Consider the following 71,898-nt stretch of genomic DNA (forward strand, 5'->3'; position numbering starts at 1 on the left):
TTCGCTTAACCGAGGTGAGAAATCCATGGATCAGGATGAGCCTCGCTTGCAAGAGTAACAGCCTGGGTCACCAAAATGGCAAAAGTAAAAACTACGGCGACGTAAAGTAAGCAGCAATCAGAGCTCGAACATCCCGCACACGAGGAACTGCAAATACTGTGTTGTAAATCTGAATCAATGTTTATTCAAAGCTAAAATGTAATAAGAAAAAAAACTTCAGATTGATCGTAGCACAAATGACAAAACTAGGCTTCAGAATGTTTCAACATTAACCACTGTACAAATACGCAAACAAATAAGGATACGAGTTCAAGCGCAGCCGATAATAACAGGTTGTTATAGGCTGCTGCGGATCTCCATGGTGGGCAGCAGAGGGCAGTGCAGCACGTGATGGCGATGACGATGCAGTCACGACATTTATCCAGAATATCTTCCCCGAGTCTCACATTTTATTTGAAGGACAGTCCTACACTGGCGTCTTTTGAATACGTATCTATTGAGGATGGGTTTGGCTTACCGTGGGGAGGGAATGGGAGAGACCGGAGAACCTCCACACACAGGCGCTGAAGTTAATTTTTTTTTACTATTTTTAACATTTTTGTATTTTACCAGGTAAGGCCCACCCAGTGAGCTATATAGCCCTTTTTCAGAAGTGACCTGGCCACAAATGATAATTCAACGAAGTGGCTTATCGTGTGTAAATGTATAGCAGCCAAATACTCTGAACGCGTGTTGTTGATTCTAAACGTGGAGTGAAAAACCGGAGGACCCGCAGAAAAATCCACGCGACCACACATAGAGAGACACGCAAACTCCAAATATACAGGGATTGTCAGGGCTCGGGATCGAACTCACGACCTCCTGCATACCAGGTGAGGTAGTTAACATCCCTGGACCGTGGCTCCCACAGACAGATTCACAACCAGAGGTCGCAAACGGGTTTTGATTCCTTACCCGTACCCGGCCGCACCAGGGTCGCAAATGGGTACCCGTACCCGGCCGGGTAGCCATTCCCTACCCGTACTCTACCCGAAATGAGTGACAAACGGTGACTCACCAGTGACTTACGGCCTACCCGTACCCGTACCCGGCCGCACCAGGGTTGCAAACGGCTCGGGTAGGGTACGGGTATCGGGTACCCGGTTGCGACCTCTGTTCACAACCCCGACTTGCTGTGCTGCCACCTGCAGCGCAGTGGGCTTGCGAATTTCACAAATCTTTAGGTGATCCCTCAACCCTTACCACACAGTACATATCTTATTGGTTCTTTCGGTAAAGTCACGTTAAAGGGAAATAATAAAATAATAATAAAATTTCGTTGTTTCTCTACGTGACTTTACCGAAAGAACTAAGAAGATGAATCTCTGCAGTCACGAAAGCTTTAAATCGAAATTTAAACACAGTACATATTTATAGTAGCATGAGACGGAGATCACCTGTATAGCCTTAACAGACTGTTGGGGCGAGTGCTGTTAGCGAGTGGCACCTATTAAGGCCCACACATACAGACATCTACACTAAGATATGTTTTTGTAACTGCACGGTTGATAACCCCCATTACTGAAATGGCGTGTGGTTAGGCCTTCATCCAGCAGTGGAATGGCAAACGGGCCGTAAGTTTCGATGTAAAGCTTTCGCGACTGCAGGGATTCATCTTCTTGGTTCTTTCGGTAAAGTCACGTAGAAGGTAAGTAATAAAATAATACAAATAAAACATAATAAAATAATTCTCACGACGTTTCGGCCACAAGCGGATCAGGCTGAGGACGGCTGCTTGCGTTGTGGCCGAAACGTCGTGAGAATTAGTTTATTATGCTTTATTATTTTATTACTTCCCTTCTACGTGACTTTACCGAAAGAACCAAGAAGATGGGGCCGTAAGTTACTATTATTCACGCAGTCACACAGTTATAGACAGAGGAGAGAGAACGTCCCTCGGAAGAAAAAAAACCGCTTGAAGCAAAAGTGCGGTCCAACAATTTTTATTGATGTTTTACTATTTGTGTCAAAACGAGACAGAATAACAGAAGGGCGTTTCGTGACGGGGGCTGCAGGGTTCGCAACCGGGAGAGCCCCCACTCATCTCAGGCCAGCCAAAGGCATGGGACTCGGTCTCGCCAAACATTCCGAGCCGGAGACAATGGCAAACCAAGACAACCAGGCCAGCAGCCTAAGGCATTGAAGTGTTTCTCAATTCGTTAATAAAGACTTGGGGTTAACAACAAACAAACAAAAACACCCCCACCACGCATGTCGACGTTTCGCAAGTTGATTGTAAACTTTCGTGAGAACCAAACAATGAGTAATATTTTTAAAAAATTTGTTTTTAAAACACGCTTTTATGAAATGTGCTAGTAATGGCAGAACTCCATGACTCCAGGAAGTGGCCCTGAAGCTTGCCATAACGTCTGTTGACCGTGAACAATTAGAGCCAAGCCGAAACATAACATATAAAAAATAATGTTTTAACATATATATTTTCTTTTTTATGATAGAATATAGTATTATCATTAGTATGACATAAGCATATCAAGTTTGCAGTCGATACCACATTGGGAAGTGGGTTAAAATTGAGTTTCAAGATTTGAGGATACAACAACGACAACAACAACAGACAGAGTGAGTTAAATGAAAGCGTGTAATAAAAATAAGGCGACACCTCCAGCCGGCTAAAAGTCTCAAGAACACGGACGGACGATTAAAGTAGCTCCGAGCAACTTGGGAGACATGCGTCGATTATTGACGCACGAGAGTGGGCTCGCCGAGTCCCCAAAACTCCATTTCAAGTGGCTCACGCATTGGGGTTTTTTGGCCAATTCATTCAATGGATGTTTGTTATGCAGGAGGCCCGTTGCCCGAAACGGCACCTATGATATTTTATTTCTCCTGTTAAAGCCACAGTGTTATTGGCCGATGTGCGGGAAGGCATTTGCCCTAGCAGATGTGCTACACATCATGTTACATCAATGCCCGTGTGTGCATAATTTATTCATGTGGGGAGCGATAGTGTCAAGGTTATCACGCAGCACTACGAACCCGGCCACCTGAGTTAGATTCTCGCTCAAGGCCAACACCAGTTATGATTATCTGAACCGATCCTGGGCCTTCCTAAGGTCGACTCAGCCTCCAATGAATACCTGGTGCGGTGTGTAAACATCGCCACTGGGGAGACAAAGGCGGTCGGGCGTGGTGCTGGCCACTCACCGTGCTGCTCGCTAACAGCACTTGCCCCAACAGCCTGTTAAGGCTTTACCGGGGTCCTTTGTGTTATATAATATACGCTCTTATTAAAACGCAATTATAATATACATGCGTTTATTAAAAACGCATATATTTTATACGTTGGCGTGTGAATTAAAGAACAGGACTTTGATGTGTACGAGTGCAATGTACATAACGTTATGAGTAATACTTAATCGACTGGTAAAGCCAGGTATGTTGGTCGGTATGCACGTAGGCGTCAGAGGAAGCCTGGGGGGTTTCAGCAACCCTCCGATTGCATGAAGGAATTAGCGGGTGTGGCTGCATTTAGAGTCCTTGGCCTGCTGCACACGTGGGATCTTGGGCTTAACCAGCCGGGATTAAACACGGTTGTCGAGTGTAAGGGAATTCGACGATGGCTGCCACTAAGCGCATAGCATGTCCCTTGTTGTCAATCCACTGCTGGATGAGGGCCGTGAGGGTTATATGAAACTTCACCACATCGGGCAGTGCCAGACGGCGAAGGCGGGGAGCATAGATTCAGGAGTATTTGGGTTGCAGTATGGAGCAATGTATGTTTCTGCAATGTCCTCCGCTGTCCGCCACGCAAACCCGCGGCAGCTCTAACAAAACCTGATGTGCACGGTAGTCACCAAAGCACTGTCCATGTTCACACCTGCTTAGCTTCTGAGATATGAATGACGAGACGGATTAATTCTAGATTTGAAGCTTTCGTGACTGCAAGGATTCATACTCTTAGTTCTTTCGGTAAAGTCACGTAGGTAAAAAATGAAATTCAAATAAAAAATAAAAATTATGAATTTTAATTTCATTTTTTACCTACGTGAAAAATGAAATTAAAATAAATAAAAAATATATATTAATTTTAATTTCATTTTTTACCTACGTGACTTTACCGAAAGAACTAAGAGTACCTGCATGGTGGTCAAACCATGCAGGTGTCAAGTCGGGGCATTTGATTTCATCGCTTGAAATACAACGCAAGACACCAGTCGTACACGTTCGCTTGTGGCAGCGTAAGCTCGCCAAAGCAAGCGTGAGATATAATCACCACGACGACGACGACAAAACAACTAAAATATAGTCCCTCTAGTCAAGGGGCCGTCCATAAATGACGTCATGCGAGTTTTGGACGATTTTTGACCCCCCCCCCCCTTCGTCACACGGTGTCACAAAAAGTCAGACCCCCCCCGTCAAATATGATGTCAAAAAAATAAAACATGCTTCAAATCGCTTTAAACTATTGTCATTGTAGCGCGTATTTAATGTGGCGCTGCACTCTGATGTTGTAAGAGAAAACATTTATTAAAAACGTCTATTTAATCAAGTAGAACGTGTTGTCTATATTTATTTAAAGTTGCGCATTTTGATGTGACGTCACATTTCTCAACCCCCCCCCCTAAGTGCGTGACGTCATTTATGAACGGTCCCCAATCTCTTCCAAGCCGTCTGTCCAGCGTGGAAGAGTAGGCCAAGCGCTACCGTGCAGAAGGTGGCTCTCGAGTGGGAGAGTGGTCCCTTCCTCGCAGCACACGGTGTTGTGCTGTGTGTTTACAACTTTACACGCTACAAAGAAGCGCAACTGCCTCTGCCCGTAGCCTCGCCCTATTTGATGCCCCCCATCATCTCTCTCGTGGAGGCTCATCTGCCACATTTCTCCCCGGTTCACCATCATCAAGTCGGGCCCACGGATCCGAAGCGCTGTGCCGTACCGCCAACAACAACAACAGCAGCAACAACAACAGCAGCAGCAGCAACAACAGCAGCAGCAGCAACAACAGCAGCAGCAGCAACAACAACAGCAGCAGCAACAACAGCAGCAGCAACAACAATCAGGTGGCTCGGCTCTGTTCCGACGTTCCCATCGACCGTGCAAACGGCGCACCTGGGCGCGTTCCGAACGCCCCGCGGCAGAAGCGGTGTAGGCATTCGTATCGGCGCGGCGGGGTGATGCCTGCCTGCCCCGCCTGCCTGCGGACACTCTGGGTGACTCGTAACCTTATATGGTGAAAGCATTCGCCTGCCGTGACACCACCCACACAAACACCACCGCCTCCTCCTCCTCCTCCCCGCCCTCCCCAACACACAGAAGCAGTGGAGTCGTATGTAAGGGGAGTATACATTTAGTACGTACGCATGGAGGGTGGAGGGGGGTTAACCCAAATGCGTACGCGTGCGTATGGGGGGTGGGGGGTCTACTGACAATGTACGTAGCATAGGAAACGGGGGGGGGGGTGAAGCCTCGATAATAATTTGTCTACATTGGCCTTCAAATGAGTTAGATAGTCCGGCGGTGTGGACTATCTGTTTGCTTAAACACGTTCATATTATTAATCCTTGATCGTTTCTGCGTGGATTAAATATCGGCCGTTCTATAGGATTCTAGAGGAGGGGGGGTGCGTCAAATGGGGGGGGGGGTGTACAAAGTCCGCGTGGGTACAGGGAGGGGGGGAGGGGTTAAGTTGTGACGGATTTTTGCGAACCGACTCAACGGATGCCCCCTATAAGTGGCATTATGAGCACAGTGGAGTTGGCGGCAATGGGTCAGACGGGGCCCACTAACTTTGATTTGTCTCGCACGGTCGCCAAACGTTGCAGCTCTAATTCAAACTCTAATGAAACGTGAACGTAAATGAAGGCGTTTTTTTAAAGTAAACCGCGTTTTTATTACGTTTTTGTTCTTATTACACTGTTAGGGGTTTGGGGCAAGGCACCCCCTGCCTGCCCCTACCGAGGGGGGGGGCGCAAGGCACCCCCTTGCCTGCCCCACCACGCTCGTTGCGCTAATGCACGGACCAGTGCGTCGGGCAGAGCGACCCCTTCCGTCGCGATTGCTCCGCCCGCAGTCGCCGGCTTAGTCCGGTTCACCACATTCGGTCGTTCGTAGCCCACAGCCGTCATTCCATTTCAGGCAAGACCGGGAGGGGCAAGCTGTAGAAGGGGCAGAATAATCGCAATCGAACCGGCGACCTCTGGCATTGCACGGCACCGATTTGACCCCCACGACTCCACCACTACGGTGCTGTGGTAGGTCACAGGTGGAGCGTTATGTTAACTTTTGAGATAACAGCAAATTGACCGCATCGGTTCGATCAACGCACTTAAGTGATTGACGTTTACAATTCGTAGTAGTTATTCCTAACTGGGTTAGTACGTTTGATAATGTCAATATAAGAGATTTGGTAAATATTCAAATACTGTAGACCTTCCCCTCGTTGTATTTCCACGTGGTAATAACAGATGCTGTTATGAGTATAATAATAACAGCATCTATGAATCTCTCAGGCCAATTGCCCTTCCGGCCTCGTGTCAACCGACATCGTTCTTTGTTTAAACGCGCAAATTCTGCGCTGGATGCGTCATTCGAGAGCTCATCCTGCGGCCAGCCTCGCCAGGCAAAGAAAAATATTTTTAGGCAATTTTGAGGTGGGCAGACACGCGCACGCATGCGCCAGTCCGATAGCTACTTAGTGTGACGATTTGATGACTTCATTTTCATAATTTGTCAATCTCCTTTTGAATGAAGGCCTCGCTTTGCACGCTTGTCGCTCAAGGGGGTTTCATGATCACCATACTTCACCATTCTGGTCACATGCAGATTGGTGAAGGGGGGCGGGGGAGGCTCGGGGGGGGGCGGATGGGTGAATATTTCTGACCCGCCCCTACTGGACATCTGTGAAAAAGAGCTTCACGGCTCATCGGATTTCTCCCCCAAAAAATACAGATTGATATTTAATCGCATTCGTTTTACTGAGAAAAGTGGCTATGAAGATTACGAGTGAACGGGGGGGGGCGGGGGGGAGAGACGGTCCTTCCAGTGTCTTGCAACAAACAGATCGTTGCCTGGGATTGCCTCCCAAAACACCGACCCTCGACCCGCCTCCCACCGCTTCGCCAAACCCAACAGTCACACTCCAGCGCCGCGTATTTCGACGGCCGCTTGATCTGAGCAGCGGGGTAAAATTCCTTTGACGTCGTGCTGTGCCGTGATATATTCTGGGGGTATTTCGGGGGGGGGAGGGTGGTGGGGGAGGTGATTTGTCAATAACAAGGGTGGCACAGTCGGGTTTTTTACAATCGGGTTTAATTGTCTTTTTATATTAAACCCGATCATCTGAGATTGGGAAAATCCGGTTTAATTGGGTCTAATTGCAGAACCGCACTTCTCAACGATGGGCTTCATCCATTCCAAGCTAAGGAACTCACTGGCGCCCACGATTGTGGAGAAGCTCGTGTTCATCAAGACCAACCTGCCCGCCGCATTCTACGACTACCCCGTGCCCGACGGCCCCGAGTACGATGATAGCAGCACCGACGAGGAAGCAGCCTAAGCCTTGGATCAGAGTTTCGTATTCATTAAACCAGGTTTTAATTCCCCGAATCGGATTTAATTGTATTAAATAAAAACCCGATGCCTGCCGCTGAAAAGATACGTTTTTTTCCACCCATGGTCAATAATGTGATTTCCCATCTCTGCTCAACGCACGGAGTGTAATGCTGTTAATAGAGTTACGATGGCATTTTCCTGGTGCAAGGAATTAAATCGGGGGGGGGGCGGGGGTAACCTTCCCCGCCCAAATTCCTCCAATCGTCAAGCCGTGGGTCCCGATGCAGTTTGCACGGCAATCCCAACACTCGATAGCCATGGCGCTTTGCTCACACATTTTCTCTGCAATGAGAGACAGACGCTCGCCCGTTCAACCGAAGCCGTTCTGCAGTCGTGCGCTGCCTTTGACGTGGTGTCCTCAAGGCGAGCGGGGTGCGGCCGGAGGAAGATACGGAGGTTGTGGAGCTTCCACGCCCTAAGCACCCACAAACCTTCCGCACGCAACCCTCGAGTCCACGCCTAGAAACCCGATAAGCCAGAGGATAGTATTTGAAATCTTCCTCTGCAAAAATTTTAATCTCCCCTGTAATCTCACGTGGATTGTGATCCCCAGGCCCAATGATGAAGTTAACTATTTATTTGAACCGGGTGAGGCCCCACTGCGCTACGCAGCTCTTTTTCAGAAGCTACCTGGCCACAAATGATAGCTCAACGAAGTTGCTTGTGCGGAAAAATAAAGCAGCCATATACTCGAAACATACTCGAAACGCGTGATGTTGAGCCTAAATGTGAAGGGAAAAACCAGAGGACCCAGAGAAAAATCCACGCGATCACGTGGAGAGAGACACGCAAACTCCAAATATACAGCAGGCGTCAGGGTCGGGATTGAACCCACGACCTCCTGTACACCAGGCGAGGTAGTTACCATCTCACCACCGCGGCGTCCTCATGACGATAGAAGACCTCCCCATGCCGCGTCAGTCAAGAGGCCCCTCGGCCAGGAGTGGCGTGAGTAAGCAATTGCAGGGCTGCACCTTTACCTTTTTTCATTTTAAGCAATCTGCAAGTGGCAGTACAGCAGCTAGGGTGATAATTGTGGGACAATGTATACATTTTTGCTGTTGTCTTTCTATAGCGTTGTGAGATTAAGTTTTCCTGAATGACGCTATATAAAATGTCCTTACCATTACTATGGTCGTTTGACCATATTTCACCACACTGATCAGGGACGGTTTGTTAAGGCACGGGGGTGGAACCCAGAATAAGTTCAAATTTCAGTCACCACGGATGTTTAGCCGTGGCCGGGAATCGACCTCAGGTGGCTGGGTTGATAGCACCCATAGTGCAGTGAGTTAACCACTTTAACCATCACTTTCCCCGTCCAATTTAATTACTCATTACTATCCACGATCGGTCAAGATTGCACGCAATGAGGTTTTCCCACTTGCGCTGCCTTAAACGGATAACCTCGTCAGTGCAGGCACAGGAAGGTTTCCATCTCAGAGCGAGTCCAGCTCTGAGCCGTCCGGTTGAAAGGCATTCGCCACCACCCAGAGGCGCATGTTCTGTGAATTGTTATTCCAATTGTGATCATTCAAGTCGAGCCCTTGACACATATCGCTCCGCATAGCTGGGAAAAGCGTTTCAGTGTGGGGTCTATTTATAAGTTGAAATACATTTTGAATGAACCTTTGTTTTTACATTCTGCACATAGTTGGGATCTAAAGGTAGAATTCATCACAGGTATTTGCACCATTTAAAAATAGATATTTATATATATTTATATTTTAAAGAAAAAACTTCGATTTCTTTTTAGACAATAGGCCATACAAATTTTGAGGCCTTTAGGCCAAGCAAGAATGTCCTTATTGTTTGATAAATCCGAGACGCAGTTAAACTGCGATGAGATATTTTTTGCAGCCGTGTTAAAAAAAATTACTCTGGTGAATCGATCGATGCAATATATCACGCAAGTGTCACCGCGGGTATCACCGCGGGCGTATTGCGCGGTGACCAGTCCAGTGGTCTAAACAGGTTGACTCCCTCTGCACGTGAACAATTTCGGGCCAGCAAGTCGCAGTGTGGTGACCGCTGCCGCGGTGCAAAGGTCAACAACCGGCGCGGCATATGACACGCAGGAGAAAAGTTCGTTAATGCACCGAAGTCGATCTGCGGGTTGGGTTCGCTGGGGTAGAGTGTGGGTACTTCCACCTCTTCTAGGACGTCTGTGCAGCGTGGAAGAGTTAGGCAGTGGTTCTCAAAGTGTGATCCCAGGACCACCAGGTGATCTGTGGGCTGTGATACAAATTCATGAGCCGGACAAAGAATGACAACGTTTATACCTTTTCTTTCAGACATTCATTCATATTTTACTTATGATATTTAAAAAAAAATGTGCTGTTAGGTAAACTATCCTGATGAAACTACCCTAACCCACAGATCTAAACGCCACCCCTAAAAAAAAACAATAGCTGCGTTACAAAGAAAGTGTTTTATGTTCCCATAATATGAATAATTTAGTATTTCTGCTATTTAGAGAGAGAAGTGAATGCGTTTTGTCGCTAGGAGATGGACGGCTGGCTGGCTGACTCGGACGGTCCCCTGGAAATGTTTGCGAGTGGCCCGCGGGCCAACAGAGTTTAAGAAACAACTGCTCTCGAGGGGCAAGTGGAGGAGCTTCTGTCAGGCAGTGGCGGTGAGGAAAGAGTTTGCATTGCTCCAACTTTCTTCACTTTTTTTTGTTCGTTGAAAAAAAAATGGCTCTCGGCAGCGGTAGAGCAACTGGGTTAGTCATATGAGCACATGGTGAGCGTTGTCATCTCGCGTGTGTGTGTGTGTGGAGTTGATCCATGTGCTCCAAACTTGCTCGCACGCGCGCGAAGAAAAATCCCCAGAAAACAAACGAGTCGAACGAGCATCGTAGGCAGGACTCTCTTCAAAAGAGTTTTGAGACTCAAGAGAGGCTTTTCTTGGACTATCAAATAACGAAACATTATTACGTTCAATTATTCTGCAAATATATACACAAACGCACGTGTGTTTGATCAAACAACAGACGTATTTGGCTCAGTGTTCATTCACAAAAGTTGCAAGTTTTCACGCGTATGAGTGCAATGTACATAACGTAGTACTTAATCGACTGGTAAACCCAGGTATGTTGGTCGGTATGCACGTAGGCGTCAGAAGAAGCCTGGGGGAGTTTCAGCAACCCTCCGATTGCATGAAGGAATTAGCGGGTGTGGCTGCATTTCGAGTCCTTGGCCTGCTGCACACGTGGGATCTTGGGCTTAACCAGCCGGGATTAAACACGATTCACGAGTGTAAGGTAATTCGACGACGTCATCACGATGGCTGCCACTAAGCGCATAGCACGGCCCTTGTGTCAATCCACTGCTGGTGAGGGCCTCTGCCACACTGCGTGAATCATGGGAGTTACTTCACCATACTTCACCACACTGGTCAGTGCCATTTGGTGAGGGTCGGGAGCAAAGATGCAGGAGCATAGAAGTGCAATAAAGAGAAATGTCCATAATATAGAGGGGTTTATGGGGAGGTTAGATCGTGTAAATATAAATGTGTCGTTAGATCCGCCACCACCCGACACAGCCAATTGGTAAGGTTTGTCACGTAAACAGAACGTTCCGATTCGTTACTAGTACAGCACTAACCGGTGAATGTATTGTTCTACAATGTCATCTGCTGTCCGCCACGTAGTCCCGCAGCAGCTCTATAACAACCTGCCGTGCGTGGCGGTCGTCCATCCAAAGCACTGTTAAGTTTCACGACTGCCTAGCATCCGAGATATGACGCGATCGGACACAGACACAGCACCCGTGCATAGTTTGTCAAATGTCCCCGAGGAAGTGCGAATCAACGTCGTTCCTCTGCCGAGTCTCTAATTAAGTTTGGCGCGCGCGCTAAAAATTGCCACCGAAGTTCAGAGTTTGTATCGCTATACGATGTGCTCAGCGGCCAGACGGACGGACGTAGACATGCATTTCGGACTTTACAACCGTTCAGAGCAAGGGAAAATGTTTCCATCGTAAAGTCGTCGTTTGTTTCACTCCTCTAATCGTCGGTTGTGCGTTCGCCCTTGTGATCACTCACGTGCGAGAACCACCCCCATCTGTGGGCTGAACCAAAATGTCCGTAGTTACATCATTGCCCGTCAAGACGACAGAAACATTCTTTTCAGTACTGCTGCTGTTGCTTCGGCGGTATACGTCGATAAGAGTTATGAGAGAACACGCATCGTGCGCGCCGATTATGTAACCCGCTTACAAACGCGCGTTGGCCCCCGGGAATGTTTAACTGGGCGGGTTGAAAGCTGCCGAGGCCTGCAGATGCTAAGGGGCAAGTGCCCCTTTTGCATATTTGCAATGCAGTGCCTTTTTGTGTCCCGGTTGGTGCCGCCAAGATTTTGGGCAACGCTTTTACCAACTCTGGGTCCGGCCCTCTCGAGGATTAAGTCCTTGAAAAGCAATGCGAGTCGAGACCACAGATTCGTTCTTTATTGGATCACCCTTTAGGGAAATTCACAGGGCCCACCCACGCCTTCAAACCGAGTTGGAAGGCGTTAATTGTATGAATATTTCATAATAAACGTTTTTGGGTTAGATCGCGTTATTTATAAATGTGTCGTAACCCTCCACCACCCGACACGGCCAATCAGCAAAAAAAGTGTCACGTTGACAAAAGACAAATAGTTCACTACTTTAGCCCACCGGTGTGTTGAAGCGTGAAACCATAACATTTACAAAAAAACGTTTTGATGAAGGCCCGAACCCACGCTGTGTCGAACTTGTTGGTTTGTTTAAACGCGCTTCGCACACAATGCTGCTGGCTGGTCATTGCGGGTTGACGGAGAGGGACCGGTTCACGTCTCACGCGCACGCGCGTGCCCGTGACCAGGAATCTCAACTCGGGTCGCCGAGTTTACTGCACCGCGATTTCTGCCCCTGCGGTAGTTACGGCCGCAAGACGGTGGCTTACCAATTTGGCGGTGAGCTTTTCCCAGACAGCCATAATTTCAGGGCCGAGCAAAAACATCGTTCCGCACTGGTAGACACTAGAATTTAAAAGTAACTCAAGCGGGGGGGTGGGGGTGGTCGTTACCCCAAGGTTCAAGGCGGTTTTTGTTTTATTGTGGGAGGGTAGCGATCGCATTGCTTTCACGCATCGGCTCCCACACCCCGAGGACAACCAGGTATCTCTCTCATCCTCCAGCCGTCACACCTTCCTCTCCTACGGCCCATCAAAATTTTAAAACAAAACAACAAAAAACGTGTATTTTACCAGGTAAAGCCAACTGAGCTATTAACTCTTTTACAGAAGCGGTCTGGCCACAAATTATAGCTTTTTTATTGAAAATGCTATATTTGATATCTCAAAAACCTGATGTGATAGACAAAAACTGATGCCAGATTTGGAATCAGCATCCCAAAATTACCTTAAAACCCGTTGGAATACCTTATGCCAGAACAAGTGTGTTGACCAGTGTTATCATTGCTGGACCTACAGTCCTCTCCCTGCGTGCTTGCAAGGGTGATAATCAACTACGGTGCGTTAGGAAAAGTCCTCCAATTGCACATGCTGCCATCTGGCAGGCATTACACACCCAGATGATTAATCATGCATGAGCTGATTACCGAACGCGTGTTTGTCTTATTTTTTCATAATTCTTATGACATCTGCGCTATTGGCATCGTGCCACCAGGTGAAACGTCCATGGGGAACAATTGCAATATACACTGTATTAAAGAATGGTCCGCGGAACGAGATATGACGGAGCTACTTCTGAGATCCCATCAGAAGTAGTTGTATCCTCGTTGAGGGTCGTTGCACCTTTCCCACACACAATGAAACCGATATTGTCAAATCTGAGAGCCAAAATAGCTGGAACGTCAGCTAAATTAGTTGCAAAACCAAATGTAATACGATGTCTTTATATAATCCAGTCGTTGATGAGACCAGGCTAAGACCGTCAAATCATTGTGCTTTAGAAGCAGGATTATTTACGGATGGAAATCCGGATTCAGGATGTCATCGGTGCCAGCCCCGTGCTCTGGCCGCTGAACTCTGACCTTTGTTATCAGACTGTAGCGAATTTGAGCTCGACTGAAGGTGTTTTTGAGTAAAAGTTTTGCTGCAAGACACGGCCCCTGCAGAACACTGCCATGCCTTCATGAGCTTCTGTCTGTTTATAAACAAACTTTTTTAATGAGCCAGACAATTGCAGCCAATTGTAACCGTGTAGTTTGTCAATGTCTGCATAAACAAACAACTGCAGCACTGGTTTCATTGGGAGAGGGGGGTGAGAGGGGGTTTTGGAGGGTTGGGTTGGGGAGGGGAGCAGTCTAGTTAAGGGTGCGGCAAACCAAAAATAGCAAGAAGAACAATTTATTTCGAATTCAGTCAAAAATCGCAATATTTCAAGAGCCGCGATGAATGTTAATGACGTCACAAAAGAGCCGCAAGTTGCCGACCCCCGGGTCGAGGTTGTGCATCGATGGTCGCTCTGGGGCACGTGACTTGGAATGCGCTTCTTTAAAAATATTTAAAATAATAAAACACGCTTTAATGAAATGTACTGTCCGAGCTGCACCTCCCCCTGCCCCCTCCCCTCATCGCCCCTCCCCCTCCTTCCACATCCCCCGCCCCTGGGCGTGGCTCCCCGAGGCTTGCCGTGACGTCAGGGACCACGTGGTGATTTACAGGCAACGTCAGTTGAGCGTGGACAATTAGAGCCGTTAAAAATATCGTTTAAAATATATATTTTTTTGTGTTTAATGATAGAATATAGTATTGTCATCAGTATGACATAGCTATACGAAGTTTGCAGTCGATACGACATTGGGAATACGGTTGAAATTGAGTTACAAGATTTTTGGATACGACAACACATACAGTAAGTTAAATAAGAGCGTGTAAAAAGTTTTGTAATATGTTTTGGATTTTTTATGATAGAATATCGTGTTGTCATCAGTATGACACACTTATACGAAGTTTGCAGTCGATAGCACATTGAAAAGTGTGTAAAAATTGAGTTACAATATTTATTTTTTGAGGATAAAACAGACAAAGTGAGTTAAATAAAAGCGTGTCAATAAAGACAAAACTGACCCATAATTCAGCCCGGTCACAGGGGTGGAGAGAGGGCATTGATGAGTTGGGGTGGTGTGAACCGGCACAGTGCAAATGTAACTTGTGTTTGTGTAGATGGCTACGTACGGTGCAAAAGAAGTCCAACTTGCATATATCATACACACATCATGCAAGGGGATGTCGTGACTATTCGTCCAAAAAAAATCTACAAGAGAGAAAAAACTCACGAGCTTCGCGCTGGGCTCCATTTCTTATCCCATCTTTAGTAACGAACGGCGTGGCGGGTAGTGCAGTGATGGAGCGTGCGGCCCCGCAATCAGAAAGTTGAGAATTCAAATCCCCGTCGGTGACTTTAAAATGTGCAATGTTGGTGCCAATAGTACAATTAGGTAATTAAGAAAAATACAATATAATGCACATCTGCTTATGGCTCAAGGTCGATGAGCTCACGTTCTCCAACCGCAATAGGTGTGGTCCTCGTAGAGTCATTGAATTATTCGCACCTGAAATTCTCGCACGACAGTAGCGCGGTATTCTGTTACATCGGGTAGCCCACGCCCGTATTGGGTGAAAATTATCAAACCCTGAATCGAAATTCCTGCCGGCACTTTGATGATGCGTTGTTTTCATGACCATTTGGAACGGGGGCCCTGCCAGCCCAACAACTAGCCAAGGAGTAGCACCCCTCCAGAGGTCGCAAACAGGTTTTGATTCCTTACCCGTACCCGGCCGCACCAGGGTCGAGTAGAGTACGGGTACCCGTACCCGGCCGGGTACGGGTACCCGTACTCTACCCGTACCCTACCCGGAATGAGTGACAAACGGCTACTCACCAGTGACTCACGGCCTACCCGTACCCGTACCCGGCCGCACCAGGGTCGCAAACGGCTACCCGTACCCGGCCGGGTACGGCTAGCCGGGTATCAGGTAGGGTACGGGTATCGGGTACCCGGTTACGACCTCTGCACCCCACACACCGTACGCCACGATGATCTGTGCACTCAACCTATCCCATCTCGTGTTCCTGGCCCTTTCCACCTCTCTACCCTCATTGGCCGGGTTTATTGGGGTCAATTTCTGAAAACTGGACATATAGGCGAATTGAGGGCAGAAGCACATGTAGTGTGGTGGTGATGAGACCACCGACTCTAAACTAAAACAAAAAAACTGATCTATTTTTTTTGTATTTCACCAGGTGAGGCCCACTGAGCTACATAGCTCTTTTTCAGAAGCGACCTGGCCACAAATGATAGCTCAGGGAGTGGCTTATCACGTGGACGTGTATAGCAGCCAAATACACTAAACGCTTGTTTCTAGATGTGGAGAGAAAAACCAGAGTACCCGGAGGAAAATCCACACGACCACGGGGAGAGGGACACGCAAACTCCAAATAAACAGCAGGCGTCAGGTTAAGGATCAAACCCACGACCTCCTGTATACCAGGCGAGGTAGTTAACATCTCGCAACCGTGGCGATTCCAGTCCGAGTTTCACAAAGCTTGTCCTGGAGCCGCAAGGCGTTTGTGAAAATATTGTCCTGGGCAAGGGGTGGGTGTCCCTGTGTGGTGGGCAGGCTTGGCAGAAGGGAAGGCAGAATCCATGAGCAGTGTCGGTGGGGGCATTGTCGGCAAGAGCGACGAGAAGGGCCGCTCACTGTGTGAGCAGGGCTAGCGATAGAGTGGGCGTCGCTATGCAGAAGTGGGCGGGGCTGACGGAGGATGGAGGCTGCCAACTCACCGCGTGTCCCGGTTGCGCACCTCCGATTAGCACGGTTGGCGACGTACGGCGCGAAAGAAGTTCAACGAACTTGATACAGATATTTTGCTGTGACAGTTTCACCTTGAGACGGAAGCTTGTGTTGCCTCCGAAACGTCGTGATTTTATTGTTTTTATTTTTTATTAATTTTAATTTCATGTTTTACCTACGTGACTTTACCGAAAGAACGAGCCTCCCGGAAATTTGGTAGATTTTGTTGCGTGGTTGATTTTTTTTTTGTTTAAACCGTGCTTGGCTCTCCGCCACCACCTGCAGAAGACCTCCCACGACGAGTCTGCGATCTGTGCACGCGCCCAGCCCTTCCTGAATCTCCACATGCCACGCTGAATCCGCGTGTACGTGATTGACTGACGCATGCTGATACGGTCGTTGCCGGAGGAGTTGGTGGTGTACGTTTCTGAACGTCAATTGCATTCCAGCTTCAATTCACACACCCCCACAAAACCAAGCAAGAGTTGTTCTCAATTCCTGTCCCGAGTACTCAAGCAGAAGTCAAATCCCAGTATTGTTATTTGATGCTGCAGCGGTGGAATTCATACGAGGTTTGTTTTGGGCTAGATCGCGTAAACATAAAAATGTGTTGTTAAAACCCGCCACCACCCAACACAGCCAAATAGTAAGGGTTGTCACATAAACAGAACGTGGCCAATTTGTCACTAGCACAGCACCACCGGTGTGTTGGAGAGCCAAGCCACGACAATTACAATATGAGTACGACGTTTCGCCAGTAATTACAACCTAGCTTCATCAGGCGACAGCCAGATTTGTGGAGAAGCCCACCTGTGGTGGAATTGTTCACACGCCGGACTTGCGATGCGAGAGGACGGCCGCTTCGATCTCTTGGCACGGCGGGTTGAAGCGATGGGCCAAATTTCTTAAATTCGCAACCACCAAGCCCCCCACTCCCCACCCCCCGCCTCCGTCCACGCGGCGGTTATGAGCGCGTGACACCGCAAGTAGTCAGTCGGCAGGGCACGTGCTGTGGGGTCAAGTGCGGCTACACTCCTGTCGCTTACAAGACTTCTGGCCAGCCTGGAAGCGTCGGTGAAATGCCGCGTAGAAAGTGAAATCATTTGCAGCGCTGCGCCTTCACTTTGTGCGCTGAGTTTGTCCGATTAGCGCGGTTGGCTGCATACGGTGCGAAAGAAGGAGTTCAACGTGCACTGGAGCCAGCTCTGGCACTTACAAATATCCACAATGCAGTATCTCACGCACGCTGGTGTTTGTTTACAAACATATTTAATTGCCTTTACAGGGGCTTGTCATTTTTCTACAACTTGGCCCTTTATTATTAGACACCTTATCTTTCAGAGGCCGTTCTCCTTTTTGTTTATCTTGGCTGCGTTGCATGTTTACGACGTGCGTTTTTCTCTTATCTGTCATATGTCATTGTAAATGCACAGACGCATGAATACCATTCACACGGACATGCCTGTTGTGTTCTAGCACTTTTGAGGAAAGGGTTGGTCGACCACAACATATTTGAAATACTCCCAAAAGCTGCTCATCTAAAAGGTGGCCGGGGTGATGTCAGTAGCAGTAAATGGTGGTTTTAATCCACCACATCGCGTAAGTTTCCTCCAGGATCTCCGGTTCATTCCACCTTGGATGCAAGTAGCGCCAGGATTAAACTAGTGCGGGGCCTGTAGCATATGTTATAAAGGGGCCCTAAATAAAATAAAAATAAAACACTTAATAATTAAAACACAAATCTGTAACTTGCATTGTAAAGTAATTGTATTTTTTCATTTGTTATACAGCCAGATTATACGACAAATCGCTAACCTTAAACACCCAGTCGTTTATAAAAGTTGAAGGCAGTATAGTACTATAGTAATAGAGCAAGTGCAGAATCACTGAACTGGAATTGATAGCTTGAAAGCATTTAGCGCGGGGCCCTTGAAAGTGCGGGGCCCGTAGCATCATCTGTAGCTACTTGTGCTACTCGGATATTCCGGCACTGGATACCAGCGGTTGGTACTGGCTGCTCGTGCTGCTGCTGCTCCTGCTGCTGCTGCTGCTGCTCCTGTTGCTGCTACTCCTGCTGCTGCTGCTCCTGTTGCTGCTACTCCTGCTGCTACTCCTGCTCGTGCTGCTGCTGCTGCTACTCCTGCTGCTACTCCTGCTGCTACTCCTGCTCCTGCTGCTGCTGCTGCTGCTCCTGCTGCTGCTCGTGCTGCTGCTGCTCCTGCTGCTGCTCCTGCTGCTGCTGCTCCTGCTCCTGCTGCTGCTGCTCCTGTTGCTGCTGCTGCTGCTACTCCTGCTGCTGCTCCTGCTCCTGCTGCTGCTACTCCTGCTGCTGCTGCTGCTGCTGCTCCTGCTGCTGCTCGTGCTGCTGCTGCTCCTGCTGCTGCTCCTGCTGCTGCTGCTGCTGCTCCTGCTCCTGCTGCTGCTGCTCCTGTTGCTGCTGCTGCTGCTACTCCTGCTGCTACTCCTGCTCCTGCTGCTGCTCCTGCTGATGTTGCTGCTACTCCTGCTGCTCCAGCTGCTGCTGCTCCTGCTGCTGCTCGTGTGGGGCCACGTGATGGGCAGCAAGAGCGCGGTGCAGCAGGACCCAATGGTTGCACTCGTCTATCCTCCGCGTCTTTGCTCCACAGCTCAGCCAACCCGCACTCACCAGCGTGGTGCATCGTGGTTAAATACCCCCCCCCCAAAAAAAAAATATATATAAACCCACACGGGCGTAGGGAGGCCCCCTCATCCAGCAGTGGATTGACACAATTTTACATTTATTCAGAAAATCCTCGCCGAGTCTCGAGATCCCCGTTCGGGGGGAGGGTCCGTGCCACATTGCGACGTTTCGCCGCTGCGCGTGAACGGCACATTCAGTCACATTCGTCGTAATCAGGCGTGCGCGTTCAAATTCGCGCATCGTTCGCACGTCACATCACACGTAATGGTTTCTTGTTGCTGTTTTGTTTACCTTTGGGCGCGTTGTGTTTACTCTTGGGTGCGGGGCCTCCCACCCACGCGCGCGCGCACACCTCAAGACAGGGGGGCAAACAGCTGTCTCCTCCTTTGTCGAGGTGGGGTGGGGTGGGGGTAGCAGCACGGCACCTGCTGAGTCGACAGCCGCAACCTGTGCGGGGGGGGGGGGGGGGTCGATGGGGGGGCGCGTCCGGGCTGAGTCCGCGTGCTTGTGCGGCCCTCCTGCTCGGCTGCCTCCCCTCGTCTGTTGTTACGTCACAATGACGGTGACGAGCTGCGGGGGGTGGGGGGCAGTGCCAGGATGAAGCAGAGCGCGGGGACCTGTAGCCGATGTTATAAAGGGGCCCTACATTTAAAAAAACACGTAAATATTAAAACACACATTTTTAACTTGCACAGTAAAGTAATTGCATTTCTTCACTTGCTATTACAGCCAGATGATAGGACAAATCGCTAACCTTAAACACCCGGTCGTTCGTAAATGTTGAGGCAGTATAGTACTATAGTAAGAGCAAGTGCAGAGTCACTGAACCGGAATTGATAGCTTGAAAGCATTTAGCACGGGGCCCTTGAAAGTGCGGGGGCCCGTAGCAACACACATAGCTACTTGTGCGACTAGGAAGATAATCCGGCACTGGGGTGGTGGTAGTTGTGGGGTGGTGGTGGTGGGGAGATGGTGGTGGTGGTGGGGTGGTGGTGGTGGTGGGGAGGTGGTGGTGGTAGTGGTGAGGTGGTGGTGGGTGGTGGTGGTCGTGGGGTGGTGGTGGTGGGGTGGTGGTGGTGGTGGGGTGGTGGTGGGGTGGTGGTGGTGGTGGGGAGCTGGTGGTGGTGGGGTGGGGTAGTGGTGTTCGTGGGGTGGTGATGGTGGGGGGGCTTGCGGTGCTCCGAGAGAGGTGTGGAGGCTGCGGTTATTGCGGCGAGACATCGTAAACACCGCATACATCGCTTGCGTCCGTGTGTGTGCGTCCGTGTGTGCGTGTGTGCGTGTCTGTGTGTTTGCATGTGTGCGGTCGGTGCTGGCCACACTCCAGCACCAATCGGGCCAACACCAATGAAGATTATTCGAATCGGTTCTGGGCCTCCCCTAGGTCGACTCAGCCTCAAATTAGTAACCTGGTGTGGTGTGTAAACAGCGCCACTGGGGAGACAAAGGCGGCCGGGTGTGTTGTTGGCAACCAAACCCCTCGAGTGCCGTGCAGGCCTTCATTGATGCTCACTAACGGCACTTGCCCCAAACAGGCTATATGGGGGATCTTTGTAGGTGGTTGAGGCTGGTCTAATGCTTGAATGGAACTGCGTCTCTGCGTTGTGCCATGAGGCCAGGTTAAGTATTGGATAGCAACATCCCAACATTGGCGGGGGCACTGAAATCGTTTCACCGCCACGTGCTGCAGTGAACTTGTCGTTCGGCACGCGGTACGACCGAACCACACACACGCGCCAGAGAGCTGTTGCGTCGCTAACAGCACGTGCGCAAAAAGGCCCAATCGTCATCAACCGTGGCCATTCCACTGCTGGATGACAGGCCTCGCCAAGCCGCTTGCCAGGTCGCACGATCTCTGCGACGTAACGATCCAACCCGGCACCTGCACAACGAACCGATTTCACTCATCACACACAAAGTGCTTGCCAGAAATGAACCACAACAGCTTGGTGATCTCGTCAAGGAGCATAAACCACCATCACGCGCAACTCCGGTCATCCTCACAGCAGCGGATTTTGGCTGGCCATCGAACAAAGACGGTCACTTGCATCGCGCGCTTTCGTGGCCGTCTGGAACGCTCTTCCTTCCGATATTAGGAAGCCACTGGAGCTTATGCTCTTTTAAATCATCTAGATTGAAAACTCAATTCTTTAGAACTGTTTAGGTTTGAACATCGGCCACCCTCCCAGACAGTGACGTGTTCTTTGTTAGGTTCGAATGGTGAATGATCGGATTGTGCCTTGCCGTATAAAGGAAAATAAATGTAGAGTCACCCATTGCCATTTCATAAGTCACTGAATGCCTCTAAAGACAATTTAAGTTTCATTGGAACATATCGTAATTTGTCTTGCTCGCGTTGAATCGCTGAATACATATGTGTTGACAGCTGACACAATAGTCATCAAAATAGGAAGTCTTTATTTCTTCCAGCACGAGACACGGGTCTTGTTCAAGGATTCCCATCACTCCAAGCGACCCGAACTCCCCCGCTTCCTGTCCCTCAAGCCCCTTTCCCGAAAGTTCCTCGACCTTCCGCTTTTCCACCCAGCCAATCGTCACCTTCCATCTTTCCCAACGGATTCCCCACCGTTCCCACCTGTGGCAATCATCCCTCCGTTTTCCCCTCTTTCCACGTTTATCTTTCTAGATCCAATCCCCTTCAATTCCCTGCCGTTGAAAGCACCCAATCAGAAGCAGGCTTGTGCGTTACCTTCTTGACTGTCCGTGTCGTGACTCAATCTCGACGCCCCCCCCCCCGCCCATGAGTCCACGGACTCAAACTGGGGAGCCCCCGTTTGAGTCCTTACACCGCCAGACATCATGTAGCGTATGCCCCTCCAGCCCTGTGGGCCCTCCGTTTTGCAGTTGCACCTCCTGCACGCACGGCAGCTGTGCCCCGCTGACTCACTCCCGCACCGAAGAAATTTGACTCATTTCCACGAATCAGGTGTGTGACACATTGCAAGACTCATATCTGTCTTGGCTTTTTGTTTTGTGTTGTCCAATGCCATCTCATTCATGCAGATATTTGGGTGCGCCGGTGAAACTGGATGGGGATGACAGTGATACTGGAACAAGCAGTGTCGTTGCACGGGCGCAGACTGCAAAGGACGTGGGCCAATGGGTGAGTAAGAAGGCAGAACGCTTAAATGGGCAAAGATGAGAATGGCCGAGATGGATGTTAGGAATATCTCTACGTGAAATAAGAAGGAATAAGTCTAAGCAGTGATTATTCGTAGTCTTGAGGTCAAGCAGTCCCAAATTAGATGGTTTGGGCTGTGTTAACAGACTAAGAAGATGCGATGAGAAGGGCCGTGGAGATTAAGAGACCCATAGACTCACACAGAGACCCATAGACTCACACAGAGACACATGGACTCACACAGAGACTCATAGACTCACGCAGAGACCCATAGACTCACACAGAGACACAGACTCACACAGAGACCCATTGTCAAACCAGAAACTTATAGACTCACACAGAGACCCATAGACTCACACAGAGACCCATAGACTCACACAGAGACACAGACGCACACAGAGACCCATAGTCAAACCAGAAACCTATAGACTCACATAGAGACCCATAGACTTACATCGAGACCTTGTGTCAATCTAGAGACCCGTCGTCAAACTGGAGACACATAGACTCACACAGAGACCCATACATAGTCAAACTAGAGACCCGTAGACTCACACACACTCACACTGAGACCCATATACTCTATATATATCGAGACCCATAGAATCACACAGATACATGTGCTCACAAAGAGATGTTAACTCCCTCACCTGGTATGCAGGAAGCTGTGGGTTCATTCCCGACCTTGACGCCTATATATTTGGAGTTTGCATGTCTCTCGCATGGAATTTTTTCCGGGTCCTCCGGTTTTTCCCTACGTTTAGAAAAATGCGTTTTAGATTATTTGGCTGCTATAAGTGTCCACATGGTAAGCCGCTGCGTTCAGCTATCATTTGTGGCCAGGTCGCTTCTGAAAAAGAGCTATTTAGCTCAATGGGCCTTACGGTCAATGCAAACATGATTCCTTGTAAAAAAAATGGTGTCAGTTTTGTTGCCAGATAAAAGGGTAAAAAACCTTTGATTTAAAGCTTTCGTGACTGCAGGGATTCATATTATTGGTTCTTTCGGTAAAGTCACGTAGAAGGTAAATAATAAAATAATATTAATATAAAACAATAAAAAATAAAAATTCTCACGACGTTTCGACTGCAACACAAGCAATCATCATCAGATGTGAAATCCACACCTGATAATGATGATTTCACACCTGATGACGATTGCTTTGTGTTGCAGTCGAAACGTCGTGAGAATTTTTATTGTTATATATTTATATTATTGTATTATTTCCCTTCTATGTGACTTTAACGAAAGAACCAAGAATATAAAGAAAAATAGTTTAGTTCATGTACTCACAAAGAGGCCCATAGGTTGGTGGGGCTCCAGAGATGTGACTTGTGCAGGGCAAACGTTGTCTAGAGGAGAGGCCGTGGAGGATGTTGAGAGGACAGAGGCTGTGACTGCAGATGAGCTGAATAATAGAAGCACACGGAGACACACATTTTGAGCAGCTGGCCCCATTGCGATACTGGGACATGTTGTCTTTGAAGAAGACTAATGCAGGTTTTTAATTAGATTAGTACAAATACAAAAAAATCGTCACTGATGTTGGCTGTGAACGCACTAACCACAACACTGCCGCTCCCACTCGCTGCACACCCTGAGTAACAACCAGTTAGGAAGAATCGTACATACTATGGGTTATGTAACACTTGCCCAACATGCGTTTGTCTTCGCAAGTGTTTAAGTAGCAGCAGCCGTCAGGGCAAAATACATTTACTGTGGTTAGTGTCTCCTGGTTTCGGGCAAACATTTGATCAATGGGGCCATTTTTCAACAGGCCGAGTCCCTCATAGCAACATAATCTCACGCTACAATTGGATCATCTTTACACGTATCCATGATTTGACCATTACAGAAGGACGCACGGATAGAGCGCATGCATAAACACTTCTAACCTGAGTTGGAAAAAGTTTAAAAAATAAATGCGTTACACTTTTAACGGCGCAATAATGACAAGCATCACGGTTTGTGCAATAGGGAGCATAGGAACGTGAGGTCATCTCGACGGAATTCTAATTATGGGGATGTGACCTCCTTCATTGGCGAAATTAACCCCGCTTACTTTTCCCTTGGGGAGGGATGTGGAGTGGTGGCGCAGCGATTAGCGCACCACGCTGTCAACCCGGCGATCGATTCCTGGCCACGGCTAGCAGCCTCGCGCTGGCGTGGCGACGTGTGGACGGTCAACTCTGGCGAGCGGCGCAGAGTGGCCGAGGCCCCTTTTACGTACCGGTGGATTGACAAAGGGCTGCACGTTATTACGTGACTTCTCTCCTCTCCAAAAACAAACCACACTGTGGTTTCCGATGCCCCCCACCCCACACCCCATCAATGGGTTTCTCTCAGCCAAGCCAACAGTTTGGGTAATGCGCTTTTTTCCTGCGATTCTCTGGGTTTAACTGTCCGGATAAAACCTGCACCTGTTCCAAATTATTGCCTTTTGGGTGGGGGAAAGAGTAAGGGGTTTTATTTTATTCTTTACTTACCCAAGCATTTACGGGATTGTACAATCGCGCTTTATTCACAGCTTAAGTCTGAATGGCACGAGTTGGGTGGAAATGGTGGGTAAGGCACTCGTGCACATTTCTCTCTCCCAATGCTGCCCACGGGGAAGATTAAGCTGCGCACGCGTGGCTATAGTTTTCTCATGGACATTTTGAATTGTCTAACTCTCACGAGACAGTGAAGGCACGGGCAAAGATTCGTCTCCTCTAGAGGCTTCCTTCGTAAAGAGGAGGAACACGGACCCTTCTGTGTCAATAGTTGGTGGAAGTTTTGTTGCGTGATATTGTAAAAGGCAGGCGCACAGACACTTTAAATCTCATCAACAAAAATGAAACCTGCTAACACAACGCATTGCGCTGCATTCCCACCGAGTTCTCATTTTAACATCTCGAATTATTTTGGTCAAAAACTTTTTTTTTAAATGGCTCTTCTTCATTTGGAAGAATGCCGACCCCTGGTTTAGAGATTTTGGCTTGCTATACATTTCCACGAGATGAGCCACTTTGTTGAGCTATCATTTGTGGCCAGGTCATTTCTGAAAGAAGAAAAAGCTACATAGCTCAGTCAACCTTACCTGGTAAAATAAAAAGTTTAATTCTAGATTTGAAGCTTTCGTGACTGCAAGGATTCATACTCTTGGGTTTTTTTCGGTAAAGTCACGTCGGTAAAAAGAAAAAAGAAATAATAAAAATAATAATAGAAATAAAATAATGAATCACGACATTTCGGAGGCAACACAAGCTTCCTTCATCAGGTGTAAAAAGGCACAGCAAAATAACCACTACAGCTACGTGACTTTACCGAAAAAAACCTAAGAGTATAAAAAGTTTAGTGTTGGTTTCGTCACCAACTCACTGCCACGTGACGACGCGCGACTGACTTGTGCGAGGAACTACGATCTCGTGGTAGGTGGAGCAAAAGGCAGCGGAGGTGCAGCCCCGCAATGTATTGCTCAGGCTACTGCTGGCGGAAGTGTCCCCACGAGAGGGAGCTCGAGAGAGACTACCCTAGACGCCTTGGAAGTGGTGAACACACTTACACTTTAACCCCAGTAGCGGGGGTGGGGTGGGGGGGGGTTAATGAACATGCTTCTTGTTTTTTTAACTCTGTTGAAACTATTAAAATAGTTTTTACTTGACCAGATGAGGCCCACTGAGCTATATAGCTCTTTTGCAAAAGTGACCTGACCGCAAATGATAGCTCAACGGAGGAGCTCATTAGCACGGTTGGCTACGTACGGTGTGAAAGAAGTTCAACATGCATACACATATACGTATAGCAGCCGAGTAGTCTAAATGCACGTGTATTCGAAATGTGGAGGGAGAAACCGGAGGACCCGGAGAAAAATCCACGCGACCACGGGGGAGAGAGACGTGCAGACTCCAAATACACCGCAGGCATCGGGGTCGAGAATGACCCGGTGACCTCTGGACTGCCTGTGCAGTTGTGCTGACTATTAGACCGCGGCAGCAATCATCACACTGCGACTTGCTGCCCTGCGTTTGTTAACGAGCATCGGGGGTCAACATGTAGCCACTGCATTAGACACCGCATCATATGCCCCGTGATTTATGGTATCAATTCACAAAAGTCACAAGTTATTTTAAGACAGCTGCAGCAATGTATCCCGTCACACTTGACCACCTGATCGGATTTATCAAACAACAAAGATATTCTTGCGTCGCCTAATGTCCCCAAGTCTCCTATGGCCTTTTGTCTAAAAACACACACCTTAAAAAAAAAAATTTTTACAAAAGGTGAAAATACTTAAGATGCTTTCCACTTTAAAATTTGAACTCTTGTGCAGAATGTCGAGACATTTTTTTTGAGAAAAAAGTTTTTCAACTCTGAATAGAGAAAGATTTAAAGAGACCCTCGAGGCTACGTAGGCCTACTCTTCCACACTGACCAAACACCTCGGAAGAAGAGGGAGTACCCACAACTTTACCCCACCCAACGCAACCTGTCAACCGCCAAACTGTGGTCTGCACGTCTATACCCCCATGCGGAGAGAGGCGGGTGAATTTAATAAACTTGCTTCTTGTTGCAACTGCCACGCCGGGAGATCAAATCGGTAAATTGATCAACGTTCATTTGTTACACGGAAAGTCACATTTCGCCAGCCACATACTAGTTTGCAAGAAAAAATCAAACCGAGGACCTCCGGTTTGCCGAGTCGGCGCGCTTACCATTACACCACAGCAGCATTGGGGTAGGATAAAGACCTATAATTGCATAGTTAAGGCTCCAATCCCATGATGAAGATCCGTTATGACCGGCTCCGACTTAATTGGAGCAGGCATGTCAGGGCCACATGCCCGCGTCCACGTTACACACGGGTTTAAAAAAAAATGCTCCATCACCCGCTCAGGAAAAAGTTGAGCAGTAGAATGCAACAGCACATTGGGTATTTTATTAATTCATCAACGGTCATGATCAATCCACTGCTGGATGAAGGCCTCCCGCAGACCATCGCCATCTCTCACAGTCCTGCGCTGTATCGATCCGCCTTGCACCTGCACGCGGGCTACGTGTATTGTTTGCAAAAAGTAGAATGCAGAATTGATGTTTGCGCGTTTATTTATCTCGGTGTTACCAGGGACTTGGCACGAGGTCTCTGCGCCGTGTCCGCCGCGCGCCGCGATCACCCGCTCGGCAAAGCGTGAACTAATTGACGGCAAAGAGTCCATCTCCTGCGGCCGCCGTGAGCCACACACGCCCCACGATGGATGAGATGAGGCCCGATGGACGAGACTGTTGAAGGAATGGCAGCCTGCGAGGACGGGCCACTGCGGAAAGGGAACGGTGAGCACGGCGGGAGTGAGAGAGATTGTGGTCTCGGAGAACCGTGAGGGATTGTGAAACGCGGGGAGGCTTTTATCCAGCAGTGGATAAATAATGGCCGATGATGATGATGATGGAATTATACATTGACGTGAATAACATTAGAGGTACCAGTCACTGTGTTGAATGCTGGTGCAGTTGTTCGCGAACTGCCCCATTAACTTGACAACCTAAGTTTGATTTAAGGCCATGGCTAAGTATTCATATTCTTGCCATGGCTAAGTATTCATATTCTTGCCATGGCCAAGATGAGTGGCAAGTGACAACTGAACTGCCCCATTAACTTGACAAGCTGAGTTTGATTTAAGGCCATGGCTAAGTATTCATATTCTTGCCATGGCTAAGTATTCATATTCTTGCCATGGCCAAGATGAGTGGCGAGTGACAACTGAACTGCCCCATTAACTTGACAAGCTGAGTTTGATTTAAGGCCATGGCTAAGTATTCATATTCTTGCCATGGCTAAGTATACATATTCTTGCCATGGCTAAGTATTCATATTCTTGCCATGGCCGAGATGAGTGGCGAGTGACAACTGAACTGCCCCATTAACTTGACAAGCTGAGTTTGATTTAAGGCCATGGCTAAGTATTCATATTCTTGCCATGGCTAAGTATTCATATTCTTGCCATGGCTAAGTATTCATATTCTTGCCATGGCTAAGATGAGTGGCGAGTGATAACTGAACTGGCCCCGTGTCCCTTCAGAAACCCACACAAACCAATGTGGTGAAGTATGGTCAAACATCTCCAATTAAAAACATAAGAGGATATCTTCACCCTGCATTGGATTGTTAAAGGGCTGTTATTATGATACCAGTATTTTAAATCCAGTCCTCTGCAAGTAGTTGATTTTTTTTTTCAGACCTTACAAATAAAACCTGGGTTATTCTCTCCCATTAAAGCATTTGTTCGGGTAAAAACCGATTAAGACTGCTGCTTGAGTGTCATTATTATATTACGTGTAATTCATGACCTCATTGGCAATATTGCGTCATTATTTAATTTTCAACTTGTGCTACTAAAGCCGTTAACCAAGCGGCCGTACACCCATTGCCGCCCGACGAGACGCATCACAGGGTGTAACCTGGGAATTACACAGGAGATCTTCCACCAATTACCGAGAAACACAGGGTCCTGATTGATGTCGGCATTAGTTGGGCCGATATAAAAGGTGATTCATACGCTTTTGCACGTTTCTCGCAGGCCCCAAAGTCAAATAACCATATCCCCCCCTCCCACCCCGCCACCTCCCACCGACCGACCGACTCAACCACCGATCCCCGCCACGCCAGCCTGACACTTGCCACCACGCACCCAGCCCGTGCGCCGCTCGCGTTAATCCCACTCATCATTCGCACCGCGCGCAGCGAGTAACGCGGCGAGTCGTCTCACAGGCAGCCATGGCCAGCATCACCATCTCCACCGCCAGGAAGGCCTCGGTGCGCAACTCCGTGCCGCGACATTCCGCCGGCTTCAGCAGCCGGTCGCTCGGCGGCGGCGGCGGCGGATGGGGCAGGTTCAGCAGCGTCGGTGGCGCAGGAGGGTTCGCGCGTCGCAGCGCGTTGACGTCCGGGTACCGTGCCGGCTCGGCCGCCTCAAGCTACGGCAGCTACGGCAGCTACGGCTACGGCGGAGCGGGGGCGGCGGTGTCGGCCGCGGCGCTGGCCTGCGCGGCCCCCGTGGACATCGACCGCTCAGTGCTGCCCACCCGCACCCAGGAGAAGGAGGCCATCAAGCACCTCAACGACCGCTTCGCCAACTTCATCGACAAGGTGGGGTGTGGGGGGGGCAGGGATGGTGAGCGTGGGTTTTTTTCTTTTAGTAGATTTGTTGGTTCGGTCGGTCGGTGTTGTTTGCTTTACCTGGTGACTTTTATTGTCTTCTTTAACATTTTTTTGCAGTTGGGTGCTTTAGGTAATTTTGAGGTTTGGACCAAGTGATGGCCTGCTCAGTGATGTCACAGAGGAAGTAACCTCCACTTTTCAACAGGTGGCGCATTCCCAGATTTTTTTCTGCCAGATATTACGATGTTGCTGAAAGAGAAATATCGGATCCATGAAGGTTGGATCAACATTACAAACTTTTATTCTGCTCAAAATGGCTATGGAGCAAGCAAGCTAAGTAAACGATTTCCTTCTAACATTCTGAAGCCGAATGTGTATAACGCCTCTTCTGCCGGTCCAACGTCAATAGAGCAAGTGGCACAAGTGATGTAATGTCCACAGAGGTACCTTGTACTTGTTTCCCTTTGGATTGTTTTTAATTTCATCAACACTCTCCATTAGCCTTCCAGGACTAATGAATGTTACACTGAGAAAAGAGTAAATTCAGCAGGGTTTCATTGGGTGCAATTGTGACCAATAGCCGTATTAGACAATGAGTACATCGACATCGGCATCATCGTCGGTTCACTGCAGCTCCAAGACTCCGTAGTCCCCTACAAGGCGTGCGGTGAGGTTAGGAGATGCGCCGGGTGTGTGCTCGGCATGTGTAACCCCGAAGACCGGAATCGATGATTCCTCCGACAATGTGTTCATCAGGGAGGGAGTTCCAGATATCCGGACAGGAGAGTGAAGGGAGCTTATGTACAGCGAGCAATGTTCTGGCAACTCGGGGGGGTGGGGAAGTGCGCGGGGCAAGGGCGTGGCTTGGTAGGGTTGTGCGTTATCGTTTATAGTGGGCTTTTAAGAGACCGTGTTCGTAAAAATATTTTCAAAGTTGAAGGTCCCATGATCGACTGAAATCCACACCACGATTTCCCCATATTTCTCAGCTACACTTGCAATCACACAATGCTATTAGTTGCAACGCGAATACGCGTTTGGTATCAATTTCAGGGAGGTGGTCCCAGAAACGTCAAATGATGCCTAAGCAAAAGAGGCATCAATACATTTAAAGTCACATTTATCTTCACTGATATTTGAAAATTCCAAATCAGTAAGTAAACTCAATACGCTGATGGAGACCGATTACATATTTGTTTTTATTTCAGTAGCCTTATACGATTCATTCCAATAACCACGTGCCGCCTTGCAGAGCCTTGTTGTTGGCAACTCAACGTGGGTACTGTGGCTACTCTCATAACCATAACCACTACAGCCACACTACCACCACTATCACCACCACCACTACCACCACCACTAACTACCACCACCGCTAACTACCACCACCACTATCACCAACACCACACTACCACCACTCACTACGACCAACACCACCCACTATAACCAACACTACCACCACCACCAACAACATCACCACCAACACTACCACCACTATCACCACCACTCACTACGACCAACACCACCACCACCCACTACAACCAACACTACCACCACCACTATCACCACCACTAACTACCACCACCACTACCACCAGTCACTACGACCAACACCACCCACTACAACCAACACTACCACCACTACCAACAACATCACCACCAACACTACCACCACTACTACCACCAACACCACCACCATTACCACCACTCACTACGACCAATACTACCACCACCACCAACATCACCAACAACACTACCACCACTCACTACCACCACCAACACTACCACCACCCACCACCACTATCACCAACACTACCACTTCAGCCACCACCACCACAAGAAAATATTTCGGTGGGAGTTCAGAAGTCGAGGTTCATCTCTATGAGTCCCCCTCATTATATTGTTCTATGATTGTCCGAGAACCACTCCAGCATTCAACCATTTACCACACACATTATTATTTTTGTACTATTTTTATTTTACCCAGGTTAGGCGCACTGAGCAATACAGCTCTTTTCCTGAAACGATCCGACCCACAAATGATAGCTCAACGAAGTGGCTTATCACGTGGAAATGTATTGCAGCCAAATACTCTTCTCAGAAGCCTTGCAGTGAATACGCTTACACTACATGCCTCGTAATCCCTCACGATCGTCAACCATGAGGCCATCCACAGCTGGCAGAAGGCTTCCCCCAACGCTGTCGCCCATTCCTCACTGTCCATTACGTGGCGTTCAAAATGGGAATCACGCATCATTCAACAAACATGTACCACACATCCTCTTTTCAGAAGCTGGGCTCATTTTGAAAATCCGTGATGAAAAAGCCACGTTTGTTTAGGCCTGAATTTAAATCATGCATGACATGCATAATAAAAATGCATGACTGCTATGGCTGATATGAAGGGCATGACTGATATGCAGGTTGCAAAGGGAGTTGTGAAGTTGTGATTAACATCCTCTACATTGGAATGACCACTGGGATAGTTGCTTAAGTACAGCATAAATATACACCTGGCGGCCAAGAACACTCGTCCAGGAGTATAAACCATCATCACGCAAACGCCGGTCATCCTCGCAGCGGCTTTTGGCTGGCCATCGAGCAAAGATGGTCACCGCATCGCGCACTTTCAGATGCGCTTCTGCGGCCCACACTAGGAAACCACTGGAGCTATGCCGCTTTAAATCTGAATTGAAAACTCATTTCTTTAGAACTGCTTTTTTCTGTCCAGTTTGTTGTCCTTCCCCCGCACCTCTGATAAGCACGGTTGTCTTCGTATGGCGTGAAAGAAGTTTAACGTACGTACATACATTGAGCTGCATGCAACTCGTGTCCAAGAACAGAATCGGATTCACGTTCCCCCGCGGGGCACGGCAGTGGTCGGCCCCCGCTCGAGCCAATCACCCCCCCCCCCCCCATTCCTGAGCCCACTTTGCCTCTTCCTTCGCGTACTCGTCGTTTCAGGTGCGCTTCCTGGAGCAGCAGAACAAGGTGCTGGAGGCGCAGTGGTACGCGCTGCAGGAGAAGACCACGACCGGCTCCAGCATCGAAGAGATGTTCGAGGCCTACATCAACGGGCTCCGGCGGCAGCTCGATGGCCTGGGCCACGAGAACGGCCGGGCGAACGGAGAACTGCACCAGATGCAGGCCGTCGTGGAGGACTTCATGAGCAAGTGAGACCTCGTGGAGGAGTTGTGCCATTGCTCACGGTTGCTGGGCACAGGCCGAAAGGCGGCGGTGGTGATGGTAGTGCTGCGAACTTCCACACTGGGGGTGCTCGAAGCAGAAATTAATATGCAGGCAGACCTCACTTAGCGCAGCCCCGTCGAATGCCGATTCGGTTAGCGCTCACTCCTCCAGGAACGCAACCCTGAGCACTAAGCGAGGTCTGCCTGTGTTTGGACACGTCACGTGACTACAGACATCACATGCTGGACAAGCTATACAACCGAATCGTATGAACGTTGTTTGAAATAGTTAGTTAATGAATATCAATGAAAGTCAAGTTGTAGCGCTTTTAGAACGATTAGATTAATTTTTTTATACGAGTTTGATTTTGAGCTAGTATTTGTTGCAATGCCATATTTTCATGCATCTCTTCCCCCTGAGCCACTTGAGGCCCAATGCATTTGCCTACTTTGCTTAAGCCTTGCATCACTAACGTCACACAAGGCCCACAATGCCCAGTGGCCAGGGGAATCCTGGTGCCACCACACCAGGGTCTACTGGGGTCCACTGGGGTCCACCAGGGTCCACGGGCTACAGGGAGGCAAGGTGCCAGGCTACGTACACTGAACAGGGGAATCCCGTCTGATTCCTTGCCCCAGGGCAAGGAACCAAAGAGGGCTGCCAAATAAGCATCACCACTCATTCGTGGACGTGCGATTGCATGCATCATTCAGCGATGATTAGATTTGGGGTGGTGAGCCCGAGTCGCTCTGATGAGCATACACATCAAATCACCCCAATCCTGTTTCGGTGCCATTAATGATCGCGTGCGCGCGTGTCTGTCTGTCTGTTATATATTTAGCGTGGGGAGTGGTGGTGTAGCGGTGAGTGCTACGTTGCGCTACGAACCCGGCGACCCGAGTTCGATTTCTGCTCACGGACAAAACACCCAGTGACGATAATCTGAACCGGTCCTGGACCTCCTCCACTAGGTCGACTCAGCCTCAAATGAGTACCTGGTGCTGTGTGTAAACATCGCCACTGGGGAGCCAAAGGCGGCTTGGCGTGTGCCGTGCCGTCCTTCATAGGTGCTACTCGCTAACAGCGCTTGCCCCAACAGTCTCTCAAGGCTACACGGGGGATCTTTCGTGTTTTTGTTATTGACAGGTACGAGGCGGAGATCACCGCACGCATTCACAAGGAGAACGAGTACGTCGTCATCAAGAAGGTGACAGCTCACAGCGCGAGCTCGTCACTTGCTTCTCTCGTGTCGATGACATCTAAACCGGCGGGTGTGGAGAGCCCTGCCTCTGCTCATTTCATGCCCATAAGAACAACGGGACAGTGTTCATCTCCCCCTTCACAGCCCCGAGTTCTTGAGTGTAAAATCCAGACTTCCCTATGTGGGAGGTGAGTCTCTCCATAGGATAACTACGGTTGACTTCCACCCGCCCCCCGCAAAAGTGGTACTCATTGTATCAACCCCTGGAGGGGATGATTGGCCGAGGCAACTTTACGAGCAGGATTTGAACTCGCAACCTTCCGATTGCGACGCCGCGCGCGCTCTACCGATGAGCCACGTGACAATTTGTATTTAGGCTGCAGGAGGAATCCGATGAGCTGTGAAGCTCTTTGTCACAGATGTCCAGTGTGGGCGGGTCAGCAACGTCGAGGGCTAACCAGCACTTTTCAACACCGTTGGCGGGCCACACACACACACACACAGGTCGGTTACTTCTGTGGCTGCAAGAGGCCCTTGCGGTGACAGAATTGACTGCGTGCTAAAATTAGAAACACATTTTTTTGTGGCCAGGTTGAAAATATTCCCGTTTTGTACCCGGGGCCCGCAGACCGGTGGGATTCCATATTCCGGGCTACGAAGGGGAAGGAAATTGGGACAGGATTGGGGATCCCCCTTTTAATTCCTTGCACCAGGGCCCATGCCAAGCAAGCTATGCCACTGGACCCAGAGGCTCACATATAGAGAGACCCACAGACTCACATAGACACCCATACACTGACTAACATAAGAGACCCATAGGCTTAGTGACCTGTATACGCAAATGGATAGGCCTAACCCATGGACTTACGTGAGACCCGTAGATTCACACAGAGACCCATAGACTCACAGAGACCCATACGGCGGTGTAGCTATCGAGTGTGCAGGCGGTGCAACTGCACTGGGCCAGAAGAATCCAGAGGGCCGGGCTATGAAGAGGGGGAAATTTCACATGGGGGGGGGGGGAGGGCACACTTGATTCCTTTCACAGGGACCAGAGGTCGCAATCAGGTACCCGGATACCCGTACCTTACCCGATACCTGGCTACCCGTACCCGACCGGGTATCCGGTACGGCTAGCCGTTTGCGACCCTGGTGCGGCCCAGTACGGGTACGAGTAGGCCGTGAGTCACTGGTGAGTAACCGTTTGTCACTCATTTCGGGTAGGGTACGGGTACAGGTAGGGAACGGGTACCCATTTGCGACCCTGGTGCGGCCGGGTATGGGTACGGGTAAGGAATCAAAACCCATTTGCGACCTCTGACACGGACCAGTACCGACCACGCTACGGCCATGGTGTCATTGGAAGGCTTTCGCTACTCGTCAGATTTACGAATGTAGCGTGTGCGGATGCGGCGGTATTCCGTCACCCTTAACGCGTCGTGCAACGATGGCGAGAAGAGCAATGGCCTCGTTCTCGTTCACAGGACGTCGATGCAGCCCACGTCATCAAGATAGAGCTCGAGGCCAAGATGCAAGGTCTGGTCGAGGACATCAACTTCCTGCGGGAGATCTTTGCTCAGGTGCGTATCTTATCGCTCGAGGCGTTAAACAATCGTAGTCACCATCCACTGCTGGGTGAGGGCCTCGCCACGCTGTCACCACTCCCAATGGAGTCGCGATGCCACACCCCGTGTCGATGCCACGCGTGAGCTGGTCCCGTTGAGGATTCCATTTCATTTTATTATTTAGCAGCTTAAGCCCACTGAGCTATTAGTGCTTGTTCAGAGGCGACTTGGCCACGAATGATCGCTCACTTTATAGAAATAGCCAAATAACACAAATGCATGTTTCTAAATGTGGAGGTAAAACCCAGAAGATTCGGAGTAAAACTTCACTCGACCACCACAGGGAGAACAAGCAAATTCCAAATACACAACAGGCATCATCAGGGTGCGGGATCGAACCCACGCAATCCTTCATAGCAGACGAGGGAAACAGCATCTCACCACAGCATTCATTCATAACGCATGCTCACTTACATCTGTCGTTCATGGCCACGTACTGTAATGGTGGCTAGCACCGCAGGGTCAGTGCTCGCCACCGCACTGACCCTGCGCCCCCCAAAAATCCTCTTTCGTGAAGATGTACGTATGTATGTTGAACTTCTTTAGCACCGTACATCGTCAACCGTGCTGATCAGAGGGTGCGGGGGAAGTACAACAAACTAAACACTAAAAGCAAATCAGAAGGAAATAAGTTTTCAATGTAGATTGAAAAGTGTATCGTTCCAGTGGTTTCCTAATAGCGGAAGGCAGAGCGTTCCAGACGGCCGCAGAAGCACATCTGAAAGCACATGCGATGCAGTGACCGTCTGTGTCATATGGCTAACCAAGATAAAAAAAAGAATGAATTCCACAGCGACTTTGCCCTCCTAGTTGCTGTCCAATTGAAACGGCAATCTCAATAATTCGCCCTAACGGGCACGGGGCCCTTCTGCAGGAGCTCAGCGAGCTGGAGGCCCAGATCAAGCACACCAACGTGCTGGTGGAGATCGACAACAGCCGCAACCTGGACATTGACGGCATCATCGCCGACGTGCGTCACCAGTACGAGACCATCGCGGTGCGGAGCCGGGCCGAGGCGGACGCCTTCTACCAGGACAAGGTGGAGCGGCCCCCCCTTTCCCCCCCATAATATCTCACTGAATGTTTCCTGGGTCAGTTTGGGTGGGTGGGTGGGTGTGGGTTGGTGGGTTTGGATGGGTGGGTGGGTTGGATTTGGGTTGGTGGATGGGTGGGTTTGTGCGTTGGTTTGGTGGGTGGGTGGTTGGATTTTGGTGGGTAGGTGGATTTGGTGAGTGTGTGGGTGGCTGGCTGGCTGGCTGGGTGGCTGAGTGGGTGAGTGGCTCAGACAGACTCGGCTGGAATTCAGCTGTGCAAGTGTTGAGTCATATATACATACACTCCCTTTCAGACAGTGCTAAAACTCTCTTAAGTACACAACAGCGTGGTAGAGGTGGTACCACTGGTATGGCTTGAGCTGATGATGCTGATGATGACGATAATGATGATGACGATGATGATGACGTGGACGCCATTCCCAGTTTGACAGGCTCCACTCGGACAGTGGCAGGAACGACGATGAGTTGCGAATCATCAGGACCGAGATCAACGACAACAATCGCCACATCCATCGCATGCGGGCGGAGATTGACGCCCTCAAGAAGCAGGTGAGGGCGAAACGACGCTCACGATGAACGCGCCGAATCACGTTCGTAAGAATCGACGTTGTTTTTAATTAAATAATATTAATTCTCTCTGCGCACGTGCGTGTGTGGAGCGGCGGTGTAGTGGTTAGCGCGCTGCACTACGAACCCGGCGACCAGAATTCGACTCCCGCTCACAGCCAACACAAGTGACGATTATCTACACCGGTCCTGGGCCTCCCCTAGGTCGACTCAGCCTCAAATGAGTACCCGGTGCGGTGTGTAAACATCGCCACTCGCGAGACAAAGTCGGCCGGGCGTGGTACTGGCAACTCACCCCCTCGTGTGCCGTGCCGGCCTTCATCGGTGCTCGCTAACAGCACTTGCCCCAACAGTCCTGTTCAGGCTACACGGGGAGGCCTTTATCTTCGTCTCCGTCCGTCCTCGCAGCGCGCCAAGCTGGAGGCGGCCATCGCCGAGGCGGAGGGACGCGGAGAGGCCGACATCCGGGAGGCGAAGGCGGCCATCGCCCAACTGGAGGAGGAGATCCACAAGGCCAAGCAGGAGATGGCGCGGCACGTGCGCGAGTACCAGGAGCTCATGAACGTCAAGCTGGCTCTGGACATCGAGATCGTCACCTACCGCAAGCTGCTGGAGGGAGAGGAGTCCAGGTGCGTGGAGAGATGTTAACTACCTCGTCCTGGTATACAGGAGATCGTGGATTCGATCCCGACCCTGACACCTGCTGTGTATTTGGATTATGCGTGTTTCTCTCTCTTTCCTCGTGGTCGCGTGGATATTTCTCTGCGTCCTCCGGTTTTTCCCTCCACATTAAGAATCAACGTGCATTTAGTGCATTCGGCCGCAAGATAAGCCACTTCGTCGGGCTATAATTTATGGCCAGGTCACTTCTGACAAAGAGTTATATAGCTCAGCGGGCCTTTACCTGGCAAAATAAAATAAAAACGTCGTGTGGAGTGTCGCGATTGTGCGGCCGTGGTGTGCTGGACGACCTTCAACGAGTGGGGGCACTGCCCGACCGAGAGGAGGCCCAGCGCGGGTCACGTGCACCGCCAGGTCTCGAGCACGTGCCGTCCAGCCCGAGGGAGCGAATCAAAAACGGCCGTGCCGACGCTCTTCCCGCAGGCTCAACGTGTACTCGTCACAGATCGGAGGCAACGCCTCCAGTGTCACCTACAACACGTGCGTCGATGCCACCCCCTACTACTACGGAGGAGGAGGCAGTTATTCTGGCACCTCCACCGTGGGACTGTCAGCCTCCACCGGTAAGCTCTCTGCGATTATCATAATATTAATTGTCACTTTAAAATGTATCATCATTTAGCACATTTGGTATTCGAGCTACCGCAGTTTGGTGGGGCGGTGTCACTACGCGTCATCTCAATTGAGTAATTTGCGGTGTCATTTTTCAAATTTGTCAAAGCTGGCACACAACTGCCTAGTCTCTTTTAAAAGACGTCACGGTCGACTGCGATGCAGACGGTCAGTGTTTTACGAATGACACACCCGCAGTAGTGACCAGGGCGGCCTGTCGGGTTCGAACCGCGATCCTTTGGCGGCACAGTGGTCGGCTCGCACGCAGCGCGGGGAACCGGGTGATTCAAGTTTGATTCCCCAGCCACAGCTAAACATCAGTGGTGAGCGAAAACCAAAGCAGGGTCCTGGACCTTCACCGACGTGCACTGACCAGTGGCGGTGAAGTATGGTCACACAACCCCGTCCCCCCCGTGACCGACGCGGCATTGTCGAGGCCTTCATCCAGCAAGGGGATTGCTATAGGTCCATAAATTATGATCCTCGTTATTGTAAACAATCGCAACCTGTGATTAGACATAACCACAGGTTTCCCGAGCTTTGTGCGGTAGATGCATTCCAAAAAAAGGGGCGCGCAAAGCGAAATCGCGTAAGGTGGACCGCACAGTCACCCAGCCCATAATGCACCGCACGAGAATACAGCTGCCTGCCGACTAGCGCACTCAGGATGCAAACAACGTTGTTCCGCGTCCGACCACACAGCCGCACGCGAGTGAATTCGAACGGCGCGTCGTGAATTTTGGGCAGCAGTAGGTTAGCCGAGCATGCAGCGCAACATCGCAGACGGCGAACGCGCACGCACAGCGAGGGAAACCTTCCGAGTAAATGATCACACGTTGTGCATTGCCGGCCGTCAACAACTGCCCTCTGTCACTGTCCCGTGGACGCAGGCTACAGCGGAGGCTCCACATACAACTACACCGTGCCCACAAAGGTGGTGGAGACCAAGCAGTCCAAGAAAATGGTCGTGATCAAGACCATCGAGACCAAGGACGGCCACGTGGTGTCCGAGCAGTCCGAGGTCATCCGAGACTGAGGGCACAGCGAGGCGGAGCCTTCTCGCCAAGCTCGTCGTCGTCATCGTCCATTGTCAATCCACTGCTGGATGAAGGCGATGTTAACGGGGTTTAAAGCGCCCGCGGGGCATAGCGGTGCGAGAGCTCTGTGTTTCCCTGGCAACGTCGCGACGTGTCGATTGGATATCAAATGTTGCATGTGCGATCGGTCTAAATGGAAAATGTATTTCTTTAGAACTGCTTTTTGTGTTTAGTTTGTTGTCCTTCCCCTGTACCTCCGATTGGCACGGTTGGTCACATACGGTGCGAAAGAAAGTCAACATACATATGTATGGTCGGAAACGTGCACCCTCCAGCCACTGGAGGCGTTACGTTTGCCACCATCGGATTAAAGGAGTTACCTGGTGATGCTGCTGCTGCGTTGGCAGTGATGCACAAGCACAGTTAACAGCAGCAAAAACAACTCAACACATTTATCAACAGCACTGTGGCTTTAAAAGGAAAACACCGTTCACGATAGGGAGACGTTTTGGGCAAATGGCCCTTCTTCGCAGCACGTGGAGAGACCAGAGAGAGGCAGAGTCGACAACAGGAGGACTCGGTTCTCGTGTTGTTCCAGTGGCTCTGAACAAGGCCGGAGGAGAAGCTCCCGAAACACATCCTTCTTCTCTGTGAGCTGTGAGCCCCTCATTCTAGAGTACAAAGTGGAGGTGTGAGTGCTACTGTAACGACTCTTGACGACGAAGTAAGAGGGGCCACTTTGTTGGGACACGGCCACAATATACGGGAACCCCTTGGCTTCAATCTTGTCTTCAGCTTGCCTTTCCTCCCCCCGTTGTGCTCTGCCCTTTTATTTCGTTCCAGCCCCCTTTCTGGAACGTTCCCTCACTGCGTTTCCCTCAGCCAATCCCCTGTCCCTCCCCTATAAAGGATCCCAAACTTCACCTCTGGGTTCCACTCTGTTTCCCGCCTAGTCTCATTCAGACCCTTTTCTCCAATCACTTTAAAAGCCTTCCTCACCGACCAATCCCTGTGGAGGCCTCTTTCGGCCATTCGGAGACCTTGGTTTATTTTTTTGAAGAGCCGTTAAGCTGCACATTGGCTTGGGGTAATTCTTTGGTCGTTACATTATGATAGAGGATCGTCAAGAGACGGGGCTTTAAGCGGGCATGCAAAACGTATTAAAGGCGAAGATGTAGGCATTGCTTGCGCGGATGAAAGCTGAACGAGCTTGAAGAATGTTACGATGCTTTTCGTTTGGGATTTTGCACAGTAAAATGGGCGCCTCTCCACGCCAGAAAAGGTATGCTTTGGTTTATATGGGACCCATGTCCTGTGTTAACTCGGATAATAATCATTGACTCTGTAACCCAACTTTACACGGTACCGAGCTTTACGTGCGTTTTCCCCGAAGACCGTGAATAAACACAGACCCACAAAAAATGCACTCGTTCCCCATGACTGAGCTGTGTTCTTATACAAATGTGTGTGTGTGAACTGAGGTTGATTCCCAGCCACCGCTAAACGTCAGCGTCAAAGTGAAATCTGCACCTGTCCTGGGTATCCTCCTGGGGTCAGTGGCCGGCAACCTGTTGCTCCGGAGGCTCTTTAATGACCGCAGTGCGGGCTCTTGAAATTCTAAATAGCAACGTCTCTTCTTGGTGTTGTGGTTGAAGACCCCTGACCATTGAAAGTCCAGTTCACCGTGGAAGTCCAGTTCACCATGGAAGTCCAGTTCACCGTGGAAGTCCAGTTCACCATGGAAGTCCAGTTCACCGTGGCAGTCTAGTTCACCATGGAAGTCCAGTTCACCATGGAAGTCCAGTTCACCATGGAAGTCCAGTTCACCGTGGCAGTCCAGTTCACCGTAGAATTCCAGTTCACCATGGAAGTCCAGTTCACCGTGGAAGTCCAGTTCACCATGGAAGTCCAGTTCAACGTGGCAGTCTAGTTCACCATGGAAGTCCAGTTCACCATGGAAGTCCAGTTCACCATGGAAGTCCAGTTCACCGTGGCAGTCCAGTTCACCATGGAAGTCCAGTTCACCGTGGCAGTCCAGTTCACCGTGGAAGTCCAGTTCACCATGGAAGTCCAGTTGACCATCTCGTATTCACCACAGTGCATTGCGGCTCTGGAAATATTTGTTTTTACCGAATTCGAAAACAATTGGCTATTTTTGTTATTTTGATTGCTGACCCCTGCCCTAGGCCCAACTGAGCCTTGAATGAGTGTGTAAACATCAGTACTGGGGAGATGGAGGCGGCCCGGGTGTTGGTTCTAGCCACACAACCGCCCTTGCAAACCTTGCCTGCCCTCATCAAAATGCACTCGCAAACCGCACTTACCCCTACAGCCTGTGTGACTCTTACAAGGAATGTTTGTCTTTGAGTGCTTTGTGTTTGGTTACGGGCACAACCACTTTAACGGGTGGTGCATCCGCCAGTCTCCGTTAACCCCGTAAACACCTTGGCCTATCCCATGACCTCCTGCCGTACTTCACGTGGCCTCAAAGTCCACCTCGCCTGGCCCAAGCGCTATGTTGATGTAACCATTACTTCGAAAGAAATAGCGGTTGCTATTGTGCACATACGTATGTGTATATGCCAGAGGTCGCAAACGGGTTTTGATTCCTTACCCGTACCCGTACCCGGCCGCACCAGGGTCGCAAACGGGTACCCGTACCTGTACCCGGCCGGGTACGGGTAGCCGGGTATCGGGTAGGGTACGGGTATCGGGTACCCGGTTGCGACCTCTGGTATATGCGTGTGAAAGCGTGTTCACAGGTTCACAAGTGCTCACTAATAGCACTTGCCTCGACAGCCTGTGTAGATTAAAAGGAGGAGGAAGGATCTTTGTGCACTGCCCCCCCCTCCCACTTCAATTACATTACCAGCAAGTAGCACGCGCACACACAGATAGGGCATTGCGACCACACTGGGGCATCCAGTCTGAAACAAGCACTCTGGTGACATCACTGCCAATTCGAGGCAAACGGTGATAGCTATTCATTGGGTTTCACAAAAGGAAGCAAATGGGGCGCGTCATGGTGGTGAGATGTTAACTACCGCTGCTGGACGAGGGTTCGATCCTGACCCTGATGTCTGTATATTTGGAGTTTGCATGTTCTGCCCGTGATCGCGTGGCTTTTTCTCCGGGTCGTCCAGTTTTTCCCTCCACATTTAGATACGTGCATTTAGAGTATTTGGTTGCTATACATTTCCATGTGATGAGCCACTTCTATGAGCTATCATTGGTGGCCAGGTCGCTACTGAAAAAAAAACGATATTGCTCAGTGGGCCTTACCTGGTAAAATTTTTAAAATTGTAAATCGCTTCCGCTGGACGGTAATTGCCTCCCGCACAGAAGTGTGTTCACTCACCACCGAGAATAATTACATACTCACCCCAAGAATCCACATTCTTCCTCGCCTGCTCTGTGCTCTGCAGATCCACACCACTTAACTGTACGATTTCAAAATAATTGGGCAATTTCAGCATGACGGGACTTCTTAGGAGTACTAGGAATGAATTAAATGACCAAATGTGGCCGCTAGTCGTTGTGAAAATTGTATATTTCAACCTGGCGTCTCCTGAGCCATGCCAGACTGCCTCGGCATTGCTGCAGTCGCCAGCAGGAGGGTGACCGTTGCCTCCGACTCGCTCTACACGTCGCTTTGATTACCTTGAAGAGGTTGAAGAAATAGTGGCTGTGTGGCTCATAGGTCACGGCGCTTTGCTAGCACCGCTGACATCCTCGGTTGGAATCCAGGTTTCAGCCGCCCATGAATAAATCGAGTTCTCAACTGTAGCAAGTTGATGGGCATCAGCCCGGTGATCAATGACTGAATGAAAAAAAATCATGAAATTCGGTTTTGCACTTGATTTTGCTCAATTCCGTCTTTAAACGAATTCCCACTACATTCAGTGATCTGACACAAGGGGCATGCTGCTCGGTGAGATTTCCCAATCGTTTCTTCGTCTCATGATGTGATGCCCATCGTACGACTATTGAAATTATAAAGAAGGCACCAAAGTTGAAAAGAGGAAAATTCTACAGTCATCGAGGGCCGGTGCTCATCTTTTATATGTTAACCTTGTCTTAGTATTTTTAATTCCACCTTCCTGTAACCGGAGTGAGTACATCGGTAGGACGACAACTCTTGACTTCCCAAAAAAGCATTTGCTCATTTGATCTGCAATGGAAAGATGGAGGGCTGAAGTCAACTCCGAGCCAGGATTTCATCCCGCGACTTTTAGACAGCGAAACATTGTGCAAAGTGGCCGGACGTGTCGCGCGATAGGGAAAACAATCAAGGTTGGGACATAGTGGACGACAAGGCGCAGCTCAGCTTTGTAGGCGGTAAAAACAAAAAAGCTAACGTCAGGGAGCTGTGTGTAACTATGGTGGTAACATCAAGTTACAGCAGCAGAACGTGTGTTTCTATTAGACAAGGATGCGGGTACAAGGGGCACAAGGCATTGGCGTTTCTATCGGCGCGCAGGCAGTGCCCAACTCATTCCTTGCGCCAGGGGCCATGCCAAAGCCACACGACGCCATGGGTCTCGAGACGCTGCGACAAACTGGGAGGACGGGTTGCCTCAATTGGGGAACAGGAGGCCAGAGGAGAGACCAGTCGGTCATAGTCATTGGCAGTGGTGATGATGATGATGATGTGATAACAATGATGGTGTGGAAAATTATGGGCCAGTCGGAAGTTGACGATGATGGTGATAATGATGGAAAGGAGAGAGAGTCAGGAAAGAGATGAGTCTTGCACTTGGACTCGACCAGGGGCAGGGAGTCGGCACCACGGCTGTCCCCAATGGCCGTGCACCGCTGGGCAAGTTCCGAAGCTCACGGCACTGCCACTCGTCACGAAGGCGCGGTTGTTTGCCTTCACAGCGCCACGAACAATACCCACAATATAACCCCCTTTTTTGTTATAAGCCATTACGGACTTTGCGTCGTCTATTTTAAATTCCATTCAAACGCGTAAATCTGTCGCTACCAAATTTAGGAATTATCCGGATAATACGAAAGGCGAGTGCGTAATTGTTATTTCGCACATTAAGCGAAGGAGGATAGATTTTTTTTTTAAATCGTTAACGCCTTTTTTTTTCCTTCAGATTTTATTGTAAGGAAGACGTAGGTGCGGCAAAAAGCCGGGTAATTATTTTTAATTTTTCTTGAGCAACGTAATTCCACAATTGCAGCAATTAGCCGCGAGTGTGGTTGATATCTCCTCCACCGTCTCCTCCCGCAGGTGTCCATGCAATTTCAACCAAAACCCATGGTGGCTGTTATATAAAACGCCGGTAATTGCGCTCGAGCCTAGGACTGCAAATGACGGCTTATATAAAATATAAGTCCCTTTAAAAGTCAAGACCATGCATGCGTGGCGAGGAAACAGGATCCGATTACATCGAGGGGCAATTGTGTCACATGACGGAGGTGCCGTGCCGCACCCTGCAGACGATCACGACCGTGCATCTCGAGATGCTGTGCAGACGCGGGATGCATAGCTTCACTTTGCACAGAGACAGTCAATTGTCATCATCGTCATCATCGTTGTCGTCGTTGTCGCGCGACTGCTCTACGCACCACCATCGCTCTCTGTTGCCCCCCCCCCCCCCCCACACACACACAACCCAATCACCCTCAGCTCGCCCAATGCCATCGAATCAACCGAAGCTAAGCGGGGTCGAGCCTTGCTGAGTACTGCACTTGGGAGAGGCGGGTGAGACAATTGACAGAACATGCCTGGTGTTTGTAAGGAGTCAGGGCTAAGAAATGTAGTCGGGAGATGGCAGTGCCGGGTGTTACCCTCCTCGTATACAGTGCGGTGCCGGGTTATCTCTGGGTTATCTCCAGGTTATCTCCAGGTTATCTCCCGGTTATGCGGTCTCCTCCCGCAAAAAGCCAAATGCTTATTCATGGAATTGGCCAAATATCCCATTTGTAGCAGGACCCTCCTGAAAATGTACCTAGAGACTCGGTGAAGCTTTTGCTGGATAGATAAAGGGCATTAATCATGTTTATTAAAATGGCAGGAGGAGTGGTGGCACAGTGGTTCACACACGACACCCTGGCGACCTGAGCTCGTGACCTGACCACGGTTAGTGTGGGAAGTGACATACATGAACCGGTCCTGGACCTCCCCTTCACCAACCCGCCCTGACCAGTGTGGTGAAGTATGGTCAAACGACTCCCACGACCTGAATCCAGCAGTGATTGGGTGATGGGCAGGACGCATCACGAGGAAGGGATCATGGTCGACGTTTCACTTCATGTTCTGGGAGATTCTTAGGGAACCCAATTCAATTCCTGAAGGCAGCAAACGGCATTTGATCATAATCAACGTTTTTGGGTTTAGATCGCGTTATTTATAAATGTGTCGTAACCCTCCACCACCCGACACGGCCAATCAGTAAAAATGTGTCACGTTGACAAAGACAAATAGTTCACTGCTTTAGCCCACCGGTGTGTTGAAGCCACAACATTTACAATTTGAGTACGACGTTTCGCTGGTAATTGCAACCAGCATCATCGGGCAATTCGCCAGAATGGTGAGGCTCTGCTGTCTCCCGTTCTTATATAGCACATCCGAACATTCCGTGCACCACTCCGCGTGCTGGAACCTGTTTTCACTTCCCGAAGCTCCGAGCACGTGGAAGGAACGAAACGTCGGACAACGTGCCGGTACTGTACAACACGGTAAAACATCGAAAGTGGCTGTGTGGCACAACCGCCTAAAAGAAACCACCTCAGCGGTAGTATCACCACAGCCAGCCTAACACAGTGACCCAGTGACAGGAGGAGTCGCCAATTTACGCCCCAATTACTAAAGGTGCCCCAAAGTGCTGCTGGTGTTTAAAAACTACTACACCCGATCATCATTTTCGGCTGAGTCAACCCCTGTGTGGGAGGAGGTGGGAGGAGGTGGGGGGTTTCTTGATGACAGGTAAACTATTTGATGTGGTTTCTAGGAGTGAACGGCTGGATGATGGAGTTAATGAACTGTGCCATTTTGTCTCGGTCCAACCCTCTGCTGGACCCACAAACACACCACAGTGGCAACGAGGCCCCTCATTTTATCTGTCAGAGTCTTGGGGAAGTGTTCATAAGCGAGCTCCTTTCAAAGAACGATGCGGGCGGAAGTGGGAGGGTGGTACGGCCAGCGATTCGCATGAGTCACCGTTGTTTCTCCGGCCCCTATGTTGACACACTACTGCTGCTCCAAATCACTTTAGGCTGAGGCGACCTAGAAGAGTCCCGGGACAGGTTCGGGTTTCTGACTGCTGCACACTGGTTACGTGTGCAACACGGCCAGACATTTGAAACACAATTCACGGAGATTGATTGCAATGCAGCGGAACACATTCAAGAAAGCAAAGATTGTCCGTGTAACTCGATCGAGAAAGTGCTCTTTGCGAGCACCTATTAAGGCTGACACGACGCACTAGGCAGTGGTGTAGCCAGTATCATGCCATACCCGCCTTCCATTCCCCGCTGCTGACATTGACACATCACGCCAGGCATTCGTTTAAGGCCGAGTTAATCTAGGAGAGGCACAGAACAGATTCACGTATAATTCGCCACTGACGTTAGCTGTGGCTGGGAATCAAACGCAGCTTTGTGACATCTGAGCGTAGTGCGTAGAAAAATGTGCCACTGCTCGCGTACACACACAAGCAGAAACACACACGGACACACTGCACCCCTGTACTCTCTGCAGTGTGGAGTCGATGATTCGTGGATCTCACACACGTGGTGCGAATCTTGCTACCTATGGGCATCGATGTGTCATACATTGACTTCCCAGGAGAAGGCGGTGCAGCAAAGTGCAGACTAATATTCACTAAAACTATCAACCATTTCGATTTGAACAGGTAAGGCCGACTAAGCTACGGAGCTGTTTTTCAGACGTGATCTGGCCATAAATGACAGCTCAGGGAAGTGGCTTATCGCGTGGACATTTATAGCTGCCACATACTCTAAACGAGTGTTTCTAAATGTGGAGGGAAAAAACCAGAGGAACAGGAAAATAATTCACGTGGCCACAGGGAGAACACGCAAACTCCAAATATACAGCAGGCGTCAGGGTCGGGATCAAACCGATGACGTCCTGAATAGCAGGCGAGGTAGTTAACATCTCTAATAATGTATGGGATAAAATGTTGCCCCCTCACACCATTGGGTGTTCTCTGGGTGCTTCGGTTTTCCTCCCACAGGTATAAACACTCATGAGTCGACTGAAAACATCTCAATAAATAGAGGACTGCAGAGCTTGGGCAACTGTTGGTCGCGCCGGCTCACCACCTGAGTGCCTTCCACCATTGCCTGTGGTTCCTCAGCTATTGTGAGATGTCATTTGCATGGACGACACAATATACAATCATAAACATTAATTTTACCACCCGATAAATGCTCACTGTCCAGCGGTCACAATGTCCTGAGCTCGTTGGCAAGAGGCCACATCGATGGATTCATATTTAATGAGACATGGCAGGGACTTTGTGAGGCCAATTTCCTATTCCTTGGCCCTTGCTCGGTAAACCTTGACGGCTTGCGTCCCAGAGAGCAAGCGCCTGTCTGCACACCAACCACACCGAGGCATGCCAAGTGGGAAGCACACACACGGTGGTTGTGCACACAAATAACATTGCAGATAGGAAAAGATCCACTGTTAATGTTGATTTGAAATACACTCGTGCTGCGAGCTCAGGTGAAACGTGAAACTTCAGTGAGAGACTGTATGACAGTGGACTCGCATGACCTCTGCCTGTTCCTCCACTTTGAAGTTGGAAGTGGGAAGTTTACTCGGTGCTTCTGCACTAAAGCCATAAAATGCAATAAAATGTGTTTTTTTAGAATAACATTTGTACAGAGGGCATATTTAGCTTATAGCCAAAGGTATCTGCGTGAGTCTATGGGTCTATGTGTAAGTCGATGGGTCTCTTTATGCATCTATAATTTAAAATTAAAGTCTAACTGTAACCACATATTGAGACACTACATCTACACAGTGCGCATTGATTTTAAGGACAGAGAGAGGCAAACCGTCATGGGCAGTGGAAAAACCAAAGATATATGAAGCTGTAAGTTTAACATATCTTGCTGGGGAAAGGGAGTTCCAGATTGCAAAATAATGCATCGCTTTTGACCAAAAAAATTTAGGAAAGTGCCCGATATGTAACAATGTGACGACGTTGCAATGTAGAATGACGGCAAAGGTCATTCAGTCTGCCCTGCTCATCCCTTGCAGGAATTGATTTCCCCTCCCCACCCAAGCACACACGAACACTCTTTTGCTCGGCATCACTTGCGTGGGTTACAGAATGTTCATCGCAAACGCAACAGCTGGTGCTCGACTAAATGGAATGAATCAGATGCCACACTTGCAGAATGAGAATAACCCAAATATTTAAAAAAACATTTAAACCCCGTGAAGCAATAGGACTTTGCATGGCTCTTATGCGCGCAGAAAACTAAGACAATACGGGGGACATTGCATGGGTGAGATTCTGCAAATCCCAGCCAATTAAAGCAGAAAGCAGCAAATCAAGAGATTTGGGTGGGTGGGTGGGTGGGTGGGCACGCGTCGGATTAGGGCTGCTGAGCAGAATATAAAGGGAAACCTTCCATCTTCTCGCGCGCCAACTTGCCCGCTTCTCCTGCCAAAGCCAAAACGACCGATCGCCCACCTACTCCCCCACCCGGATCAACCTTCAGAGCAGCAGCCATGTCGGCCAGCATCAAAGTGTCGACCACCAAGAGGACGTCCACCCGCAGCAGCGCGGGGGGCCCTCGCGTCGTCAGCGGCGGCTTCAGCAGCCGCTCGTTCGGCGGCGGCATGGGGGGCAGCCGCTTCGGCTCGGGGGGCGGCTCCGCGTTCAGCCGCCGCAGCACGGGGCTCGGTGGCTCGTCGTACCGGGCCGGCTCGGCCGCCTCCAGCTTCGGCTACGGCAGCTACGGCAGCGGCGGCTACGGGGGTGGAGTGGGGGCGGCGGTGTCGGCCGCGGCGATGGCCTGCGCGGCCCCCGTGGACATCGACCGCTCGGTGCTGCCCACCCGCACCCAGGAGAAGGAGGCCATCAAGCACCTCAACGACCGCTTCGCCAACTTCATCGACAAGGTGGGGGGGGGGGGGGCAGTGTTTGTCTCCACGAGAGTTAATGCCAAACTCGGATCGGATTCGCATCGGTCGGCCCCCGCTCAAGCCAATCACCCCCCCCCCCCCAACATTCCTGAGCTTACATTGCCTCTTCCTTTGTGTTCTCGTCGTTTCAGGTGCGCTTCCTGGAGCAGCAGAACAAGGTGCTGGAGGCGCAGTGGTACGCGCTGCAGGAGAAGACCACGACCGGCTCCAGCGTCGAAGAGATGTTCGAGGCCTACATCAATGGGCTCCGTCGGCAGCTCGACGGCCTGGGCCACGACAAGGGCCAGCTGAACGGAAACCTGGGCCAGATGCAGGCCGTCGTGGAGGACTTCAGGGCCAAGTAGGTGGCAGCGTTGCCATGCGAACCGAACAAACATCGTTGAGGTGTGAAGAGTGGTTACCTTTGCAGGCAGGGAGGTGTTCCGAGTTGATATTTGAGCACAAGGCCCATATACTGCGTATCTCCCCACTGAGTTGATTGAATTTTTATGTTAATAATTTATTTAAAACAGGCGAGAGGCCACAGAGTCACACGGCTGCTCGTGTGGAAGGGAAATCATGTGTAGGATGGCCTCATTCTGTAAAAGCCAGGAAATCGTGTGTAGGATGGCCTCATTCTGTAAAAGCCAGGAAATCGTGTGTAGGATGGCCTCATTCTGTAAAAGCCAGGGGCAGTGGTGGCTATGCACGCCTGGCATCCGCCGCTTTGGAGGCTAAGGTTGGTGGATCAAAAGAGAATTGTAAAACTCCCAACCTACCAGGCCTGCAATATGGTCACGGAGATAGTGTCGGTTTTCTCTAGGTGCTCTGGTTTACTCCCACATGCAACACACATACAAAAAAAATCGCAATGCAAGACCCCCATAATGTATTGTGTCGTGCCAATCTGTGAGGCTTCTCTGAGTAAAGAAACACATGGCATTGTTGTTCCTAAGAGTGCTGCAGTTGTTGTACCAGGTGTAGCGAACTGAGCTGTTGTGTAGGTGTGAAATTTAACTTCGTGTTTGGGCATAGATCCAATTACATAGGCTGGGCACTTCACAAAATTCACATCAGCCAAGCTACAGACAGTAAACGTAATCTTCTGCTGATCTCGCTTCGGTGTCGGTCATATATATATTTTAAAAATATGGGGGGAACCCCCCATGACAAGACGACTCTTTCATTGCCGTTATAAAAGCAAAACTGAGCAGCCACAAAAATGAAATTCAATCTGCAGAATGTTTCTCTACTAAGGAGCCCCTTTTCCACAGGTACGAGGCTGAAATCTCCATGCGCACGGAGAGAGAGGGCGAGTTTGTCTTTGCCAAAAAGGTGAGTGTGATCAAAGCCCACGGTCTTTTTGGTGCTATAAAAACCCAAGGTATTTTTAGTGCAAAACTAACCCATGGTGTTTTTGGTGGTATACAAACCCATGGTGTTTTGGTGCAAAACTAACCCATGGTGTTTTTGGTGGTATAAAAACCCAAGGTATTTTTGGTGCAAAACTAACCAATGGTGTTTTTAGTGCAAAACTAACCCACAGAGTTTTTGGTGCTATAAAAACCCAAGGTATTTTTGGTGCAAAACTAACCCATGGTGTTTTTGGTGGTATACAAACCCACAGAGTTTTTGGTGCTATAAAAACCCATGGTGTTTTTGGTGCGAAACTAACCCATGGTGTTTTTTTTTGTGCGAAACTAACCAACAGTGTGTTTTTGGTGCGAAACTAACCAACAGTGTGTTTTGTGCAAAATAAACCCACGGTGTTTTTGGTGCGAAACTAACCCATGGTGTTTTTGGCATTATAAAAACCCACGGTGTTTTTAGGGCGAAACTAACCCACAGAGTGTTTTTGGTGCGAAACTAATGCGTAGTGTTTTTTACATCAAAATGTGATTTCCTACTCAATCGAGCATGGGATGTGCTCATCTCTTATTTGCAGCCCTAAACCAGTGTTGGAAATTCCACATTCCTATCGTGGTAGTGGTCGTGAGTCTATCCATAGGACACCCAATATTGACCACCCCACAAAATGGTGCTTATTTTATCGACGCTGGAGGGATGGTGAGCTGAGTTGATCCCCGACCAGGATTCTAACTCTTAATCTTCCGATTAATCACTCACCACTAGCCATTAAATATCACACCAATAAATTATATATATCAATTATTGACAAACGCCTGTGATTAGATTTTTTACACCATTGTTGATTTGTATGTAAGCGCTGTTCATTGTTTATCCTGTTTGCAGTCAGTTCTGGCGTGGGATTCACGTAAATAATTTGTGGCTGTTTTTGCTCTCGTTAGTTTTGCACATTCCCTCTACCATGCAGAGTCCTGTAGCTGCCACCACTGCCATTGATCTTGGGCTGTGGTCGTCCTTGTAAAAGAGCTGCTGAGCTCAATGGGCCACGTCACACATTCTCCACTCTCTGCAGGACGTGGACGGGGCCTACCTGTCCAAGGTGGAGCTCGAAGCCAAACTCGACGGGCTCCAAGAGGACATCAATTTCCTGAGATCCATGTTTGCCCAGGTAAAAACGAAGCGTACCATCGTCGGCATGGGTTTCAAGGACAACGGTACAAGCCATGAACTAAATTGGTTTTTTTTTTCGTTGTAGATATGGGAACGTGGGTGGAAGCCACCCTACTGTCTGACCTGACACTCAAACTATTGTCCCAGGAATTGCTCAACAGGACTGTATGGGAACAAGTACTACATATGGATTGCCATAATTAAACATAGGTCTTTGAAACTGTAATCATCGTCGTCAACATCTTTCCTCTGCTGCAATGCAGAGGTCGCAAACGGGTTTTGATTCCTTACCCTTACCCATACCCGGCCGCACCAGGGTCGCAAATGGGCTGAGTACGGGTACCTGTTCCCTACCCGTACCCTCCCCGAAATGAGTGACAAACGGTTACTCACCAGTGACTCACGGCCTACCCGTACCCGTACCCGGCCGCACCAGGATCGCAAACGGGTACCTGTACCCGTACCCGGCCGGGTACGGGTAGCCGGGTATCGGGTAGGGTACGGGTATCGGGTACCCGGTTGCGACCTCTGCTGCAAGTCATCGGGTCGTCGGTGTACAAACCTTCTTCCTGTCAGTCTCCTTCTTTCGTACGGCTGATGTACATGCAGAGCAACAACTATCATTCACTTTCAGGTGGTCAAGCCAGACAACCGAGTCAGGAGCAGCGGAGTAGTATCCCTGCGATGTCTCCCTCGTATTTGTGGATCGGTCATTGCGTCGTTATACGTTGCATGGTCTCTTCTGGATGGCCACAGTTGCACACTGGAGAATTTTCCTTTTTTTTTTTTACATTTTACATTTGTATCCGCATCTGCCTTGGTTTGCGCAAATGCGGTTTAGGGTGAACCATAAGCTTCGAGGAAGATCAAGACCAGGGATATTCCTGGCAGTGGATCCTCCCATCTCTCCTCCTACATCACACTCCTCACCTATGTCTTCCAGATCCTTCCTCGACATTTGACCCTGTAATATTCTCGCACCATCCCCTCGTTATTCCCCCCCCCCCACCCCCATTTTTCCATTTCATACAACTCCTTGGGCGACTGTTTTCCTTTCCTCTCATCTGCCTCTTACATTTCGACCTTGCTCTCCTCCTTTCATTCGATAACTTCCTCTTACTTTGGCTTGAACATCTCTGGGGTCGTCTGTTTTCACTTGATCAAGTGAGTGTTAGCACGCTTTTTTGAAACTCATCAATCTCACCAATACTTACAATCTCATCAATCCATGTCTGTTTGCCATACATTTGAACGAAACGTTCCTCTCTACTTCCTACTTATTCGCTACTATAGCAATCCTCCACCACAGCACACGGTTCACTTCCACACGAGCGAAAGATCACGCGTGCAAACGCGCGAGCTTTGAAATCTACATTGAAAGCGAATTTCTTTGGAACTGCTTTTTGCGTTGTTTTTTTGTCCTCCCACACCGATTTGCATGGTTGGCTACGTACAGTGCGATAGAAGTTTAACATACACGTACATACGTACAGCTCCGTGGGCTTCACCTAGTAAATGAAATAGTGACAAAGAATAAGCAAGCGCCATTCTTTTTACTGACCTTCGACAGGAGCTCAGCGAGCTGGAGGCCCAGATCAAGCACACCAACGTGCTGGTGGAGATCGACAACAGCCGCAACCTGGACATTGACAGCATCATCGCCGACGTGCGTCACCAGTACGAGACCATCGCGGCGCGGAGCCGGGCCGAGGCGGACGCCTTCTACCAGGACAAGGTGGGGCGGCGTGCCTACCGGCGGAGCGACGTCGTTACTCGTCTCTCTCCACCCTCCTGTCTCTCTGCGTCTCTCTCTGTCCATCTCTCTCTTTTTGTGTCCATCTCTCTCTCCGTCTCTCTCCCCGTTCGTCCTACCCATTTTCCTCTCGCACATTCGAAGAGGAGCCCACGCAGGGCCTTCGCGGTTTGGGTGGTTTTCCACTGGCTATTTGCCATGCCAAGCCAGAACAATAGCCATGACACACGTAGGCCTCACAAGACATCTGAATATAGCTTGGGGCCAAGCAGGGCCAAGCAGCGCCGAGCATGGCTGAACAGGGCCAGAGGCGGTGCTCATGATGCACGCATTGTGTACGACGTCAGGTCAGCACACCGTAGGGGACACAGCGTCACCCCGTCACCTGCACGTGTTTCAACTGCGCGAGGTGTCAGCGGCACGGCTTGTACAGTGAAAAAATATAACCTGATGCCTGCTGAGCTGCACAAGGCTGGCTCAGCAGATTCACGGCACGGTTCACTTGTGCAGTGGAAACTATTTATCTCTCCTCCGTCTCTCTGAATGAGTCTCTCGATCGCGCCGTTTGTTGGCGAGTGGCGGCGTGAGCGAGTGCCTCTCCCACCGCCGTGCGTGAACAGTTCCAGAGCCTGCACTCGGACAGCGGGAGGAACGACGAGGAGCTGCGCATGACCAAGAACGAGATCACTGAGCTCAACCGCCAGATGCAGCGCTTCCGCGCCGAGATGGAGGCCCTCAAGAAGCAGGTGAGGGGGGCATGCTGATGAGCGGCTCAACCGCCCGTGAACCGAGATGGATGCAGTTAAGAAGCCAGTGCTGAGCCACGTAGCGCGACAGTTTGGTTGATAGTGGGTCATCGTGAACCATCCGTTACAAAACAGATAGACAGCGAGAGTCGGTGCATGAACGCTTTCGAACCTAGTTGGGGCAGTTAATTTTTCTTTTTTAATCAGTGTTCACACAAAAGAATGACACGTTCATGATCTGAAAATGTGATCAGTTCAGAGTGAAAGCCAGGGCCCTGCAACAGTGCAGGAGCTACCGAGTGTGCCGGCGGTACTTCTGCACCGGGGGGAGGGGATGTGGGCTCACCTAGGGAGAAGGAGAAATTGGATGGAGGCGGGGGGGGCCTGTGCCGACCCCACAACCTCTGCGCGTGCGACATCCACGGGGCGGTCCGCGTCTCACGTCCCCCCTCCCCCCCCCCCAACCGCGCCGTCCGTCCTCGCAGCGCGCCAAGCTGGAGTCGGCCATCGCCGAGGCGGAGGGACGCGGAGAGGCCGACATCCGGGAGGCGAAGGCGGCCATCGCCCAACTGGAGGAGGAGATCCACAAGGCCAAGCAGGAGATGGCGCGGCACGTGCGCGAGTACCAGGAGCTCATGAACGTCAAGCTGGCTCTGGACATCGAGATCGTCACCTACCGCAAGCTGCTGGAGGGAGAGGAGTCCAGGTGCGTGTTCACCTGCGCAACCGGTGCTCAATTTCTTACCGGACGTTTGGCACGTAGCCGGTGGGGGACTGATAGTTGCAGCCACAGCAGCAGTGACTGTGAACGTGGTGTGCCGGGTGAAACGATATTTTCTAGGTCACCGACGTAAACAGGTCCTGGCTGAAATCAAGTCGCGATAAACTCAATCTGCATATAAAAAGGTATCTCTGGCCAAATTAGTAATGTGGCAGCGGTAATCTGACATTGGCGGCCTTAAAAACCGATAGAAATTCCACATTGTTATGTTGGGGCCCACTCTCTCTATCAAATGACGCCACTGATGACTTGCCACAAAATGGTACAAATTTTATCAACCCCAGGGGGAAGATGATGGGCAGAGCTGACCCTGCACTGGAATGTCAATTTGTGACCTTTTGACCTGCGAGTCGAGCCTGCCAGCCACAGCATCGCCCCTCCTGGGGTAATCTGCATGAGGTCGCTAGCTATCGTGATGCTGCAGGGGAACCCGTGCTAGGGCCGGGGTTAATTAATCCAAAACGCCACCCCCCCTCCTCCCGCCGATCATACCGCTCGTGAAACGCGTTTTGCCCCTTGTCCCACCCACCGTGGGGCTCAGGCTGAACGTGATCACGCAGCACCTGACATACGGCGGAGGGCAGCAGATGCTGAGTCAGGGGGGAGGCGTCTACATGGCCGAGGGGGTCACGGGGGCCACCATCACCCGCAAGACCACGAGCACCGTCACGATGTCGTCCGGTAAAGCACGACACGGCACGGCATGGCGCGGCGCGGGGAGGGCGCTCCCACTCGTTAATGGCTCGCAGGCCAGGCTGGCCGTTAACAGGCGCTCGCTAACAGCACCTGCCTGCCCTATCAGTCACAGTCAATACGTGTATATAACAGATCCCTGTGCGGACGTGTGTGTGCGTGCGGCTCATGTGCAGGTGGTTACGGTGGCGGAGTCACCTACGAGACTCTTTGAGGACACTCAGAGGAACGGTCGGAGTCGACACAGCAAGCCTGAAGCTTTCCTATACTCGCGCTAATCAGGGGGGCAGTGAGGGGAGAAGTGGGGAACTTACGGCTCATGAGCTATATCCTTGCGGCCCATGACCTCGTGAAGGCCACTACTTTAATAAGGCCCTCAAATGACATTTATCGATCACTGCATGCACCTTAACTGCACTGATCGGGTACACAAGGGGGATTTTCGGACACGGCAACAACGGCGTGTTTCTAACCTTGTCCGTGATAAATCAACTCTGTCACTGCGAAGGGTCTCTTACTTGCCATTTCAGTGACCCGGGTCACTCTTGCAAAAAAGACACACCCTCTCGGCCTCTTGACTTTAACCTCACCAGGTTAAACAAAACAAAACTAGATCTAAACTCTGGCAGACGCGACCGACACGTGCGGCGTTAAAATGCGTGGCCAGCCAAAGGGGACCCATTCGGCCCTCAGCGTGGAGACGGGCTCCCCCCACCCACGCACTTGTCAATCGTCGCGCTTCAACCGGGAGCAGTGAGTGGGCCACGTTGGTGGCCGCGATTGCACGGTGAGACACGACGGCACGCGGACGCGGCCGTGTGGCGGCAGAGGCCAACGCACGAGACGCGTCGCACGGTTGGCTACGTACGGTGCAAAAGAAGTTCGACGTACATACGTGCTTCTGCTTGGATCGCACATTCAGGGTTTCACGCTGTTAGGGTTCTTCATGGCTTCGCTACAAGAGCTGGGCAGTGCGACAGGTATGCAGGTGCAGCACGGGCAGACACTACCAGGCTAACATGCGTACGTACGCACGCGCGCATAAGTGCACACGTACGTAGGCACGCATGCACACGTAAGTACGCAAGCCATGACTGGCGATCAAAGCTCACGTTTGAACAGCTCGGGCCAAAGACGCGATGGCATGTTCTTAACAGAACAATGGTCACAATAAGTCAAAGTACCTTTCACAACAAGCACTTATAATCTACAAATCACTAAAAGTGAAGAAATAAACTGGTAATTCCGCAAATAAAAGCTTACAAAAAAGGGGAAATGCGTCTTTAAACTTCTGCAATCAATGCTAATGATTAGAATTTGAAGATTTTAAATATATATACACAATTTCGGATGTGATGTGAAAACATTGGATTGGGAAGATAAATCTGCAAAAAAATAGCAATTTGGACCATGCCGCCAGCACACACAACAGATCACCCTTGCGAATGACGTCAGGGGATCTTAATAAACGTCCACTGTGAAGCAGACAGTGCTCGTATTGAATACATACCTCAATACGGTCATTAGTATGGTCACTACACACCAGCGTATTAACCAGGGCGGCTGCTGGAATTGGAACCGCGAGCCTCTGCAACGATCAGCGAACGCGTCACGTCAGACCGCTAGGGCCGCGTCACAGCCCGCTTCCAGAGGAGACGGGCACGCACGGCGCTCCGGCGGCGGTCCAACCCCGCGGCCTAATGACAAACGCACGCATCGAACGCTCGCCCCCCCACGAGGAGGCGAGTCCCGCGCCTGCAACTCGCCCGGAAAGCCCGGACAAAGTCGACGATTCGTCGCTTCCGATGGGACGAGACGCGACGTGGCAGAGGCCGGTGGCTTCGCCGTGGACGCCAGACCAGGGCCACGCGCACGATAACGACCGCGAGAGGCCGAGAAGCCTGCGGCACGCGCCGTGAAAGATGCACAACCCGTACTGTGTATTTAATGTGGCGCTAAACACCCCCCCCCCCCCCGCTTGTTTGTTTGGGATAAACCCTGCTTGGCTTGCGTGTGTCACATGACTGTCACCGTTTTATACAATAAACTGTTTTTAAAGCTTATATGATGGTGGTGGTGGTCGCTTAAAACTCTCTATCACACGGGAGTGGTGATGTGTGGTTAAACGGCAACCGTGACCAACACAGCGTTGGGAGGCAGGCCCTCATCCAGCAGTGGATTGACAAAAAGCGCGGCTGGCTGTACGTGGACATTACCATGCAGTTGCTTGAAGTAGCAGTTGCTTGAGTGGTCAGTGGGGTTCCCACCAAATTATTGGGATAGTGAACTTCATGGCTCTATTTTTCTCTCTGTACCATCCTACAAAAATAATTTATTTCACCCATGATTAATGTGTAAGAGATTCTCGCAACATTTTTCATATATGACATATATTTTCAATAACATTGAAAATTATCAAACATTTTAAAATTAAAAACTTTTACAATTTTTTACAAATGTTATAACATAAAATTCCGAGCAACAATTGTCCATCTTACCTTCCAGAGTTTTTTTGCATTGCTCGCAGGTGAAATGAGGTGCCCAGGGTTTGTCTTGATCCCCGACAGGCATGCCGAAATATGTCTTGTAAGTTTCACACATCTTACCAGATGCTTCCACAGAGTACTTTTTCGCTCTTGTCTTGATAAATTGGCCGCAGACATAGCAAAATGTGTCTGCCAGATGCTTCCAGCCTCTTGATGCCACCTCAGAAAAATGCAGATATGTATCCACTTAGGCACCTCTAACTAAATTGAACTGGTGGGCTTAAGGCCTCTGTATTTATACGACTATTTATATTACTGGAAAGTTATAGAATGTTCTAGAAGTTACTCCAAATTTACTCAGCACTGAATCTATCTGGAATGTTCTGAAAAAAGAGGTAAATTGAAAAATATAACTGTCCTGGTCACAAAAGCAAAGTTTGTAGGTGAATAATAGACATTTTCTGTACTTTTGAGGCATAATCAATTAGGAAAAAACACTACCCAGGAGAAAAAAACTAAAATTGTTACACAATGTTACACAATATAGTATTGTGCTTGTTTAACCAGGAAAGCCTATCTGAGCCTCGTGACTCATTTTTGCCGGAGGGTCCTGACACGATTCCAAAACAGGGGGCGTTGATTGCTACGTATATTCCCAAGTAATTCGCAGGTCACGTTTTGAATTTGGCAAATTTGTATGTACAGTGAGGGAAAAATACGAATAGGCTTTACCCCCTTTCTGGCAATACAACAGGAGGTGTTTAACATGTTCGAACACCAAATAGATACCTATTGCAAGGCATAAAGTCTGCATTAACCACACATACTTGTGGCTAAACATGCAAACAAACATGCTCTTATATGCCTTGTCTATCAAACTTATTGGCCTACACCATAGATATAACTGCTCAACCCGAACTATTAAGGCTTTGTATATATGTACGTTGAATTTCTTTCGCACTGTACGTAGCCAACAGTGCTTTGTATGTATGTTGAACTTCTTCCATACGGTATGTAGCCAAACATTCTATGTATGTACGTACACTGAACTTCTTTCACACCATACGTAGCCAACCGAGCTCATCGGAGGCACGACCGAATTGGACCGCGACGCCGACACACGGTGGCCCACTCTTGCAATCGGCGTCACGGGATTTTTGAACATCCACTGCGAAGCAGACAGTGTGAATTATTATGGTCGTTACACAGAAGCGCAGAATTAATCAGGGCGGCCGCTGGGTTGGAACGGCAATCGTCTGCAACAATCGCAGAGCGTGCTACCGCTGAGCCCCCCCCCCCCCGCCAGTTGTAAAATAATCAGAATCGAAATCTTTATTTAGACTGGAGGAATCTGATGAGCTATGAAGGGGTGGGTCAGAAAGTTGCAAGACAAAAAGTATTGTAAAGGTAAGCAAGAAGTCACCAAAAATAAGTACGTAAAAATAAAGTGTACAAGTGTAAGTTCCAAAAGTATATCACTTCCTACCGATTTTTCAACAATAAATGCAAGCCTGGGCAAGGCCGCAAAACAACAACAGTCCGAGACCATAGGAAGACAACACAAAAGTCCCTAAATAAAATTGCACATTAAAATTTTACTATCGATACAGGGGAAAGGATCAAAGTTGCAAATCAAATTGGCAAATGTGGTTGTATCCAGCATTAATCTTATGCTTCAGGATGTTTTTTTGAAGGAAGATTCACGATGTCAAGGGAGGAAAACAAGGTTGTTTTCGAATCTCAGGTGCTGCAACGGCAAAAGGATTTGCCACCTATTCCAAAGTCCGTTCTTGGGATAGTCAAAAGCGAGCTTGTGCAGGACGCACGGCTCGAAGTGAGACCGCACTCGAAGGGACACAGCGCTGGAAGGGACATGGAGCTCGAAGGGACATTGCTCAACGGGACACGGCCAACAGTCGAAACGAACGATGGGGGGAGGGAAACGTGCCAGAGAGGGGCGCCCACCACAGAGGCGGATCTCTGATGTCATCCGAGTGCAAGTGCTCGGTAGATTATTGCATCGATTGAATGTGGATAATGACGACGATGATGGTGGCAGTGATGTGGAACATCATTTTTAGAACGTTTATTTGTAATGGCTAATACCACCTCCCCAGCAACAGCGTCGGTTCCGTACGCAGAGTGATCACACGTCACCAGACCCCTCTGCCACTTAACGGCAACGACACAACCGCCTGCCTGGAATTCACCCCCCCCCCCCCCCCCCCCCAATATAGATAATAAGAGATTTGTTACGCGCACCGTATTCGGCGAGACTAAAGCACGGGCGGCACTGACAAAACCAAAACTGAACGTGAGGAGCAGAAGAGAAAATAAATGTTTTTTGGGTGCGGTCTGAAAAGCACAAATTGTCAAGGCCTCAGTTGGCAGAGACCGCTCCAGACCACGGGGGGGGGGGGGGAGGGGGTGGGGGGGGATTGCAGACAGACAGCTCCGTTCTGCTGTGCTAAGCCGAGTGGATCTCACACCCAGCAGCAGGTCCATCGCAGGTTTCGTGATGGTACACATGGGTTCAATGGCGTCGCTCAGTTAAGTTGGGTGACCACTTGCCTTTGCCGTACTATAAGTCTACTGCGACCCGCAAAGGACATGGACCTCATACCATTGCTGAATAGAGACCTCCCCACAACGTGTTCATCCAGCAGTCGATTGGCCGCGCACATCGCTGGTGAACACAGCCGCAAGATAATTATGAACAATAGCCTCCCTCAAGGCTCGCTCGGCACTCGCACCCTCACTATTTAACAATACTCGATACAAAATACTCTGAAAGCTTATCGACTGTTATTGGAGGCATATTTCCTTCGCTGGAGACTCGGACCACATCCCTCCTAAACCACCTGAACAATCGTGCAGCAGATGCCACCCTTGATGTGTTCTTGTGCGGTAGACCAGTGTACTACGACCCCACGGCCAATTATCTAAGAAACATCATGGACAAGAATCTGAACTTCAAGCACCACATCAAACAGATGGCTGAAAAAACCAAATCAAGAATGGCCGTGCTATAGAAACTTGCAGAAATTACCTTGGGTGCCTTAAATGATGTGCTGCGAAAATGCCGCCCTCTCACTGATGATCTACTCTGTGGCAGAGTACTGCGCTCCAGCCTGGTATGGGATCTCGTACAAAAAAAACCCAACATGCACAATTAAATAATGCAATGCGCATCAGAATCAGAACACTGAAACAGACACCAATTCCATGGCTCGCTGTTTCTGGTGAACATTCTGCCACCAAACATCTGCAGAGACCTGCAAACGGCAAAGGAGAGGGGACACCTATTGTTGTGGCCCAGGCTCTACCCCTCAACCAAGGCCTCAAAAATGTAACCTCACCACTGAATCAAGTCCCAATCTCCCTCCTGGGATTGCGCTGTTGTCACCAGCCTAGAGTCCCACCCAGATACCCAAGAAAGTTGGCTAAACAAAGTGGAACAACGCAGACATCCAGAATAAATACGTCATTCGACACCCGAACATTGCACCTCCTGGCATTGACATTGATGGTGCAACCTTCAATCGCATCAGAACATCAACAGTAGCTAGCAGGCCTCGACATTTAGCTTCTAAACATATTGCTTCTGTCATGTATGTATGTTTTGTTGAACTTCTTTCGCACCATACGTGGCCAATCATGCTAATCGGAGGTGCGGGGGCAGGACAGCAAGAATAGAATTCGTGGATTGGTCATGGCTGCTGATGATAACGGTGCCCATTAATGTCATCTGGATGGGCAAAATCGAATTTGTGTAATCCTCACTCGCATAGTCCGTCGATGGATGGGGGCCTCTGCACACCGCATCAGCCATCGGGATAGTTTGGCCATATTTCACCACGCCGTTGGGTGAAAGTTGGTGAAAGTGGCAAGGTGGGAGGGGGGCGGGTGTCACGGGCACCCGGGACAAGTGTCAGACATGACACACCATACCGCTGCTATCCGTGGCCAAATTAAAAGTTATTCCCATTGTGAAACTTTCTGGCTCCACCTGCGAAATGCTGTGATTTTTAGACGCGAGGCGTTTTATGTTTCACCTCCTTTACCACAGCCGAGAGGTTTGAGGTTTGAGTGGGGAGCCGGTGCGGGAGATGATCTCACTGCCGACAAGGCGTGCAGGCATGCTGGAACACAAACCCGAGTGGCGGCCACAGACGGGCACGGAGCCTCCCTTAATCTGCGCGGTGCACACACGGCGGACCCGCCTTGATATTACTCACAGTCTGGGGCGATCATCTGCTTTCACTCCTCCCTTCCTTCCCCCTCACACCGGCCGCCCCCCCCCCCCCCCCACCCCGTGTCATTAGGGCGACTGAAAACGCACTTACGTTGCAACGAATGGATAAATGTTCCTCCATTGCCCAACGTCGCAACACGTTCGTCCCCCCCTCCCCATCTCCCCACCGCGCCCCCCCCTGCCCCCCCCCCACCCCCCCGTGAGAGGTGGCGGAGAAGTGTACCCGCAGAGCCACTGGAGTGCGAAAGCTCGCCGGAGCGAAACAGAAAACGCGTTCGGATTCAAAAATAGCCCCCCGTGTGCCCGGCATCGCGCGAGCGGGGGAAGGGGGGGGAGGGTCTGCAATTATGACACGAATGTGTCATGACAATTAATCAATCAGTTTAGGCGAACGAGTGACTGAAGCCTTTGGGTGTAGCCCTGTGCATCATCCAAATTCTTACGTGGATCAGCCAATTGAGCGGTGGGAGCCTCTTTCGGGAATTAAAAGGGAGTTGGTGGTGGGGCTGGGGTGGTCGGCTGTTCGTCGTCGCTATAAAAGCCTCGGCTCTCTGGCTCCGAACCTCAGGTCTCCACCTCCGCTCGTCTTTGTTGCAAGCCCGACGCGCCTGTCCCAGCAGCTGCTTCTTTTCCGCCCCGTCTGCAACAACAACCGCTACTACCGCCACCCGTACTTCGCACCCGGCAAAAATCTACCTTCGAGCAGCAGCCATGTCCGCCAGCATCAAAGTGTCGACCACCAAGAGGACGTCCACCCGCAGCAGCGCGGGGGGCCCCCGCGTCGTCAGCGGCGGCTTCAGCAGCCGCTCGTTCGGCGGCGGCATGGGGGGCAGCCGCTTCGGCTCGGGGGGCAGCTCCGCGTTCAGCCGCCGCAGCACGGGGCTCAGCGGCTCGTCGTACCGGGCCGGCTCGGCCGCCTCCAGCTTCGGCTACGGCAGCTACGGCAGCGGCGGCTACGGGGGTGGAGTGGGGGCGGCGATGTCGGCCGCGGCGATGGCCTGCGCGGCCCCCGTGGACATCGACCGCTCAGTGCTGCCCACCCGCACCCAGGAGAAGGAGGCCATCAAGCACCTCAACGACCGCTTCGCCAACTTCATCGACAAGGTAGGCACGAGCCACACGTGCAAGCGCTCACGCGCGCGCCCGCGCCTTTTTCACTTTGTGACGTGGGTGGTGGGGGCGACGTTGCCCATTTGGTTGACAACTTCGACGCCCTCTTATAGGCTCAATGTGACGAATGCCCGCAACCGCTTTGGATCACGAGAGAGCTCACCACATTCAATGCGGTTCGTTTTTGCGATCCAGACCCCGAATCTCACGCGAATTTGGCATTAGTTGTTCATCTCTCGACTCACACTGGAATACCGTATACCTAGCTGTTTTTATTGCTTAAGTTTGCTCACCGTTGCTGGCCTGTGCATAGAATCTAATGGGCTGTAAGTGAACGCTAGGAAACAAAGATTTTTGATTTGTGCCCAGGTTTTCATTTTGTGATGTGGCACAACATCAGGTGGGGTAGCTAAACGAATGCCAATACAATCCTCACAATTGCTGGGATTCGATCAACGGCTTTAATGTTTACTGAAGGTACCATTATGATAAATGCACTCATCTTTAAGCAAGTTTAAGCCTCCGCGATGTCATAAACGATTTCGAAATTGGCTTTCATGCCAACAAACTGGTTCAATTCAGAGTAACACTGCCCAGGTCAAAGTAAAAACCGGGGCTCTTTTGCGTTAGCTTCTCAATGGACGGCCACTCGCTGTTAACAAGCGCAGAATGTTCCAGGTGCACGTGGAACCTACGAAACTCCAGCTCGGGAAACTCTCTCCAGTCGCCCTGCGGGGCACGGCAGCGGTCTGTCCCCGCTCGAGCCAATCACCCCCCCCCCCCCCCCCATTCTTGAGCCCACTTTGCCTCTTCCTTCGCATTCTCGTCGTTTCAGGTGCGCTTCCTGGAGCAGCAGAACAAGGTGCTGGAGGCGCAGTGGTACGCGCTGCAGGAGAAGACCACGACCGGCTCCAGCATCGACGAGATGTTCGAGGCCTACATCAACGGGCTGCGGCGGCAGCTCGACGGTCTGGGCCACGACAAGGGCCAGCTGAACGGAAACCTGGGCCAGATGCAGGCCGTCGTGGAGGACTTCAGGGCCAAGTAGGTGGCTGCATCCGCCTCTCATTCAACATTCGCAGCCGTGTGGGGGTTTTTTTGTGGTGCATCAGCGGTGGGGGCAAGCAGCTCGCAATCGGCTGCGAGTTCAAATCCTGGTATGGAATTGACTCTAACCGACCACGCTCCCCGCTCACCCTCGCCTCCCCCCCTCCTGAGTCGATAAAATGAGTAGCACGTTGTGGAGATTTCGGCAGTGGTTGCCCTGTGGATGAACTCTCCTCCGACGTGGGAATTTGAAATTTGCACCGCTGGCTCAGGGCTGCAAACTGGATACGAGCTCTAGCCTGCTCGAATGCTCATTTGAGCAGGAAATCACTTTGCTTTTCATTCGCTGTAATGCAATACTCTGGTCTATTGAAGCGAACGAGTCGATTATGGCTCATGGAATGCTGGGAAGTGGAAGGTAAAGGGGCAGCCCTGCAACTGCTTGCCCCACATCACTTCTAGTGGAAGAAGCCTCGACCAGAAGGGTCTCCACGCAGCCCCTCTCGAGGGTATATTAAACCCACTCTTCCAACACGGTCCAGACAACTTTGAAATCACTGAGATTGAAAACTCATTTCTTGAGAGCTGATCTTCGTGTGTAGTTTGCTGTCCTTCCCCCGCACCTCCGATTAGCACGGTTGGCTACTAACGGTACCCACAGTTCACCCCACCACCCACCACCTGCCGTGCAACCGAACTATGGTGTACGCATTCATAATGCTGGTTGGACGGAGGCGGTGGCAAGGGAGCGGCGGTGGGGGGGGGGGTTGGATTTCAGAAACTTTTCCCCGTGTTGTGTCAGCCGCCGCGCCAGGAGATTGAACCGAGGACCGATGGTAACCGTTATAACGCGGCAACGTCTATAGAAGCGTTCCGAGTTCATTTATTATTTTTGATACATCTAAACCAACAAAATATATGTAACGATAATTCAAACTGTTCTTTTTGCTTGCAGATACGAGGCAGAGATCAACAACCGCAACGCGGCCGAGGGCGAGTTCGTGGTCGTCAAGAAGGTGGGAAAGCGTCGCGGAATTCTTCCGCCCTGCGCGATGATCGCGAGGGGTGGGGGGGGGTGGTTTATTGTTGTTTTTGCCGTGCAAAACGAGAACTCGCTGGGGTCGTGGCGCTCGCGCAGTCCCGCGGCACTTGCAGGAACCCCACGGGTGGCTCTCGTCACCGTAAATGTCCAGAAACCACCCCCACCCAAAACCCACCCAACCCCCACCCAGCCCGAGATGTCCAGATGCGGATAGGAGACGCCAACACATTTTCGGATAAAAAAATATTACGGTGTCGGCGTTTTTTTCTTTCTTCCATCAACAAAGGCAACGTACGTGCCAATTTTGCTGACCACGGAACCTTTTAATAATTTATTTGGTGCAGCTGCTGCTGTGTCGGCCAGTGGCGGTGGTGCATGAGCACTCATAACAAAACAAGAGACAACTGCGACACATTTGTCATGAACACAGCAGCCCGAAAAGAATTAGATCATTTGTATATGTAGAAATAGGCAGAAATAGCAGCAGTGGCCCTTCTTCAAAGCACACAAACTAAGTACGGCCATTACCAGAAACGTCGCCTGTTATATATTTACCTTCTAAGGCTATGCGCACGAATGATATTGACGAATGTGTTCAGTTTTTTTCTTTAAATACAGAGCACTGCACAAACAGTGGGCTCATTGTCGAGTCGCTGACCAGTAGATGCATAAATCCAATAACGAACTAAACTTTTTTTATATTACCAGGTAAGGCCCACTAACCTATGTAGCAATTTTTTTAGAAGCGACCTGGCCACAAATCATCGCTCATCGTGTGAAAATATATAGCAACCAAATATTATATTCGCATGTTTCTAAATGTGGACATAAAAAAAGAGATTCACGTGACCACAGGGAGAACATGCAAACTCCAAATATACAGGAGTCGGGATAGAACCCAAGACCTCCTACAAACCAGGCCAGCTAGTTAACATCTTGCCACCGTAGCACCCATAATATAATTATGGTACAACAGGACTCCTTTTATCTGACCCCTGACCCCACCGCGAGCAATTCACTGATGGGGACAGCCCCAACATCAGAGAGGAAGCTGCACCGCTAACCCGTGCCATCGCTCTCTCACTGCCTAAATCAGAGGTGCGGCAACACCGCTAACCCACGCCATCTCTTGCTCTCTCCCACCACAGGATGTTGACGGGGCGTACCTCTCCAAGGTGGAGCTTGAGACTCGCCTACAAGGCCTCGTGGACGAAATCAACTTCCTGAGGAGTATCTTCACCCAGGTGGGCTCACCCTCGGTCACAACATCGGGGGCGGGAAATCTTCTCCTCCTCACTGTTGTAGAATAGAGCCCCCCGTATGTGAGGCAGGCCCAGTGGCCACAATCGGAAGGTTTCGAGTTCAAATCCCAGTTGGGGATCGGCTCAGCCCATAATCCATCTTCACAGCCAGACTTCACGTGTTGACGTCACCTTCCTCCACACCACAGTACGCTGACACAGCGCGGCCCTTCTGCAGGAGCTCAGCGAGCTGGAGGCCCAGATCAAGCACACCAACGTGCTGGTGGAGATCGACAACAGCCGCAACCTGGACATTGACGGCATCATCGCCGACGTGCGTCACCAGTACGAGACCATCGCGGCGCGGAGCCGGGCCGAGGCGGACGCCTTCTACCAGGACAAGGTGAGGCGGCGTGCCTACCGGCGGAGCAGCGTCGTTACTCGTCTCTCTCCACCCTCCTGTCTCTCTGCGTCTCTCTCTGTCCGCCTATCTGTCCGTGTCCATCTCTCCCTCTCTCCCCCTGCCTCCCTTGCCCCATTGCGACAAAATGTCACCCACCAGAATTATTTTGCCCCCTGCGCTACCGGCACCGATCCGTTGTTGTTGCCGTTGGGCGGCTTTAGCGAGCGTCTCTCCCGCCGTCGTGTGCCAACAGTTCCAGAGCCTGCACTCGGACAGCGGGAGGAACGACGAGGAGCTGCGCATGACCAAGACCGAGATCACTGAGCTCAACCGCCAGATGCAGCGCTTCCGCGCCGAGATGGAGGCCCTCAAGAAGCAGGTGAGGGGAGGGCGTGGGTGGGGGGACGGGGGGAGCATGCCGACGGGCGGCTCCAGCGCCGACGAACTGAGCAGGCGCCGCCAAGAGGCAGGGCTCGAATCCGGTCGACTGCTCACGGAAGCCACAGACATTTCACGCGAACTCCGGTCATCCTCACAGCGGCTTTTGGCTGGCCATCGGACAAAGACGGTGGTCACTGCATCGCGTGCTTTTAGATGCGCTCCTGCAGCCGTCTGGAACGCTCTTCCGTCCGATATGAGGAAGCCACTGGAGCTATGCACTTTTAAATCTAAGATTGAAAACTAATTTCTTCAGAACTGACTTTTGTGTTGAGTTTGTTGTCCTTACCCTTCAACTCCGAATAGCACGGTTTGCTACGTGCAGTGCGAAAGATGTTCAATACATACCGAGAGGTATACTGGATGTGGTGTCCTGGGTGTGGAAAAATTGTCTGGGTTGCTGACCCAGGTACACCTCGCTGAAATTAAGCCCTGCGTCACCCCTGAGTACAGCTGCTTCTCACAGTGACTCAAATTTTCATTTAAATAAAGCAAAGGAGAGGTGGCCAGACACGGCTCTTTGATCAATGTAGCTGGTTTTCAGTCACAAGCAACACAACATTACACTCCAGTTGTGTCGATATTGGGTTATCTTCATGACAGTTATAGTGCCCCCTCTATTAGGGGTGGATGGACAGACAGACAAATCGATGGATGGACAAAGCTAAAGTAGGAACGCTTTAAACCTTCGTTGTGAAAACATCAAATAACACAAAGCATTCCGACAGAATAATGACACGTCCATGATTTGAAAATGTAGTCAGTTCAGAGTGAAAGCCAGGGCCCTGCAACAGTGCAGGAGCTACCGAGTGTGCCTGCGGTACTTCTGCACCGGGGGAGGGGAGATGGGCTCACCTAGGGAGAAGGTGAAATTGGATGGAGGGGGGGACGGACTGTGCCGACCCCACAACCTCTGCACGTGCGACGTCCACGGGGCGGTCCGCGTCTCACGTCCCCCCCCCCCCCCCCCCCAACCGCGCCGTCCGTCCTCGCAGCGCGCCAAGCTGGAGTCGGCCATCGCCGAGGCGGAGGGACGCGGAGAGGCCGACATCCGGGAGGCGAAGGCGGCCATCGCCCAACTGGAGGAGGAGATCCACAAGGCCAAGCAGGAGATGGCGCGGCACGTGCGCGAGTACCAGGAGCTCATGAACGTCAAGCTGGCTCTGGACATCGAGATCGTCACCTACCGCAAGCTGCTGGAGGGAGAGGAGTCCAGGTGCGTGGACACCTGCGTCACCGCGTCACCGCGCCACACCGCCTCAATCTGCAGAGCAGATTTCCTGTTTCAAGCGCTGAAAACTGGGCCACAAAAACGTTTTGGAGAACCCGGGCAAGATTAACTAAACGATAATAATATATTTTTTAACAGTTAAGGCCCACTGAATTATATAGCTCTTTTCCAGAAGCGACCTGGCCACAAAATGCCAGGTGAGGTCCCCTTCACCCCCTTCTGAGTCCCCGAGTTCCCCCCCCCCCGCCCCTCCCCCCTCGGATCTGAGGCCTGAGCCAAATTGACACTCATGTGCTTATGAGAGCGGCAATGTCAGATCCAGTGCAGAGTTGACCCGCTTAACCAAATGCTGCTGGGGAATGTCAGTTCAGAAGACACGATATTTTATTGAGAGAAATGCTACATCGGTTAACATTGACTTTTTGGTTTTATCCACCGCACAGGTAAGACTCAATGTTCACGTTGGATGTAATAGCATCATACCACTGCCAGAGCCACTAGAGGCGCTGTCCGTCACTGCCGAGTTCGAATTGTTGTGACAAGTTGGTAGATTCCATTTCGATTTAAAGCTTTCGTGACTGCAGGGATTCATCTTCTTGGTTCTTTCGGTAAAGTCACGTAGAAGAGAAGTAATAAAATACAAATAAAACATAATAAAACAATTCTCACGACGGTTGCTTGCATTGTGGCCGAAACGTCGTGAGACTTGTTTTATTATGTTTTATTTTTATTATTGTATTACTTCCCTTGTACGTGACTTTACCGAAAGAACCAAGAAGTTGGTAGATTCCATTCACGAATAGATATATGTTTTTTGTCCCGGTTTGTCCCATCTCGTTTGTATTGTTTCTTGCCGTGAATAGTTTGTGTTTGCCCACGAGCCTAAACGTAACCTCGACATCTGTACCTGTGTATAATTTGCACATTTTAATCGTTGAGCAATCAAAAATACTAATTTGCTCCCAAGGACCGCTGTCCAAAACGTCGCCTATTAAATATTTTCGTTCCTTTTAAGGCCACAATATTGTTGACGAATGTGTCGACCTTTCATTATTATTATTATCATTTGTGCTTGTGCACCACTGCCAACGCAGCAGCATCATCATCATCAGAAGATGATTTATTCAAAGCAAAATAGAAACGATCCTGGGTGGTGGTGGTGGTGGTGGTAGTGGACGAAAAATACAGGAGAAGGTGGTCAACCCCAAGCTGTCTCTCATCCACACCAGGCTGAACGTGATCACCCAGCACATCACGCAGAGCGGGGGACAGCTCCACAGCCAGGGAGGATCGTCCTTCGGGGGCGACATGATGTGCTCCCTCGGCGGAGGTGGAAGCCACAGCGGAAGCGTAAGCTACAGCGGAGGTGGAAGTTACAGCCAGATGAGCTCCGGCGGCTCCATCAAGATGTCAAGTGAGTGGCTGAGACCCCCCTCCACTCCCCTCGCGCCCCCCCCCCCCTCCCCACCTTTCTCACTTCATCCTTTACCCCCCCCCACCCTATCACCTCCACGCATCTGTCAACAGCTAACCAATCACAAGCTGGGGAAAGTACTCCACTTATGGAAGGGCATTTATGATGTTCTGGGGGTATGGTGTGGTGGTTAGTGCACCACGCTACAAACCCGGAGAGCCGATCCCCGGCCATGGCTCACGTCAGCGCCGAGCGGCATCTGAACCGATCCTAGGCTCGAGCCACGGGGATAAATCATTTAGGAGCGCCGCAAGGAACTTTCCTTCGGTTCTTTATCAGTAGCAGCCATGATCTATCCACGGCTGGCTGAAGGCCGTTCCCTTTTTCTCCCCACACACAAAACAAGCGTGGCTCCCGGAGGGAGATCAAGACGCAGCTCATTTGTGCCTCTTGCCCAATCGCGCTTTCGCTGAAAATTAACGCCACTTAAGTTGGGGGCATCAACGGTGATTGGTTCCATGGATGAACTCACCTCCGTGATGGGAACTCCGAATTTCCACCACGACTGGTGGCTCTTGCAGGGCTATAACTACGACACTTTTTTTTTTACCAGGTGAGGCCCACGCTGCTGAGCTGTGTTGCTCTTTTACAGACACGGCCTGGCCATCACAAATGATAGCTCAACGAAGTGGCTCATCGTCATCACGTGGACATCTCTAGCAGCCAAATACTCTTAACACGAATGTTGATTCTAAATGTGGAGGGGGAAACCCCGGAGGAACCGGAGAAAATCACACGTGACTACGGGGAGAGAGAGAGAGAGAAAGAGAGACGTGCAAACTCCAAATATACAGCAGGCGTCAGAGTCGGGAAATGAGCACTGATGCCTCAATGGTCTTTTGGGCCGAATAATCACTCTCGTTTTGTCTTCCACAGCACACTACTAAAGCCCGCACGGTTGCCAAGAGATCCCAGAGGCAGTCGCGAAGAAGGACCGCATCACGTCGACTTTGCTCCCCCACACACATCACGGGCACTCGACCATGTTCATGACAGTGCCGCTTACGCTTCTATTTGCTAAGGGAACTTACACTTCGCTCCAATGCCACGCGGGAGCTTTGTGAAACAATGCTAGAGAGTGGAACGTCGTAGAGACTATTCTTCATCAGATTCACTTGTGATGTCATCCCCTCCCCCCACCACCACACCTCCCCCATCTTTCGCTGGGGGAATTAAAAAGTGAGATATGACACGGGTAACTGATCATTAACACCGCGAGTAGTTATCTGAACAGCGAACTTG

General features: G+C 50.3%; 2 protein-coding genes across 2 annotated transcripts in view; both read left to right on the forward strand.

Moving 5' to 3' along the window:
• The first annotated feature begins 14,280 nt into the window (after positions 1-14,280).
• Positions 14,281-56,143, forward strand: LOC133358911 (keratin, type II cytoskeletal 8-like). Its single transcript, XM_061577331.1, has 22 exons — positions 14,281-14,456; positions 22,086-22,185; positions 27,308-27,513; positions 28,949-29,326; positions 32,299-32,507; positions 33,670-33,730; positions 35,209-35,304; positions 36,224-36,388; positions 36,828-36,953; positions 37,380-37,600; positions 38,076-38,215; positions 39,155-39,299; positions 40,554-40,583; positions 49,013-49,415; positions 49,571-49,779; positions 50,693-50,753; positions 51,859-51,954; positions 53,527-53,691; positions 54,330-54,455; positions 54,941-55,161; positions 55,778-55,917; positions 56,106-56,143. The coding sequence occupies exons 4-22, from the start codon at positions 28,955-28,957 to the stop codon at positions 56,141-56,143; spliced, it is 3,024 nt and encodes a 1,007-aa protein (XP_061433315.1). The 5' UTR covers positions 14,281-14,456; positions 22,086-22,185; positions 27,308-27,513; positions 28,949-28,954.
• A 7,015-nt stretch (positions 56,144-63,158) lies between these two features.
• The window catches only part of LOC133357686 (keratin, type II cytoskeletal 8-like), an 8,897-nt gene continuing 157 nt past the window's right edge, over positions 63,159-71,898 (forward strand). The window contains exons 1-9 of the mRNA XM_061575783.1: positions 63,159-63,774; positions 64,616-64,824; positions 65,783-65,843; positions 67,018-67,113; positions 67,349-67,513; positions 67,767-67,892; positions 68,947-69,167; positions 70,412-70,596; positions 71,533-71,898. The exon at positions 71,533-71,898 is cut by the window's right edge and continues 157 nt beyond it. Coding sequence (XP_061431767.1) covers positions 63,382-63,774; positions 64,616-64,824; positions 65,783-65,843; positions 67,018-67,113; positions 67,349-67,513; positions 67,767-67,892; positions 68,947-69,167; positions 70,412-70,596; positions 71,533-71,543 — 1,467 coding nt within the window. The 5' untranslated portion in view covers positions 63,159-63,381 and the 3' untranslated portion in view covers positions 71,544-71,898. The remainder of the gene's footprint in view (positions 63,775-64,615; positions 64,825-65,782; positions 65,844-67,017; positions 67,114-67,348; positions 67,514-67,766; positions 67,893-68,946; positions 69,168-70,411; positions 70,597-71,532) is intronic.

Source organism: Lethenteron reissneri, chromosome 7, assembly GCF_015708825.2.
Source record: "Lethenteron reissneri isolate LAM-NWPU_2019-01 chromosome 7, ASM1570882v1, whole genome shotgun sequence".
In the NCBI taxonomy this organism is placed as follows: Eukaryota; Metazoa; Chordata; class Hyperoartia; order Petromyzontiformes; family Petromyzontidae; genus Lethenteron; species Lethenteron reissneri.

What these genes read in the sequence shown, in the direction of transcription:
- LOC133358911 (XM_061577331.1), top strand. Translation starts at nt 28,955, where the DNA reads ATGGCCAGCATCACCATCTCCACCGCCAGGAAGGCCTCGGTGCGCAAC. An exon ending in TCCGAGGTCATCCGAGACTG is followed by an intron (nt 39,300 to 40,553) that starts AGGGCACAGCGA and finishes GATTTTGCACAG; the next exon opens with TAAAATGGGCGCCTCTCCAC. An exon ending in GTGGAGGACTTCAGGGCCAA is followed by an intron (nt 49,780 to 50,692) that starts GTAGGTGGCAGC and finishes CCTTTTCCACAG; the next exon opens with GTACGAGGCTGAAATCTCCA.